This window comes from Lepidochelys olivacea (genome assembly GCF_965140295.1).
Source record: "Lepidochelys olivacea isolate rLepOli2 genome assembly, chromosome: 7".
Lineage (NCBI taxonomy): Eukaryota > Metazoa > Chordata > Testudines > Cheloniidae > Lepidochelys > Lepidochelys olivacea.
In genome coordinates this window covers 35,149,256-35,203,246 of record NC_140417.1, presented here as the reverse complement: position 1 = coordinate 35,203,246, position 53,991 = coordinate 35,149,256, and the positions used below count along the sequence as shown (strand labels likewise).

General features: G+C 40.5%; 1 protein-coding gene across 3 annotated transcripts; it reads right to left on the bottom strand.

The window, feature by feature from the left end:
• Positions 1-2,528: 2,528 nt before the first annotated feature.
• PTPDC1 (protein tyrosine phosphatase domain containing 1) lies at positions 2,529-53,130 on the bottom strand. 3 transcript variants are annotated; one of them, XM_084634756.1, is made up of 11 exons: positions 53,042-53,130; positions 51,993-52,073; positions 24,608-24,700; positions 20,920-21,091; positions 20,027-20,107; positions 19,685-19,803; positions 18,770-18,907; positions 14,651-15,855; positions 12,074-12,259; positions 8,911-9,021; positions 2,532-2,909 (listed from the first exon to the last, which is right to left on the bottom strand). In XM_084634756.1, exons 3-11 carry the CDS (start codon positions 24,690-24,692, stop codon positions 2,793-2,795), a joined length of 2,214 nt encoding a protein of 737 aa, XP_084490882.1. In that variant the 5' UTR covers positions 24,693-24,700; positions 51,993-52,073; positions 53,042-53,130; the 3' UTR covers positions 2,532-2,792. The 3 variants fall into 3 exon arrangements, 2 of the variants coding, with proteins under 2 accessions (XP_084490883.1, XP_084490882.1); XR_014712472.1 differs by having other exon boundaries at positions 2,887-2,909; positions 8,911-8,981; XM_084634757.1 differs by lacking the exon at positions 12,074-12,259 and having other exon boundaries at positions 2,529-2,909.
• Between the last annotated feature and the right edge of the window lie 861 nt (positions 53,131-53,991).

Here is a 53,991-nt window from a genome sequence, read left to right as displayed (position 1 = left end):
CCTGGGCTAATTAGCTGACAACCCCTGCAGCTCAGCTCCAGAAGCCTCTTAGCAGTTCTCTTCTAGGGCTGGCTGGCTGCCTAGCTCAGAACCAGAGCTTTGGTCAGTGAACTAGCTGTGCTCCTATTAACTCATGACCCCTGGCTCTCCTCAAATCCCACCACTGTCCCAAGCCTTCCCCCCACATTCTGCTACTTCATAATCTCCAATGCACAACCAGATAACCTCAACTCTTCTACAGCCTACACCCCCTCACCTCAATCTCTGCCACTGTACATCTGCAGATGCCCTTTTCCCCATTATTCCTACTGTATCACGTTCCCACCCCTAACTTCTGCCTGCCTCTCTTCTCCCCAACAGCAGAGTCCACATAAAGTTCAGGGCAAGTACACATTTTCATACAGGTAAACATTTAGAAATGTAACCCGCTTGTCTTTGCTCAGCCTGAGATTTGCATGGGCTTGTGCTGGTGCACAGTATGCCCTCTCTCTCTCCAGAACTATGCTCCCCTCAACCCAAATGTTCACCTACCAGAGCCCTGCTCGCTGCGCATCCTACCCTGACACAGTGTCACTCTTACTGTGTTCATGGTATGGGCCCTAATGCTCCCTCATCAGCTACCCCGTGATGCCACATTGCTAACGCACCTTTCCTTTCTTCCCCTGTGCCAACTGACTGAGCCCTGCTTCCCAACACCTGTCCTCCCTCTTGTTCCATCAGATTTCTGCTCCTGTATGATTCCCTCTCCCCCATGTCCCCAAATAGAACCCTACTACCCCCCAAATTTGTCCTCTCTTCCATCTCATCTCTTCCATTTCTGCCATGGGCTTTCAGCTAATAACCATAGTTACACTTCCTCCACCCAGTGCTCCCACAATTCACTCCTGGGGTCTTCGGTAGGGGGCACAGTGGTAATTAGCCACACTCCTCCAACCATCCTCTGGGTGTGGCCAGCAAGCCTGCATCCACCATACAACCAATCACAGTGCAGACATCTGGTTCCTCAAACATGGGCCTAAACTTAACATCAATCTCAGAAAGGTTAATATAGCTAATGAATGTAAAAACAACAAGGAGTCTGGTGGTATCTTAAAGGTGCCACCGGACTCCTCGTTATTTTTGTGGATACAGACTAACACGGCTACCCCTCTGATACTAATGAACGTAAGTTTAATACCAATGAACATAAGTTTAATAGACTTATTTAAACTTAAAATGAATAGACATTTAAGTTTAAATAACTAATTTGTTACTACAACCTAAACCATTGTTTGGAATGAAGGCTAGGCATGTGATACTGAGGAATTGGATCTGAACTTTATAAGTTTTTGAATTCTGGAAGTTGAAAAGAATTTCTTGTGGAACTGTGAAACCTGTGAATGCACTTGGGTATTATATATGGATGATAAAGGCATGTGAATTGAGGTTAATCTGGATGTTAAGTATTGCCTTGACTGGTGATTTTCTAGAGTTTTAGTTTACAAAGTTTTTGGGTGCGATTCATATACAGTATTTTACTTCCACGTCATGTACACATTTTAAGATCATTCTGTAAAGGCAGGAACTGATTTGCTTGGCTCTGAATTTGGTTTATGGAGTTATGCAGTTAGCATTTATAAATTATTAACATAGCAAACAGTCCTATTTTTAACTGAATATATGCAGTCACTGATGGTGTTGTACAGCTCAATATTTTAGAACAAGAAAGAGTTTTTTTAAGGTTATCTTACATTATGAGCTGTAACCCTGAAAATTGGGGAACCAACCTGAATCCTAATCCATAAACAGAAATTGTTCTTTGAGTATACACAGATGTCTTTAATTAAATAAATAGAAAATGACATCTCATTCAAAGATACAAAAAAGCAACACAGTACTTTAGCATCTGCAACACACTTTTTACATTTAAGATTTTCATTGGTTTAATTTTTATAGGTTACTCATGTAAGTTATGACTCAGCGTGAGTAAAAAATGAGGCCTTTGGATAAGGTTTCAAATTTAAATAACTTTTCAAATGAGGTAAACATCTGTAGGTTTCTTTAGCCAGTTGGAAAAGATTACTCTGTCCTTTCAAGCATGTTAACATACAATCAACTTTCCTTTAAAAATAAAATTTCAGAAACCTTTTCTATTAAAATACCTAAAAATATATAAAAGTGGTAAATAAGCAACATACACTGAAAAGTTAAATGCTTGTTAGCATTTTTTTTTTTTTAGACACATAAGAAAGCAACATTAAGACATGTGGTGATTTACTATAGCCTATATATAAAGGATTTTTTTTCTACAAGTTTGTTTACTACTACAACTAATCTTATTTTAAGATTTCCAAAGAACCCAATAAATACATCAGAATGTTGTCAGTATTTATTCACTGTAAAGTAAAATGAAATATCATTAATGTAAACATTAATACATAAATATTAATACATTAAATCATTGTATAACATGGCACTGACATTGTGGCAATTGTTTAACATAAAAAATATAGCTTATTGATGAGACTTCTAAATCAATAAATATAGTTTTAAAACAGAGTTCACAATATAAAAGCATATTGCTTCAAACCAAATGCTACAGTACAATCACACAGTAGCAGCTCATTAAAATATCAACTTTTACATCTGTAAATGGAATAAGGCTCACTACAGCTCCCTTTTTTAAAAAAAAAAGTTCTTTAACTAAAACTAAAATTTGGTCAATACATGCCAATTAGCACAAAATACTGTAGCTGGTAAATGAAAGTTAATTTGACAGGATCATTGAAGTCCCCAGCATAACTGTGTAAACATCAAGAGGGGTTATCTGTTTCATTTTTGGCCTCCTTTCTTTTTGCTTCCAGTGTTTGTTTAAATACTTTTCTCAGAGTATTGTAAACCTGTGGTCCATTTTCAGAATCCAAACTCGTCTGGGAAAAGGGAAAAATTAATTTGAATGTTTTACAATACTGTATGACATGGCACAATAAGACAGAAAATACTAAATAATACATATTTTAAAATTCCAAGTACCAGATGCATTTTCATATAAAGAAAAGGAGTACTTGTGGCACCTTAGAGACTAACCAATTTATTTGAGCATGAGCTTTCGTGAGCTACAGCTCACTTCATCCGATGAAGTGAGCTGTAGAGCTGTAGCTCACGAAAGCTCATGCTCAAATAAATTGGTTAGTCTCTAAGGTGCCAGAAGTACTCCTCTTCTTTTTGCGAATACAGACTAACACGGCTGTTACTCTGAAACCTGTCATTTTCATATACTTATTTTAAGCCAGGAAATAGGTATTTTTCATAAATCACTACAGGTCTGAACAACTACAGCAGGGTTCTATCTACTGACAGGTTAAAACAAAATGGCAGTTAGAAATAAAAGAGTTAGGAGGAGAGAGGTCATGCTCATGTCTACAGTCTGAATGGCTACTAGCTGAAGAGTGGCTGTGCGTTAGATATGATCCTTCTTTTCAAATTATTTCAGATACTTTATCAGAGGAAGGATGCTGAGTTCACCATCACGAGAACCCACCATATGACTAAATTTAACCCTTCCAAACCTTTACGTCTGCTTTTATAATCACTTGTTTATATGTATATATCCCATTCTCCCCACCACCTGTGTATGTGGATGGAGACCATGCATCCATGGAACACAGGAGGGGACTTCACTTCTGCTACATGTTCCCGTTTGTGTCCCTACCCAACAGAATTCTAGTTCCATGGACAAGGAAGATTGGGAGAAATTGTTAGGCTCTGGATTCTTTCACTCCACCCAAACCTGCAAGAGAACATTGCACAAACAAATACAATTTGAGGTTCTATTAATTGGCACTACTTTCTCCTTCATGAGAGGGGAATTCAGAAGGCAGTTGCAGCACATGGAGTGCTTGAGAGCATGGGTTATGAAACCACACTATCCAGGGACTAGTTGAAAATGGTGAATCTGGGAGGCAGATTGGAGACAAGATAAATCCACGTGCACAGTACTTGTATGATCTACAGGTAATGGTGTGGAAGCCTTAGTTCCTGGCCAGGGGGACAAAACAGTAATAGTTATAGATTTCACATGTAGCACATGTTTCCTCTGCCCTCCATGGTAACTTGCATAGGAAGGATGGGCCCTACAAAAAATAACCAGTATTTGACAATGGAGCTACATCAAGTTACCCCAGCTGAGGATCTGACCCAGTAAATGCAGAGTTCTCTGCACACTACTAGCTTTACTGTTCATGGTGTGTGGGCATAACAAATGTACATTGTTACTCCTTTTCTAATCTTATTTCACCTAAACCATATTTTGATCTGACCAGAACAAGTTTCTGTTCTATACATTATACACACTGAGGCTCTGTGTTTCTATAGTTAGTGCAAATGAGCTGGGGCTATAGTTTCTATAGTTAGTGCAAATGACCTTCATTTGTAAAACTACAATATTACCAAATATTCCTTCAGAGAGAATTAGAAAATTTGCAGGCACGGCCTTATTTGATGACAGGAACAACATAGACAACTCTTCCATAATCACTAGGTCATGGGCCGGATAAAAGCATCTTAGTTAGTTTAGATAAAGTTGAGGACAATGTTAATCCTAATTACTGAGTAGGGAAGACTTAACTGGGGGGGGGGGGAGAGGGGGAAGAATCCAAACCAAATCAGACAGTGATGCCAGCCTAATAAGTGAAGTTTAACTTCCCCTAAGGGAGGCTGAAATATGCCCAAGGAAAAAGTATGAGCAGAAAATGAATATTCTGCCTGGTTTTTGCTTGAGACCTACCAAAACACGAGAGGTGACTTACATTACAGTAAATGAAATTTACAATGCTTTTGTCTGTACAGATCCCAGTGTAGGTTTGCATGCCCCATGCATGCAAGTCAAGAATCTTTCAGCCAGCAGTTTCACTTGTGCCCCTCTAAGAGTATAAAGAGCAAAGCAGCGCCAACCACCACTCAGTTCCTTCACTAATATAGACTATCCAGTAAAGAACTCTGTAGCTAGGGGAAAGTGGGTGGGTTGTGGGATCCATGGGGGGGAAAAGCACTTTAAACTCCAGTTACTGTCAGTTAAGTAACCTCTTTCTTCAAGCATTTGTCCACATAGTTCCCACTGTAGATGATTGGCTAACAGCTACCTCTCAAGGAGCTGAGTGATAGGAGTCCTAATTAAAATAGCTGTAGCATAGCCTTGTTAAATTGAGTATCTGATCTAGAGGCTACCACAACGAAGTATTGATTGGTAAATGTAGGAAAAGAACTCTAAGTAGCTGCCCTACAAATCTCAGAAATAGGGATTCCCCCTGAAACAAGTTACAGCTCTAATAAAGTATGCCCTAACTCTAGGAGGAAGGGGTAGTTTATTCAATGCATAGGATATCTTCATATAGTCTGAAACCCACTTCAAGAGCCTCAGAGGAAACAGCATGACCTTTAGATTTGCTACCAAAAGCCATAAAAAGTCAATGAGATAGGGATACATGTGAATGCCTTGCCTCCTCTGCACAGCTGCTCCAACTGAAAGGCATTTGGCAAACATACTCAGAGCTGTTGAGAGACTGAAAGGGAGGACTCTGAACTGGCAATAATGTCCACTGACCATGAAATGAAGAAGCTTCCTGAGAGCTGGATGGATTGCCACATGGAAGTAAGCATCTTGCAAGTCAGGAGTTGCAAACCAGTTCATGGGATCTAGAAAAAGGAATTACTGAAGAAAAAGGTGGTCCTCTGAGATTTGAAGCTCTAGATGAGTTTGTTGGGTCCTCTGAGATCTAATATAGAATACCACCCTCCTTTCTTTGTTGTAATGAGGAAGCAGTGGGAATAGAAGCCCTTGCCACACAACTCTAAAGGCATCATCTCAATCACACCCTGAAGAGTATCTCCTCCTGCACCTGACCATTTTGTTAAGTGTCCCTGAAATGAGACATGGAAGAGGGTGCAGAGTTGGCATAGATTGGTGCTGAATTGAATACTCTTGCTCTATAACTTCTAAGACCCATTGGTTTGTAGAAATTGCAGCCCATGCATCTGCAAACAAGGCAATTGCCAAAGAGCGGGGAGAAAGGGCATAGATCCTCAAAAACTAGCCCACAACTCTTGACCCTGGCATCAAATCTGCAGCCTTTGGTCCTATGATCAATAATTGCACATTAACAGTAGATGGATAGTTCATCTCTTCTTAAAAGAGTTTTTTTTCCTTGTACAATTCAGAAGTTCTTTGTCAGTATGAATATGAAGATGGAAGTCTCTGTTTTGAGAAGGTCAGAGGTTTCGTTTGCTTTTTCCTCTGGTATGCAATACAGAGGCCAAAAGACCAAAAGGTTGCTCTCAAGTTCTTCAGTGCATGAAGCACCTAATCGGATTTCAAGATGGAAAGATCATGGCCCTCAAAAGGAAGGTCCTCAATCACCCAATTCTCTGAGTGTCCCTAAACTTCCAACTCCCAGAAGCTGGGATTGAACAACATGGGACCAATCACTCAAAACTGCTCTGTTGTGTTCCTTCCCTCTGAAGCATCTGGTACTGAGCCAGATGGACCATTGGTCTGACCCAGTATGGCTGTTCTTATGGTGCGAACCTCTTTTGGAATTCCTTACTATTGCAGCCAGGATGTTCTGCATATAGTTATTGCAGTAGCCACTGTCCTAGCTGCAGTGTCAGAAGCATCCAAAGACACCTGTAATGCAGTTTTTGTCAGCTGCCATCTTTCCAAAGCTACTGCTTTCAATTTGTCCCTGATGTCCTGAAGAAGTTTTTCATTCAACTGTGAGAGCTTATGCTCTCCTTAACCCTAGATGTAGATTTAGGAGGACCAGGCTGCTTGGAGTTTTCATGAGCACTACTACTACTAAAGACCCAGGGGTCAAGAAATATTCAAACCCCTGGGGGAACTGATATTTGAGATCTGCTCTTTTAGATGTGACTGAAATAGATGCAGAAATAGAAATAGAGCCTGCCACATATCTTTAACTGACTCAAGAACAGCCTCATCATTTTCCCATACCAATCAACCCTGGGAAACCAGATGCACAGTGCTGGATAACTTGTGAAACCTTTCCTGGACAACTTAGAGGAATATCTAAGATCTCTGATACCCTTTAAGAAGGTTGGAAAGACCTTGAAATTGAGTGTGGAAAGACAGATTGTGTTACAGCTTCATCTGATGAGGAAGATGAATAGCCAAAGGAATCGGTTGATACCCATGTTCCTCCGTAAGATCTTACTCCTCAGTATGAGGTTTTTGTTCAAATTGCTAGACAAGCTCCTGGTTCCATGGTTGGGCTATCTTAGATGGTTCCTCAGGAGATGGTGATCTAATTCTAGACCTAGATCTGGATGAACAAAAAGCAGGAAAATGGTGATGCTTCCACCCTGACTACTATGGCCAAGACTGCATCCCATATAAGAAAAGCATACAATGCCACAATATGGGATGAAATACCAGAATTATAGGATCTATAATGAGAAGGATTCCTTCTTGAGTCTCATTCAGGAGCCAGCATAGGAAAAAGAGAAGAGAATCTAGAAGAAGGGCTTCTACTGTCATGAGACAAAGATGCAGAGAAGTAGAACTCCTCCAAGAGTGGTATGGATCTCTGAGTAGTTTTAACATGCTGCAGAGATACAGATCCCAATCTCTGAGAAATAGATATTGGTACCGCAGATGATGGTCACAGGGAGGTTTTCATAATCAGTACCTTTGGTTCCAGTAGCAGAAGGGATGTAGATTCTGTAGACACTCGAGAAATATCCAAGTGAGGAGACTGTGGTTCTGCAGCGATCACTATGAGTTGGAGAATTTGTGAAAGCCGCCGGCATTAAGAGAGGAATTGGTACCAACGTGGGCAGAACCAATCTAAACAGTATCAATATGGAAGTCTCAATATATGGGACATTCTTATTAATATGAAATATTAAAAAATCTGTGGCATATGGTACCAATGACGCTGATACTAAGAAAGAGGTATTGGTTGCCAGAGACAGACAACATGGTACTGAAGGAGCAAAGTAATATTCCGCAGCCCTTGAAGACTCGTGGCACCAATTAGTTTTGAAAGGAGGCAGTTTGAAGACATCAGTGTGATGAATCTTAGGTCTCCTCTTGGCCAATACTGAAGAGTTGAATACCATCTGAAGATCTCTGCTCTTTCCTACCTTGGGCAACAGCAGTTGCTGAATGACACAGAAAGAACTGAAGATATGGCTCAGCATGTTTCTGAGAAGCATGCTCTTAGAGCCAGAAGTCCTGTTAGGTCCCAAAATAGCGTTTATGATAACAGAAATACTAAAAACTGGTTTTAAAGCAGCAGCTTGCTTTCAAGAAGAGCCTTCAGAGTCCAAAAAGCTTTTCATTGATTTGACTTTTGCATCAAACATGACATAAGCTCTCTACATGTGCTCAGAAAAGGATTTGCAAATTGACCATTTGTCTGTAATATGTGACTCTCCTAAACAAAAAAGATATGTAGCCTGTCCCTCATTCACAGATATAGCTGCCTCAAAAGCAGGGCAGATCTTAAAGCCCGGAGATAGTCTTAGCCATGTAAACCTCCACCTTGGTACTGGGGGAGACTCAAACAAAAGAAGGCTAATTATCCTCACAGTTAAAAGTGTGTGTTTTATTTCTAGTTTGAAATAGTCTAACTTCAACTTCTACCCAGTGGAAGCAGCCTAGCAAGACATAAAAATGAAGCCAGAGAATAGTTCGAAGGCACTATTTTTACTCCATACAATACTCAACACCCACAGTTGACCTGTGTGGAGTATTTTTCTGTGCTTTGGTGAGGACTGCTATGACAAAAATTTAGTACTTTGAAGCAGAGAAGTGTCAGTATAATAACTATTAATGAATTACTAAAATTTTTGGCTAAGACTATTATTTCATCTACGACACAATCACAATTTCATGGGCGAGTTGCTACTTGCCTTAGTGAAAGCTTTAATGGCCCGGGTAAGTAAGGCTTCCTCCACATCAGCTGGTATTGTCTGCAGATTCACTACACAATGGAAAATACAAAGAATAGTCTGATATTGTTCCTAGTGGGTAAAAGAAATATAAAGTTATTAAAAAGGAAAGATTTTCAAGGAAAACATTTAAATAATTGTTAAAAGTACTCCAAGAACTGTAGATCACATTACCCCCTCTTGCAATAAAATCCAGGGGAATAAATTCCCCAAGGATTCTCCTGCAAAGTTCTTACATAATTGTTCAATCATAATGGGAAGAGAGGTTATGTTGTGTTAATTTTGATTAAAAATATGGACCAAAGGTGTCAACATACCCTGAAACAGTACAATATTAAACAGTTTCAAGCAAGGTTTGGTATACAGAGACCTAAACCTGCTTAGTACCATGGCAAATACACCATTAAAGATACAAAAAGGAAAAACTGTTACAGCATTTGAAATGTAAAGTATTAAGGCTTTCATTTTAATGACCTCTCTTGTTCCCTTTAACTGTAGATAATCTTTAGAAAGAAAAACCCATTTTAAAGTCTTTAAGATGATGATAAAAATGGTAACTGTCCTTTTGGAGAAAACTGAAGAAGTCAGTTGAGAGGGGCTAGGACTGTTGTTATTGCTGTTAAAGTCTGATTTCATTTTCTAAAAAAACAAAACAAGACAAACACACACAAGAGGGAAGAGAGAAGAACAGCAAAGATAGAAAATGCAGCTTCTGTCTCTGGTGTCAACTTTTGCTTGTAATCTCACTGCTGGAAAAAATGGCCTTTCCAGCCCTCTGAGACCTGGTAAACTTGTACTAGCATTGGGATGTTCAGGAAATTGCTTTTAGCTGCCTCTTTCTGGCCAGAGGCTTACAGGAGTGTTGTGAAATACAGTCTTGACCAGCTAACCCAGCTCTTATTAAACAGAAAGAAAAAGGAGAGAGATGAAATAAGGAGGGGAACGAAAAGGACACACAATGGGAGTGAGGGAGGTTGACAGTTTCACATCCCAGGTAACATTCGGGGTTTAGCCAAAGTTAGTGGAGGTGGCAATGTCATCTGTCTCCCTTTCTCTGGGCCAGTATGATCAGAATATCTCTCAGGATTAGGATGAAGGAGGCACAATGGTGTCACACTGGATCCTGGAGTTTCAGGAGAGGGTGGGAATGGCAGCCATCATCATGATGAAACTCACTCTTCCCTTTCCTTTCTCTTTCAGTCATCCAGCATTTGTGTCCATCCCAACTTTCCCTCAAAATTTTTTAAGGACTCCAAAAGGGAGTGATGAGTAGAATAATCCATCCTCCTATTTTTTTGTCCACCAAATTAGGCCTAATTTCCAGCAATTTTGGTTCACTAATATCTGGTTCCATACTTCTCTTGTTTATGAGGTATGATCTTAACGCAATTCTTGAGTTGTTTCGGTAGGCCCTTTTGTTTGGACTAATTCAGTCTGTCTCCCTTTTGTACCTTTTCCCCGTCAATATTTATTGTTATAGGTTATTGTGACATTTTATGAACTTTCACTCACTTCTTACAACTGAGCTCACAATTGGGGTAAAACTTGCAGGCGCAACTATTACAACAATTCTCCTGCAGAATGTGGGTAGCCTCATGACACAAACCCCATGGATCTTCTGAAACTTCTAGGTCAGGGCTACCCATGCACGGGCTTCCCCCCCACCCCTGCAGTAGATCCAATAGTACTATGGACTCTCCTGCTCACGGCTGTCCACTTAGACTCCACTCCCTGACTGGGGGAAGCCCTATTGTGAAAGGGCACAAAAAAATTATACAGCTCCAGATTGTATTATCTTTTCCTAGGAAAGACTATAGGGCTCAGGGAAGTATATACTCCTAAGCCTTTCTCCTCAATTAACATCCCACTCCCACCCCTGGCCTGCCCAGCTCCCTTTCCAGTGTGGATCACAACCCCACAGAAAGGTCTCTGTGGGGTACCAAAAAGAGTGTCTGGGTGGATGAGGGAAATAGTGTTCTGAAGGCAGCTTATCTCCTCTTCCACATTAGGCTCACCACCAAATCTTGAAGGAGACAATCTCCACTTGGGCAGGCAGCTTTTAAGGGCAAACATACATTACAACAACAAATGTAGGCAGATAAACAACAAATGGGCAAGATAAAATAATTAATTTTGATGATTAGTTTACCTTCAAGTATCAAGCAGTTACTTTATCTTTTATTCAGCCAAAATAATAAAACCCTGATGAACTGAGTTCAGGAAGAAGCATGACATTTCAAAACCCTGAACTGAGAGAAGCTGAATGTCATGGAAGTGGACTGCAGAGAAGGCAATCGCTACCTGCTGCTCAAGGAAATGTGGAACTGTGAGCAAAGGGGGGTATTAGAATGTGCCCTACTTTCTACACAAATAATCCAGAAACAAAAAGAACATCCAAAGAACTGGAAAATTTGTCATGTGACTGAGAATTCTAGAACACAAAAACTCTCTTTATAAGGAAATGTTCTGAAAAGATAGAATAGCTAAAAGGATTTATTGCTTTATAGAAAACATAATACGAATGTTTCAGAGCAGAATGACTTATTCCCCATCATGATCTGAGAATATGGAAGTCCAGAGCTTTGATTTAGGTAATGGAACTTGGCCAGGCTACTGAAGCATTTACTACTTGGATTTGTCAGTTACTCATACCCTCTGCACCAACCCTCTCTGTGCTACAGGATTAGATGTTTGCAGAGTACTTTGAAGATCCACAGGACTATAATGTGGTCAATATTAAGCATTGTTGCCAGATTTGGTGTTAGGGAAAGCTAAAGGGAAAGTGTTTCTTGCCTTTTGTCTCTTTGAATTTCAAGGTGCAGCAGGCTGTGGTACCTCCAGCCAGTGCACATGGAAATCAAGTTTCTATTGACTAGAGTTCTAAGATTTTATCTATCTTGGATTTTTCTAAAGGACCCATCACCAGAGCATCTAAGCATTGATTAAAACTTACTGTGAACTATCAAGATACATTTTCATTTGATTTTTATGAAGCTTGAAATTTGTTTCATTGCAATTTACCTTTAAAAATGTAAATTCCTTGTTTAAGGGCCACTGATGCAAAGCTTGAGTTAATAAACTGTACTTTTCAGTAAAATAATGAATTGACATATACAGTGTTTACCTTTTCTAGTAAGTTAAGAGTTTCTGGTGTTTCTGTGCATTTTTTTGACATCATGTCAATATCCTCTTTGGTTATAACAGGTTCTTTTAGTTGCTCTATCCAGGACCACATCAAGCTGCAAAGGACAAAAGGATCTCTCTCGGCACAAATTCTGTCCCAAGCTCCATCTCGAGAATTCAGCTCTTTCTAACAAAAATAAAAATGCACCATCTATTTACTTCTGCTAAGATTGTCTTTGCTTTTAGCAGCACTTGTTAGACTTATGCACAAAGGAGACATTTATCAGCCCCATGAATATATTTCCTCCTGTAATGGGGTTCCCACTCTTTGCTAGTGTACCTTCTCCTGCCTAGAACTATGAGATCTACTTTCCCAGCATTGGGTCACCCCTTCTGTTCGCTCTGCAATAGTCTTTATTCTGGTAAGTTGGCCCTCCAGCGAGGTCACCATTTAGTCCACCCCTTTCCAGAATTAAAGAAGTCCAACAGGACCACTTCTTAAGACGGTGTCCAACCCCAGCTTGGGGCTCAAGAGCCACTATACCAGCAGCTGGCAGGGTCCATGCATTACACCAGATTCCAGCCCAGAGAAACCCTAAAACCAGCAATCTAGGTCTAATCAGTCCCTGACCCAGTTGCTGGCTCCCTCTTACCCAGCCTTTTGCCTTCCCTTCTGGTTTTACCATGGGAGCCCACTCTGCTCCTGGTGCTACTCCACCCCCTTCTAGCCTCTTGCTAGACTTCTTGTGCCAGGGCAGAATCTCAGGGCTTACACTCCTCCTTGTCCCTGACAACTTCCCTCATCCTAGGGAGTGACTGCAGCTCCCTTCTGCTATCCCTCCTGGGTTTACAAAGTGCTATCCCAGCCCTTCCCCAGCTTGGCTTCACTCAATTAATCCTGGTCCTCCCTCTTGCAGGTGAGGCTGGGTAACCCAACTGGCCTCTCAGACCCTTATTAACCCTATCAGGGCTGTCATGGGATGCACACCCCATCATATCTCCCTTTTACAAAACTATCAACGTTAATCGGCTGCAATGAAAGTGGCTTTTTAGATCAGAAGGGCAACATGAATTGTACAGTCCAGTGCCCTCCAATTATATGTGGAACACATGAAACTCTCAGCAAATTTGCGGATGATACTAAACTGGGAGGAGTGGTAGATACGCTGGAGGGGAAGGATAGGATACAGAAGGACCTAGACAAATTGGAGGATTGGGCCAAAAGAAATCTGATGAGGTTCAATAAGGATAAGTGCAGGGTCCTGCACTTGGGACGGAAGAACCCAATGCACAGCTACAGACTAGGGACCGAATGGCTAGGCAGCAGTTCTGCGGAAAAGGACCTGGGGGTGACAGTGGACGAGAAGCTGGATATGAGTCAGCAGTGTGCCCTTGTTGCCAAGAAGGCCAATGGCATTTTGGGATGTATAAGTAGGGGCATAGCGAGCAGATCGAGGGACGTGATCGTTCCCCTCTATTCGACATTGGTGAGGCCTCATCTGGAGTACTGTGTCCAGTTTTGGGCCCCACACTTCAAGAAGGATGTGGATAAATTGGAGAGAGTCCAGCGAAGGGCAACAAAAATGATTAGGGGACTGGAACACATGAGTTATGAGGAGAGGCTGAGGGAGCTGGGATTGTTTAGCCTGCAGAAGAGAAGAATGAGGGGGGATTTGATAGCTGCTTTCAACTACCTGAAAGGGGGTTCCAAAGAGGATGGCTCTAGACTGTTCTCAATGGTAGCAGATGACAGAACGAGGAGTAATGGTCTCAAGTTGCAGTGGGGGAGGTTTAGATTGGATATTAGGAAAAACTTTTTCACTAAGAGGGTGGTGAAACACTGGAATGCGTTACCTAGGGAGGTGGTAGAATCTCCTTCCTTAGAGGTTTTTAAGGTCAGGCTTGACAAAGCCCTGGCTGGGATGATTTAACTGGGAATTGGTCCTGCTTTGAGCAGGGGGTTGGACTAGATGACCTTCTGGGGTCCCTTCCAACCCTGATATTCTATGATTCTATGAAACAGCTTTTGATTCCTATTTCAAGTCAAACGTGTTCAGGAGGATATGGTTTTAATGATTTTAAGCAGTTAAATTTCTACTAAATTATCTTATTCATTTACACACAAAATCCTGTGACTAGCTGTGAGAAAGCTCTGATAGAAAACTTGCAGACCTGTCTCTAATCTAAAACCTTGAGGCACTTTTATGTTACCAACAATGTTATGACTATAGCTATCAACTGATTTTAAATTGACTGAATAAACACAAACAGAAAAAATTGTCTACCTTTCTGTTAGATGCTAACAGTAAAGTGAAATTTTGCTTAGGTTTTTTTTTTTTTTTTTAATTGTTTTGTCAAACCTCAGGCCTCTGATTATATAATATTTCCGTTGCAACAAGACCTTTTTATTTAGGTGACTGGCAATTTCAATATCAGAGCATGTCTAATATGTATAATTTATAATTGGTGCCAGAGACTTCTCTCACAAGCTAGCAGTAGGATTTTTGCTGCTGTTTATACTTTAAATATACATGTAATACATACACAATATTGAATAATGTTTTAGAAAAAGTAATACCTGCCACATTTCTACCTTCTGTTTCACTTCCTCCTCTTCCATAAATTCATTAAGATTTGCAAGGGCTTTAGCTGCCAAAATTCTTCGTGCGTCCAGACTTAATTCTGATTGCAAAACAATGTACGGAACTGCTTCCAATAGATCTTTACTATCTTGACTTTCATATCCAATAGATGATTCTTCTTCTAAAGCAGAATTATCAGAGTCCTCCGATGCACAAATTCTTCTGCCATACACATTAGTCTCTTGCTCCTTTCTGTGGCCAATTTCCTTTGCAAAACTACGTTTTGGTGTTCTTGCTTCCCTGTCATTGTGTACGCGTTCAAAACCTGAGGAAAATGTTTTACTACGCTGCACTTCTTTTGGAGATTTTCTTGTATAGAAACTGTTTTGTCCATTTAAACTGAATTTACCTTGACTCCAGAAAATAAATGTACTACGAACTAAGGCCTCTTTGTTTAAATCCAGCTGAGGAGTTTGAACGCCTGCAGAGAGAAAATGCTCCCTAGTGTTCCGCTGCTTAAGTTTGTCAAAGAGTGCTACTTGTGCAGGCACTGTCCATGGAGTTTCTCCTTGTTCCACGAGAAATGCAGTTCTCCTTAAATCTGAGTCACTATAGCTTAGACGTCTTTTTGAATGAGTCAAAGGCTGAAGGCATTCAACATTCCGCCTCTTCCAAAGAGGATCATATTTGTGTTCATGGGAGAAAACAGAATCCTGGGTCTCAAAAGTGACATTTTCCACTACTGAGTGGGCGAATGGCTCTGATGAGTCACTGTTCTGTCTTGTTAACTCTTTATCTAGCTGTGTAGAGTCCAACTGAGAAACAGCCTCTTCAATTTCAGAAGAGAGATCTGGCATATCTAACAATTCCTCCTCTATCACTTGCCTGTTTTCAGCCAAGTCCAATAGCAGCTTGCAAACTAGATGAATAAGTTTTGGCACATACTTGAGATGTCTACTCTCATAACCGTGGAGCAGATGCCTCTGACGGATCAGATACTGGGACAGAGTAACCGCATGTGCTTTGGGCTCGCAGCAAGCAAACACATTTCTTAGAGGGATCAAAAATTGAGTGAATTCTCTTACACACACTAACTGTCCTCTGGTTTGAATAGAATTAGGCCTTTTTGCCCTAACAAAAAGAATTGCTTGATCTGCAGTCATTCTTGTTGCAAAAACTAAGTAACAAGCTATTAAAACACCTAGAAAATTTAAAGACAAATGGTTAACATGTTAATAAATACATTATAAAATAAAAGTTAACACACACACATAAGGATGTAATTTTATGTCCAATTCATAGTATGCTATTGTGTAACTAAGTGTACATGCAATTTTTGCATGATAATACAAACATCGGAGTGCAACAACAACTAGATAAGCACTTGTCTCGATAAGACAGATGAACTGCTTTAGTACTAGGTTACTGGTAATATCCCAGATGGCCAACACTGACGATTCTTGTGCCATCTCCTTTTCCTTTTGCTGCTTTTTCCTCCCTGAATCTCACCGACTTTCCAGTCTCTTATGTTTCCCCTGTTGCTGCTGGCTGCCCAAGTTGATCCTGTACCTCTCTCATAACCATACAGCTAAGGGCAGCCTAGAATTCCTCCTTATCTGTAAGGCGTTAAGAAGCTCAAATAACCTGGTTGGCACCTGACCAAAAGGACCAATGGGGAAAGAAGATACTTTCAAATCTTTGGGGGGGGGGGAGGCTTTTTTGTGTGCGTTCTCTTGGGAAGCAGAGAAGCATCAGGTCAGAAAACTCCTTCTCCTATAAACCATCCTAAAAGTCTCTCATATTACAAAAATTGTAAGTAAAAGAGAGGCAAGGCGTGTTAGATTATCTTTTGTTCTGCTTGTGAATTTTTCCTTTGCTGGAGGGAGGTTTAGTCCTGCTTTTTGTAACTTTGAAACTATGCCTAGAGGACGTTCTGCTGTGTTTTTGAATCTTTTGTTACCCTGTAAAGTTATTTTCCATCCTGATTTTACAGAAGTGATTTTTACCTTTTTTTTAAATAAAATCCTTCTTTTAAGAACCTATCTGATTTCTCTATTGCCCTAAGACCCAGGGGCTTGGGTCTGAGATCACTTTGTAACCAATTGGTTAGGATATTATTCTCAAGCCTCTCCAGGAAAGGTGGTGTAAGGGCTTGGAGAGATATTTTGGGGAAATAGGAACTCCAAGTGGTCCTTTCCTTGATTCTTTGTTATATCACTTGGTGGTGGCAGCGTACCCTCCAAGGGCAAAGAATTTGTAATTTGGAGAAGTTTTAACCTAAGCTGGTAGAAATAAGCTTAGGGGGGTCTTTCATGCAGGTCCCCACATCTGTACCGTAGAGTTCAGAGTGGGGCGGGAACCCTGACAACCTGGTAGGTACAGTGGGAAATAATTAAACTTGAATTCCACTGTTAGTTTATCCGCTGGTAAAAGGATGCTGATGTAAATTGTTTGGGAACTCAGTACATAAAACTGCCTGTCTTTCCATGTGATATCATGGACACAGAGATAAGAAGAGGCATGTTACATGGTCTAATTGCAAAGGGGCTAGAGGCATTTTCAGTGAAGGCTTCTCTGGAACTCACTTCCACTCTTGGCCCACCAGAACCAGAATATTAGCCTTCAAATCATACTCTAAAACTAGTCTTCTGTTCCAAGCTTTTGTGGGACAGAAGGATCAGTAGGTAGCACTAGGTGGTAGGAGGGAGGCACTAATGTGTGGATTTGGGATGATGTCATGTTTCTGGCCTTTTATGTTCTATTTTATAAGTTACTTCAATTTTGTACATGCACCCAAAAGTATGTGTGGAAATCTTCCCAAATGAATTAAGAAATCAACATAAGCAATAGCCTTGACAGAATATGTGCTTGTCAGACAACATGGAGCCTCATTCACCTCCCAATGAAGTAAAGACTCCCATTGATTTCAAGAGTAGTCCTTATAGGGGAGGTTCTATATGCATAAATCAAGGGTATACCTTGTGCTTAAGCATACCTGAGAAAAGCCCTTTTTCTCTAATAGCTGCACACTGGTGCTAATTAATTACTTCTAAAATATATTCAAAATGTAGAAGCATCATTATTACAAAAGGAGATTGGTGAGCCTGGCTTTTTGCTCTCCCTGTTCCCTGAGAGTCTCCTGCAACCTCAGTGGATTTTTTTTCTTTCTAAGCCCACCTATTTTATTATTTCTTGCATATACAGCTGTTTGTATCTCAGATCTCCAAAATAAGATCTTTTCTTCCGGCTGCAAGGATTTGAGGCCTGCAGCTGTTTCACTGATCTATATCAAAGTAATAGGAAAATGGCTAGGAAGGAGATCAGCCATTGCGGTCATTCTGTGGATATAAAAGGATTTGAAATTGAAGTGGCTACTCAGTGGAAGACAGAGGGAATCTAAGGTTTAGGGCTTTTTTCCCCCCTTTAAATAAGAAATTAAATCTCCCCTTAGCTCATATTAACTTGGTTAAATGCCATCTCTGAGCGGTTAAAGGTTTTTTCCCAGCCTCCCTCCACATTTTAAAAAATGCCAGTTTCTCTCTCAACTGTGTTTGCAGCACAGTTGCATCATTTTCGAACTCCTCACAACCCACAGAGAGCAATGGTGGCAGTTGCAGAGATGGGGCCAGGCAAAGAGACATATTTGGGAAGGGGTCAGAAGTTAAATGCAACCTTTAACATCCTCACACCCAAAAGACAAAGGCTTCAAAGACCAAAGGTCTGAGTTGGGACGGTAACCACAGATAACTGTCGTCAAGACCAGAAAAGCACAAGGTGAATTATTTTCTTAACTGGAGACTATGTGGAGTAGCAGCTGCCTAGACGAGGAGGCTGTACAGTTTCAATACTGCTGGGAGATTGTTACATGGATTCAAAGTTTCTCTAACCCTTTGGTTCACAGCTCATATCTGTTAACTTTGTCCCCTTGCTGCCTGTGACAGAATGACTTATTTTTTACAAATAAATGTTGTTTGCAAGTTTAATCACTTTACAGGTATACCTCCTCTAAGAGTGATAAATATACAATTTAAACAAACCTACAATGATTTATATCTGCCATTATTTTGTACCTACAGAAAATAAGTTCACATTAATTTTTGAAGTTGCACACGTACCTGTTCGGCCAAGTCCTGCATGACAATGAACAGCCACCCTCCCTTCCTGCAAGGCAAAAGCCATCACTTTTACCATATCCAGTATAGTCGTGAGAGATGCCACGCCATAATCCTTCCATCCAAAATTATAAAAATAAACTAAAAAGAGAGAGAATTGTTTTCTTTAGTATACAATGTTAAATCTTTTGTTCTCTATGCAGAAGAGAAATGAGTAACCATAAACGAAAATACTGAAAGAATAAAAGTAAGAGGACTAACTATATATATTTGTTTGAAACAGATTATTTTCACATTTCAGAGAGAGCTTGCTGTGAGAATTTCATGGACGCGCTGAGGTAGTTAAGATGTTTCAGACTAAAGCTCAGCTGGAATGGAAAAGTTATAACAAAGCTGAGTGATTCATACTAAAATTACTGAGCTATATATAGGAAAAGTGTAACATTCTGTTTGGGCATAAAAGCACATCTTAATTCAATGGCTCTTAACTTTCATAAGCAGATACACTCAGTGCAGTGTGAAAAAATAAAGATACTGCTGATACAAACCTTTTCAAATCAAAGAAACAGACATTTTGAAAAGTGCAACGTTACCCGCAAACATGTCTGAAACCCAGTTAACAATGCTCTACATTATTTTGCTCAGTTCCCATTTATCTTTTTACCAGGCATAGTCTTCTATCTACTCTAGCTGCTCACTCTACTGAAATTTAAAACACCAACCACATACCTCACCCAACAGTAGCATGAGAGAGGGATCAATGTATTATCGAAGGTTGGACATTGCTAAATTTGTTTTTTTTATATTTTTTGTATAGTATTCCTTATATAACTGCTCTTAATCCAAAAGCTGTGTGTCAGAAAATCTGCATTACTGTACTCGATAATTAATGAGGAAAAGCAGCAGGAGTGAACTTACTTCCATCCTCCATGAAAGCTTCAGGAAGGTAGGTAAAGCCACTTTCTTGTTCAAGTGGATTCCCACAGCTAGCATGCTCCCCAGGACGCTGAAGGTTAATTATTGTTTTTATGTCACACCTTAAGCAAGGAACAGAATAGTCACATTATACACAGCCATAATTTCATTAACCCCTATTTTCTGAAGCATACATTTCTCCTAAGTGCAAAATGGAGGCTTACCTGCATATTGCTAAAATGAAAGGACCTTTACCAACAATCCAAATCTAAGTAGGAGGGAAAAAATGGATCAGGGATTATATCAGTAAGATTAGAGCAATTCATTACCAATAAAATTCATTACCTTTGAAACTGTTCAATAATGTTATACTTCTCAATAATTTCTGTTGAGGGTCGAGCCATGGCCACTATGTTATCTGTTATCCTGAGAAAATAAATTAATAATTTGGATGGATATTTCATTGTGAGTATTTCGTGGGTAATCTATGAAAATATATACCTTTTTTTTCATGTTCAGGGAGCTATCTATAATTAGCAATGTGCATTTATACCTTTTTTCTAAATTCTTTCACCAGATAACATGCTTTATAAATCCTACTGAAACAATTACTGGGTAAATTATATAATAAAATACCATTATTAGAGGTGCTCAGATACCGTGGTGATGAGCATGATATAAAAACTTAGGTAGATAATGGCTATCCAGATCACAATTTCTGTATTCCTATTCAGAGACATATTACATGTTTCTTCTTAACTCATTTTTACAAAATGTCAATATTAATTTAAAAATACATTCCAGTGACCATATAGGATGGAAAAAATGCTTTCATTGGCTCAATACCTAATATTATTTTATCTTCAATAACATGTTTTCATTCATTTTAATCTAAACCAATGAAAATATTTTAATTTAGCTGTATTTAAATTTCAAGGAAAAACTTATGTAGTTTAGAACATTCATGTAATCTGTAAACAGGCATTTATTATTTTGGATCTGAACCAAAGCCCACTGAAGACAATGCGTGTCTTTCATTGACTTCAATGGGCTTTGTATGAAGGCCTTTATGGCTTACTGCTAAGTATTAATTTTTAACTGACCTTTTATTCCAGTACATACTGTACTTAACTTGGCAGTCTATATTTGGTAGAAAAATGCAATATAAATCTATTACCCTAAATTCTCTAACGTAGCTAATACAATTAAGCTTAGTGAAATTGAGTGCTGCATATTACCAGGAAGAGTAAAGTCCTTTAATGGCTTGCTCTTGGTCACTCCATCGAGCTGGGTTTTCATACTTGCAAGCACGTCCACCACATGCCATCGAACACTGCATATGTCCAGGAATGACATGGCGAAGGCGCTCCCCTACCTTAGTATATTTTGCAGTTGGACGCCTTGAATTTCCTACAACACATGGAAAAACAGAATAAATAAGGTTAGCAAACTATCATCACTACCCTAAAATATAATATAGCAAACTTTTAAATGATTCAATTACAAAAATATAGTATACTAAAGATTTTTCAAGAGATTTAAGCAGCAAGGACTCTCAATAAAAATACCATTATTTGCTTATATTAGCGCTGTTATTCATGACATCAACTTGGTTTCCTTCTTCATGAAATTATAGGTACGTGATATCCTCCATGATGAAGGAAATGTCATGGTAACCTTTTATCTAGAAATGTACAGCATGCCTGCACAAATACATATTAAGCTATCTTTTGCTTTAATTATTTTCTGAAACCAAGGTGTTAAACTGAAATGCTCTGTAAGTTAAAAATAAAGTACAAATTAAGCCCTGAGTAAGAGATCAGTAAATACAATTATATATAATAAAACAATAACCACTATCAAATGATTTTGAAATATTTCATATGTATTTATGTACATCTAAACATCTGAACAAGATTATACATCTTTAGTACATGTTATATAATACATTGCTATAAAACCCAAGTATGATTTTTGGCAATAATCTAAAAATACTTCACTTTTTTTCTCAGGAAAAGTTGCATTCAGCTCTGCAGGGCTTACAGATGATATGGCCACCATAACGCGGTGTGTGGATGATGAGAGGATCTCTACAACTGAGCTCCGGCGCCTTTGGAGTATGCGGAGAAGGGGATCAGAGGAAGAATGCCTCCGACCCTGAAAAAAGTTGCTAAAAATATTCACAGCTGAGCGCCTCCTGGGTGAACCCTCCATGATCGATCACCCCCTTGCAACACTTTACAAATGCCGTAGAAAACAAACTGGATCTGAAATCCAACTTGCTCAATGCTGAAGTTACACAGAGATGTGTATCTTTCTGTATGATCTAACGGTTATTCAGGATAGGCTGAGCGGTCTCCATAGTAACAAACAATGAACCCACTGATGCCAGCTACCCTTGTGGCAGCTAAATTCTATATGAATTGATTCTGCTTGGGATAAACTGTTCCACTGCTGATGAGAATAGTTGCATTTCAAGTAGATAACTCTGCAACTGGACTGGGACTATTTTCCATAAACAAAATGAGTATTTTAGTAAATTACAATTATTGTACATTCAAAACATACTACACAGTATATTATATACTGAAATACAATCAAAATGTAGTTTGGGGCACTGCTTTCCTATAAATCTGTAAGTAAATACACTGTACTCCCCCACTAATTAGTTTGAAGTCCATTACTTACCTTTTCCCCTCCACTTAGCTGCTCCAGAATGCATGGTTAGTTCTGTAATGATTGGGATTAGTGTAAAAAGAAAAGGAGTACTTGTGGCACCTTAAAGACTAACAAATTTATTTGAGCATAAGCTTTCGTGAGCTACAGCTCACTTCATCGGGCTATGTATATAAATCTCCACACTGTATTTTCCACTGAATGCATCCGATGAAGTGAGCTGTAGCTCACGAAAGCTTATGATCAAATAAATTTGTTAGTCTCTAAGGTGCCACAAGTACCCCTTTTATTTTTGTGAATACACACTAACACGGCTGCTACTCTGAAACCTGGGATTAGTGTGTTGCTATTGAAATTGTTAGGTACATGATGAATTGCAGACTGCTCACTCATGGACCATTCATATCCACTAACAAAACACAATTTGTTATTGAAAACAAAAGGTTTATTTTTTCAGAGCAGAGCTTTTTATTAACCAAAGCTCTTGGCTCTACTGGGTTGAGGTAAAGCAGACTATTGGGAGAAGTAGCCATATAATTTGATTGCTCTAAGTTTCAAGAGGTAGGTATCAGGCTATGAGCTGCCTCCCTCTTTGCTTCCATGCTAAAGAGGGAGATTGAGCTGGCCAGAAAGATTACAGCACTCTCAAAATCACAGGGCCAAACCATCACTTGCATGGGGTAAGGACAGTAAAAAACCATTAAAAATAATAGTCATCTTGTCAGTTCTCTATTAGAGTGCAATTTATAGATCTTGACGAGCAGGGTAGAGAAAAGAAAAGATAGAAGAAAAATCAGTATAACCTGACCCAATAAGCATGTTACGCCTGTTGCCCTCTCTTAAGGCCATGTTCTACCGTCAATCTGGGCATGCGATTTCCATCTGATGTCATTAGGACTTGTGTACGTATACCACGGGAAATCGATACTTCTTGAAGTGGAACTTGCATGACAAAACCGGGTAAGTTAAAAGTGGCTTTTTCCAGTTTAAAAACCTCAGGCAATGATCTCTTTCTTCTAGGTGCAGACAGGAAGGACGTTACTAGATTTTGAACAGATGTGCCACTTGGCTAGTAAGGGCACACGGAGAAGTTTGGTGCTGCTCCCAGCCCTACCACTTGCCAGTGATGGCAGGAGGGAAAAAAAGGAACACCTAAAATCTCCATTGGGTGCTGCTGTTGCCCAACAGCTTTTGCTACCCTGTTCCAACCCTAATGTTGATGTCAGGAGGGAGAGGAAGTATTAAAGCCTGCTTCATGGCTGTTGCCCATGAGTGTCTGCTACCAAGCCATGCTCTCCTCAACCAATCACATGCTAATCGAGGATTATAAAATAGCACTCCCCTCACCCCCACTGGGCTGCTGCTACCTACGAACCCTTTTTTTAAACCTGACATGTCACTATCAGTTTCAAAAAGAAAAAACTAGCACTTTGAATTAAGTGGATTTCTAGACCTGAAGGGCTGCTAAGGCAAGTTTTTGGGGTGTCTGTTATGGGGTGATTATAGGCTTTTTTTAGTTTAACTTCTGACTCTGTTGCCAAGGCTTTACAATTGTCTTGATGTTTGGAATTTTAGGAGTTATTTTTATTTGGATAATTCTTGGGTGCTGAGGTTTAAGTATCATTTGTGATTAAGGTTTTGGTTTTTTTTTTTTAGAGATGGTTCAAATGCTGGCTACATCCAGTGAATATATATCGAACTTTTGCTCATTAGATATTTTGCCTCCTTAGATGTAATTCCGTATGGATCTTCATAAGTCAGTAACATTTTTCTTCTAGATATGTCAAATTTAAGGAAGTTATAGTGGAGCCAGCAGTTGGTGAGACTGAGGGAGGCAAAATGCTGAATGCCATTATTCTCTCATTGACTTCAGTGCTGTTTGAAGGTAGTCAGCCGAAGTGGTGAATCATAATTATTGCCTGTAAAAACTGTTATTCTTTATTATTTGTTTTCTGTGGCACCCCACAATGTCTAAGCACTTCCCAAACACAAAAGACGGCACAGTTCTTGTCCATAAGAATTTATAACCTAACAGAAACAGAAAGCTAAAGGCAAGGGAAACATGTCAAGGTGGTTACTAGTCATAGCGATGTTTGAGTAACACAATGAATTATTTGTACTGCATATACACACACAGTATCCCCACAGCCTAGCTATAACAGTGTATATGGCTTTTATTTTTGAGAGATGATTCCTTTTCAAAACTCATCTAAACTTTCTTTTAAAGGGCATATTAAAGAAAATGATTACCTGAACTCATAGTTGCAAGATATGCACTGCTCTTTACCAATGAACAATAAGGCAATTCATTTTGCAGCAAGACCCCTGCAGCCATGGCAGTACCTGTTGAAACAGAAACATGTTTATTGTACATATATCAGGAGAGACTTAAAAAAATCACTAGAGGATAGCTACGCTTTATAAAGATATAGCTGAGCAAGTTACATGCAGTATAGAGTGAGACAGAAGCCTTGGGCAGTTAGATATTGGCCATAGTACTCATTGTTACACAATGGATTTAAACTGCAGGAAGTGACAGACTGTCCCAGAAAATTCAAGCTCATACATCCTGCAGTTTTAGTTTTGAGTTCTGCTGAATATGGACTTCAGGGCTGGATCCTTTATACAAATATGAGTCATTCAACAAAGGTCCTAGAATATTCAATGCACTGCCATCTTGATTTCAAACTCTCTAGAGTAAACAAGGGATTGTAGAACAGGAAATCTTGCAAGAATGCTTTTTTTTTCCAGGAGAAGCTAATGAAATCATTGTGGCAGCACTGTTTCTGGACTGGAAACTTCATATTTACAATTTCAGATTACTTTGTATTTTTTCAAGAGACACCTATGAATGTGTGCAGTTATCTACAATAGCATGTGTAATCACCATAATTAAGCATACAAATCAGGTGATGGGCCTCAAAATCTCAGGTTATTTTTGACATGTTGGCAATTATGGAAACCATATTTTGTGGGACACTGCTCCACTTAGAAGTCTGGTATCTGAGATATTGCCAACGTGGAGAAGGGCCTTTTGGTATAACCTAAACTGTGAATTTAAACCGATACAGTTATATCGGTATAAACTCCCATAGGAACTCTCTTATCCCAGTTTCGGAGTATCTTTTTCCCATTTAGCTTATGTGTCCTAGGAAGTGGTTTAAACAAATAAAAAAGCACTTTTAATCAAGAATAAGAGCATCCACAGAGGAGGTTATATCAGTAGAACAGGTAAAACTTTCCCATGCAGACAAGGCTGAGTACCAAATTCTGCAACAATATTTTTAGGATTCAACAGCACTAAGCAACCTGCCTCAAGGTACAGGAAATTTACTAAGAGGATGTTATGGGGGTGAGGTGCTGCAGCAGTCCAAGGCTGTGTGTTTGTAAGGCATTAATTGCTTGATTTTCCTTGCCCACTGTTTAATTTATGCATATTTTTGAATGTTTTTTAAAAATTCAAATGACTTTTAAAACATCCTCACTGCGCATTTATCAGTTCAAATGTAGCACTGTCTGATTTCATGATGAAGTAAATCAGAAGTATCCCCAATGAAGATAATAGGCCCGGTTCTCATTTACACTAAAGCCACTTTACACTGCTCGGGCATTGTTAAGGGTCTTTAGAGTGGGCATAAGTTACATTTACACCCATTTTAAGGTCCCTTTAATGACAGAGCAGTGTAAAATGGCTTTAGTGCAAATGCAACCCCTGCAATCTCAAGGTGGCTGTGCTTTGTCTGGACATATGGGAAAAAATGGGTAGTAGATCCTTTAAGGGGGGAATGGGGAGGATTGGTAATTACCCACGAAAATATATTGGTTACGTCTGTTATTCAGTGACAATGGGGTAGACCTATCCAGATGAGGAGAGGATGTATTTCTGGCCAACATGAGAGAGGAAATTACCATTCATCTGGGAACCAGGTTGGCAGGGGGGAGGCAGTCACACTAATTGCTGGTGCCTGTGTAAGCAGGAGTCCAGTGCAGGTACTCATTCCATAGTGGGTCTGGTTCCCTGATAAACCAGAACTGGAAGTGGACCTAATGGGGAAGCACCCCATAAGGAAGCTAGGGAACACAGATGGGGCTCCTAATGTCTACTCCAGCAAGGAGACAACCTCTTTCCCCAGCCCCTTAACTCTTGTACAAGGGGAGGGCAGTGGGATGCCAGCAACAACCAGCTGTGGAGGGCTGATGGCAGCCCTCTACCAGGTGGAAGTGATTAAGGAAGGAAGTATTGCATGGATTACTGCCAGTTACTTCCCAGATGAGTCAATACAGTTGCAGCCTACTTAAGCCACATCTTCTCTTTTTTTCTGTGTGTCCAGGACAATGAGAATCAGGCACAGCGTAACTCCATGTAAGTAAAAGCACCTTAACAAACAAAGAGCCTTTAGAATCTTCAAGGATGCCAAGAAGTGCATTGCATTATAAGGAAGAAAAAAATTAGGGTTACCTGTATCTGAAATGTTTTCAACGCTGACCCTTGACTTTGTTATTTTAGCAGCAAATTCCTTCATTATATGGGTAGCTGACAGCAGCACCTATATTTAGGTAGCCCATCACTTTCCATTTTAAGAGATGCTTGTGCCCTTTTTTCAGTCGCTCTAACATTTTCACTGTTTGCAATGGGTCTCTGGAATTCAGCAAGGGGAAAGCCCGCAGGCTAAAGAAATGCCTTTTATTTGTCTCATGAAATTCCATTCAGGTTCAGTTGAGTTATAAACTATTTTAAAAAAATCACCCTCTCCCTTCTCACTTGCATTCCTCAGGAAAATTCTGGCAGTCTGCCAAAATTATAATTGACCACACAAACACCCTAAAGATTTAGATTTATGCTATCCATCGTTTAAAGCAACAGCATCACCACCGCCACATGCTGCAGTCGGAATGCCTGAGAGCTGCCAGAGCAGCTGTAGTGGCAAGGCGGAGGGAAGGGGGAGGCAGCCGAGTCAAGCCAGGCTGGGCTCCACTGATTCAGCACAGGGCCAAGACATCCCATTCCCCATCCCCAGGGCATGACTTGGGGGCAAGAGTTCCCCAAACTCCCCATAGGGGAAGAGGGACAGCCAGATTGGACTCCCCATGTTATCCCCTCTGGCCATCCCATTCTCCACGCTGGAGGTACCACTGTGGTGGGAGGAAGGAATGATTGCTGGGCTGGGTCAGACTCTCCTGCATCACCCCTGGACCCAGCATATGGAGCCAGCCGACCACCTCCCCCCTCCTGCTGCTGCCACCTACTACAATCTGTCCTGTAACTCAAGTGGCCAAAGTCTGCACTGCAATGCTGATAGGCAGGGTTCACACCAGATGATGGTGCATGATGGTTGAGTTGTACATAATATAATTTTTTTTTACCTTTTTCCTCTAACAAAAACAATACCATAGGAAATTACATCCAAAAAACTGTTAAAAGAACATAATTTAGGTTGCTAAGTCAAGCACTTGAAAATTAGGAAATACCAGACTTATGGCTGCTCATACAGTCTTGACTATGCCCCTTCTGAGTATGCATTGTCCGGCTATGCCAGAAGAAAGACAGGAGGCAATGGACATGGTTTAATTAGGCTGTAACTTTATTCACTTAAAATATTCGGAGTATCCAACAAGAAGTTGTACATTGCAGCTGGTCATCATTTCCTTAATAATTTCCACCTAATTTTGAGGGCTGCTGTCAGCCCTGTCCCTTCCCAACCTGATTCCAGGCATCCCATTGCTGGGCCCCCACTGCCCTCCCCTCACATGAGGGTTAAGAGGGCTAGAAAAGGAGGGGAGTTGGCTTCTGATTGGACCAGATGTAGGAACCCCAAACCCTCTTCCTCAGCTCCCTTAAGGGCTGCATTCCTCTAAATCCCCTTCCAATCCATTTGATCCGATAACCATGGCCTTTCCATAACGAGTACCTGCACTGGATATTTGCCCCAAATTTTATATAGCAAGTTGTGATATTGTAACCTAAACCCATGCCCCACCCTAGCGGGTCCCAAACCTGCTGTAGGAAGGTGGAAAAAACCACCCTATCTTGGTCAATCTGGCAGCGAGGGAACAATTCCTTCCCCGCCCCCAAGGAAAAGGGCAACTAGCATAATGGCCACAATGGATCAAGAAGAAACCCGGTCCTTTTTCAGATTCCATGGGTGGCAGGATGGATGCTGCCAGACCAATCAAGGTGAAAGAAGGCTTCTCCAGACTGTCCAGGGTATAAATACCCACCCTACTTTTCCAGTCAGCTGAAAGGGTAGTTACTCTACACACCTGGTCCAGCCACCTCCTGCTCCATCAGATAAACTTTCCCTTTTCCTCCTTCTCTGATACCAGTTGCAGAGGGAGCCCAAAAAGGCTTCCACTCCTGCCAGCTAGACAAGGACCCACTGTATACAGCTACGGTGAGCCCATTATGATCCAGTTTTAACGATATGATCACATATTTTTTCCCACAGGACCTTTGCCTTACTCAGTGCACAGAACGGAAAAACAAGGGGTCAGAATTAAGGCTGCAAGGGCAACCATAAATCTGGCATTTCTACCTTTCAAGTGCTTGACTTCCCAACCTACAACATTCTCTTTTAACACAGTGTTTTGATACTTAATTGCCAGGGACAAAATAAACGTGTGTGTCAAATGCTGACGACACTCTGATCACTTTATTCTTATACCTTTTACTCAATACATTAAATTTATTTTTTTAATATTATTTCTGTTACGATTGGATTCATTTGACACTTACTGCATCTTAGTTCTTCAACACATTTTGATTCATTAGAACTCTTGTTCATGGTCCATACTGGGAATATCTAGCTGCCATGCAGGCACTGAAACTGCTCATTACAACAGGAGATCTTCCTATTAGAGCTATTTAACCACAAGCTAGAAGGCTCCTTAACTACTCAAGCTACTGATTGACACAATTATTTCTGCTGCAGCTGTTTGGAGAATATGTTCAACAATTAAAACAATTCTCTTGAGATGCTGGATAAACGGCACAAATTTGCCTACAAAATAGTTGCTAAACTCGCCCATACACAAAAGGACAATAGAAAACGAACCGTGTATTTTCCAGATGCATGCCACAGGGACACTGTCAAGTTAATCGTACTTGTGAAAGTTTTCTGTCTGAAAATTTGTACTTGCTTTTGTTACAATTAACATATGAGAGTACAGTAACTGAATGAGGTTAAAGGAAAATATGTATTTTTTTTTGTCTGAGGGGAGTGCATATAACATTACTTTGTGCATGCACATTTTCCATACATTCAATTTTGTGTGGATCATTTATACAATACGGTAAAATAAATTAATTAAAAACAAAGATGTGGTGGTAAAACTGCAAAAATTGGCAGAAGTACTCAGGAGGTGTGTTTTCCAAAACTATTTCATATTTTTTTAAGAATTAACTTCAGTTAAGTTTTATGGGATCTCTTTTACTTTTAGAAAAGATCAGTATTGCAAAAAATTGTGTAGCTACAAAACTGCAGAAGGCTAATGAGCTCTTTCTAAATAATATAGCAATGAGAGTTGGTTCATTTGCCCAGGAATTTTTTTTACCTAGGAATTGGGCATCCCTGAAATTCTTTTCCAGAACCCAGACCAATCCTACTGCTTTTTCCCATATAAACAGTGCCATGGACTTCAATATTTTCTTTGTTTTAGGAGTGCTGTAGTATTTCATTTCAAACGTGAGTATGCTGAATTTACTACATGACAGCTATTCTGAATTCAGCAATGTGAGCAATATTCAGTCTCTGCATTTATTTTTTAAAACAAGTTAAGTGGGATTGTGATTTACTTTAAATACGAAAATAGCTCTTTTTGGAACAAGGGCAAAATGTGGCTCACAGTGAGGAAATGTGTTGTGATTTGGAACAGGAAGTACTATTTAACATTACAGTATTGTAAGTATATACAGTAAAGTGATTCAAGTTATGGATTTTGTTTTGCATTGCTACACAAATAAGGACAGTGCTAAAGTAAAACTAGTGCTTGAGTAACAACTGCTCACTTGGTTCTTATAAATGGCACTGGAGTAGAAAGAGAATAAGGGATTTGTGATTCTCTCTTTAGCTGCTGCAGTTTTCTTTAAGCAGCTAGGATCAAAGTTGAAGGGGTTTTCTGGGAAGAGATTAGCACTTTCTGTTTCTTTCATTTAAAATATAGTTTTATTCCTTAAAGGCCTTATTAACCAGTTTGTTCATTATATTTTACACTCAAACCTGGCACATGCTAGAGAAAAACAAATAAACAGCCAGCATGTTATTTTAGGCCATGTTCCTAATTCTCTTGAAGAGCTAATAAAGTCAGGTCTTGAGGCAATCATGCTATGACAGTAATCAGATTATCTACATTATCCATGTGACATACACCTCTATTGCCATGACAGCAAAGCAGAAGGTCTTTAATCTCAGATTTATGGTTTTATATCTCTCTTTCTCTATCTCTATACACACACACACACACACGGAACAGCATCTTAGGTGATCTACCATCTGTTTATAGTTAACCACATATCAACCACAAAAAGAAAAGAAGTACTTGTGGCACCTTAGAGACTAACCAATTTATTTGAGCATAAGCTTTCGTGAGCTACAGCTCACTTCATCGCATGCATACTGTGGAAAGTATAGAAGATCTTTTTATACACACAAAGCATGAAAAAATGGGTGTTTACCACTACAAAATGTTTTCTCTCCCCCCACCCCACTCTCCTGCTGGTAATAGTTTATCTAAAGTGATCACTCTCCTTACAATGTGTATGATAATCAAGGTGGGCCATTTCCAGCACAAATCCAGGGTTTAACAAGAACGTCGGGGGGGGGGTAGGAATAAACAAGGGGAAATAGGTTACCTTGCATAATGACTTAGCCACTCCCAGTCTCTATTCAAGCCTAAGTTAATTGTATCCAATTTGCAAATGAATTCCAATTCAACAGTCTCTCGCTGGAGTCTGGTTTTGAAGTTTTTTTGTTGTAATATCACAACTTTCATGTCTGTAATCGCGTGACCAGAGAGACTGAAGTGTTCTCCGACTGGTTTATGAATGTTATAATTCTTGACATCTGATTTGTGTCCATTTATTCTTTTACGTAGAGACTGTCCGGTTTGGCCAATGTACATGGCAGAGGGACATTGCTGGCACATGATGGCATATATCACATTGGTGGATGTGCAGGTGAACGAGCCTCTGATAGTGTGGCTGATGTTATTAGGCCCTGTGATGGTGTCCCCTGAATAGATATGTGGGCACAGTTGGCAACGGGCTTTGTTGCAAGGATAGGTTCCTGGGTTAGTGGTTCTGTTGTGTGGTATGTGGTTGCTGGTGAGTATTTGCTTCAGGTTGGGGGGCTGTCTGTAGGCAAGGACTGGCCTGTCTCCCAAGATTTATGAGAGTGTTGGGTCATCCTTCAGGATAGGTTGTAGATCCTTAATAATGCGTTGGAGGGGTTTTAGTTGGGGGCTGAAGGTGACGGCTAGTGGCGTTCTGTTATTTTCTTTGTTAGGCCTGTCCTGTAGTAGGTGACTTCTGGGAACTCTTCTGGCTCTATCAATCTGTTTCTTCACTTCCGCAGGTGGGTATTGTAGTTGTAAGAATGCTTGATAGAGATCTTGTCGGTGTTTGTCTCTGTCTGAGGGGTTGGAGCAAATGCGGTTGTATCGCAGAGCTTGGCTGTAGACAATGGATTGTGTGGTGCGGTCAGGGTGAAAGCTGGAGGCATACAGGTAGGAATAGCGGTCAGTAGGTTTCCGGTATAGGGTGGTGTTTATGTGACCATCGTTTATTAGCACTGTAGTGTCTAGGAAGTGGATCTCTTGTGTGGACTGGACCAGGCTGAGGTTGATGGTGGGATGGAAATTGTTGAAATCATGGTGGAATTCCTCCAGGGCTTCTTTTCCATGGGTCCAGATGATGAAGATGTCATCAATATAGCGCAAGTAGAGTAGGCGTGTTAGGGGACGAGAGCTGAGGAAGCGTTGTTCTGAGTCAGCCATAAAAATGTTGGCATACTGTGAGGCCATGCGGGCACCTGAAAGTTGCGATATTACAACAAAAAAACTTCAAAACCAGACTCCAGCAAGAGACTGTTGAATTGGAATTCATTTGCAAATTGGATATAATTAACTTAGGCTTGAATAGAGAATGGGAGTGGCTAAGTCATTATGCAAGGTAACCTATTTCCCCTTGCTTTTTCCTACCCCACCCCCCCAGACGTTCTTGTTTAAACCCTGGATTTGTGCTGGAAATGGCCCACCTTGATTATCATACACATTGTAAGGAGAGTGATCACTTTAGATAAGCTATTACCAGCAGGAGAGTGGGGTGGGGGGAGAGAAAACCTTTTGTAGTAGTAAACACCCATTTTTTCATGCTTTGTGTGTATAAAAAGATCTTCTATACTTTCCACAGTATGCATGCGATGAAGTGAGCTGTAGCTCACGAAAGCTTATGCTCAAATAAATTGGTTAGTCTCTAAGGTGCCACAAGTACTCCTTTTCTTTTTGCGAATACAGACTAACACGGCTGTTACTCTGAAACATATCAACCACAGAATACAGTGCCATTAAGTCTGCATAAATAACGTAGTGAATGGAACTATAGTACAGTAATAGCATACACCTATTGACTAACTGAACAAATCAGCAATATAGTATTGCCCGAGGATGCAAATGGCTCCTGAATTGTGGTATACTGTCTGATACCAAAGACTGAGAGTAATATTGCACCAAAGACAATTATTTTATTGCTCGTACCATGTTGCCAGTCAGCATAGATTTTGAAGATATTTTCTCACCTTCCTGAAGAAAACGGATCCCCAAACAAAAAGGAAATGCAAGTTTTTGCTGGCTGCCCACTGGTCACTATGTTGATCTACACCAGGGGTCAGCAAACCTTTCAGAAGTGGTGTGCCGAGTCTTCATTTATTCACTCTAATTTAAGGTTTCGCATGCAGTAATACATTTTAATGTTTTTAGAAGATCTCTCTCTATAAGTCCATATTATGTAACTAAACTATTGTTGCAGGTAAAGTAAACAAGATTTTTAAAATGTTTAAGAAGCTTCATTTAAAATTAAATTAAAATGCAGATCTTATCAGTTTAGAGCAGTGGTTCTTTACCTGGGGTGCGAGATGCCCTTTCTGGGCGTGCGAGACATACGAGATTTTTTGAGAAGGTAAATCAATGAAACACAAATTAAGCACAGGCACATAAGTACAACTACTTTGTTTCATCAAACCTATGCATTTATTAACATTATACATTTTTAACGATTACTGTAATATACAAAGTTTTTAAGTTTTCAAGTTTTTAAGTTAATTGTAGTGTATTTTTTGATAAGGGGACAGGTGGAGCGTATTAAATTGCTCCCCATAGGAATGTGCTACTTACGGTGTACTACTTACAGCTGCCAGTCCTGATGCTCTGAGCGGCATGGTAAGGGGACGGGGAACAGGGGTGGTTGGATAGGCGTGGGAGTCCCGGGGGGCCTGTCAGGGGTCGGGGGTATGGATAGGGTTCGGGGCAGTCAAGGGACAGGGAGCAGGGGGGTTGGATGGGTGGAGGGTTCTGAGGGGGGCAGTCAGGGGACAGGGGGTCCCGGGAGGGGGTGGTAAGGGGACAAGGAATGGGGAAGGGGTTGGATGGGTCAGGTGTTATGAGGGGGACAGTCAGGGGGCGGGAAGTGGGCCGGCTGCTTGGGGAGGCACAGCCTTCCCTACCCAGGTGTAGTGCATTAAATTTCTCCCCTTAGGAATGTGCTACTTACGGGGTACTACTTACGGCTGCCAATCCTGGTGCTCTGCATGTAGCACATTCCTACGGGGAGAAATTTAATCCACTGCACCGGCAGACAGAACCCCAGACCGGCGGTGGGTTCTGTCTCAGGTTCCGTCCACTGGCTCCTGCCAGCCGGGGTCCCGGCCGCCGGCCCCACTCAGCCCGCTGCCGGCCTGGCGTTGCGTTCACCCAGGCCGGCAGCGGGCTGAGTGAGGGCGGCAGCCAGGACCCCAGCTGGCAGCAGCATGCCAGTAAAAATTGGCTTGCGTGCTGCAGGTTGCCGATCCCTGATCTACACTTTTCTTGACTGAACTGAACCAAAACCCCATTATGCTCTTTAGGGCTAGACCAAAGGTGAAGTGGAAAAGTACTCCTTGAGAAATTGGCGGTATGTCTGCACTGCATCAAGGAATGAACTTCCCAGCCCAGGTCCAGACCAGACTTGTATTTGCAGGGCTCACACTAGCATACTAAAAATAGCTGCGTAGACATTGCAACTCAAGCTGGAGCCTGGGCTCTCATGCCCGCCCGCTCACCCACACAAGCTTGGGCGCCCAAGCTGTATCATCTACCCAGCTATTTTTAGTGCACTAGCATGAGCTCCCACAAACACAAGTCTGTGGATCCAGATTGGGCGGCTTGCTCCTATATGCAGTGTAGACGTATCCTATAGAGCTGAGACTGCAGGTGGTACTTTCACTACGTAAGGAATAGAATTTTACTTTAGACTGTGAAATCAACTCTCACAAACAAATGTATTAATTAAAATATGTAAACTGCTTTATTTCAGCAACTGCAAGGGTAACTGGATAAGGTGTGCAATGCAACTAAACTAAGTAGCTAATACTAAACAAGTAAAATGTATCATTATTGGAATGCTTTGTGTTTATACAAAGTTGTAGAACTATGAACCGTACTCATTAAGCTTCCTGTGGAAAACTACTAGTAGTTAAACTGTTAAAATCTCTGTTCTTTGTACATGTAGAATCTGTCAGAAAAGAAAATATACGGCTCGCAAAATATACACCATCTGCCAGGTATGGATGATTATCTGTACATGGTTTGGTTGGTATAGATGTCTCTATGTCTTGCAAAACATGGATGGGGCTAAATAAAAGAAGATGTGTAAGGTCTGGTAATAGAGTGAAATTTGTGGAATCTTTTATTTTTTATAAACAAGGGTGTGTGTTTATATGTATAAAGTAGAATTGCGTTCAGACTTTGGAACAGACACAGACTGGAGATGAAAGCTGTGATTGTACAAAGCTGTTCCCCAGACTGGGTAATGTATATTCCTTTCTGTATTGTGCTGATTTATCTTTGATTAATAAACTTACAGAGCATGGGTTATATGATTTTTGGCAATATGTATTTGATAACAGATGAGTAGCAGTCATCTGGAATTGAACTAGAATGGTCAAGAGTGAAATAACCATCAAGTTCATTTAAATTTACATTGAGCATTTTGCAGGGCTAATTCCACCACTTACTAATGTCTTATTGAACCAGTTATCAAATATCTGCCCTGATGACGTTCAGCCACCTTCTTGGCAAGTCTGTTTCACTGCCCAGTTGCTCTTGCTGATAAGACTTTTCTTACTACTTTGCCAAAATGAATAATTTTTTAGCTTCATGTCACTGCAGAGACTATCTTGTGAGACTATGAATAACTCCCTCTTTTCATTTATACCGTTACTCTGAAATTATTTATTCAATGTGTTTATGCCTACAGAGTCTTTTTTAAAAACTACAAAATATAGCTCTTTATTCTCCAGTTATTTTTGTTATAGAATTGGATTATTAACAAATTAATTGTTGAAGAAACTAAAAACTTGAGTAGAACTTCAGGTATTCTTTTAGACACTATTTTTTGTAAGCAGCATTTTTTTTTCATTTTATAGCACCACAGCTTTCATTAGGTGTTGAGAAAGCATCTCTTGAAGCTTCTCAATGCTATTTCTCAGTAACAGCCACAAAATGTTGCATGTTCCAAATATATGAATCTAAATACTCTAATGCATGGATCCATTTAGGATAATGATCCAATGAGACGCTGCCTGTCACTCTCCCACTCCATACTCTTCAGTACATCCAAGTTACTGAAGTTAGCAACAGCAAAACCATGTAGCACGAAAAGTCCGTCTTACACGTCATAGGACAAATCCTGTCTAGTACTCCACTAGTGCAGAGAGACCATTCTCTTGCAGAGGAAGTGGTGTGATTACTTTGTGCCACCGGGGGGAGGGGGGGAAATGGGGGAAGAGTAGGGGGAACCAAGATTGAGAGAGACGGTACAGGGGCATAGGGGCCGACTTCCCCTCTGCCCAGTGGGTGCTCGACACCCACCCTGCCCCGCCTGACCTTTTCCCACCCTAGCCCCCCCATTGCACCCCCTTCCCCCAGGTCCCCGCCCCTGCCCTGCCTCTTCTCCACCTCCTCCCCTGAGCACACCGTGTCCCTGCTCCTCCTCCTCCCTCTCCCTCCCAGAAAGTCCTAAGCGCCACTAAACAGCTGTTGGGCAGGGGAAGCACTGGGAGGGGAAGGAGCAGGGATGTGGTATGCTCGGGAAGGGGGGGAGAAGGCAGCAAGGAGGGGGGAGCTTGGCTGCCCGTGGGTGCAGAACACCCGCTAATTTTCCCCACGGAGTTGTCACCTATGCACAGGGGGGCAAGAGGACTCCCTACTTACAACTATCAGTCTGCAGCAGGAACAGTGCATGTGACTAAGGAAAGAGGTTGGTGATTCCACCTCTATGTCTGTTGTGGGGAAAGAAGGACCATACAGGCAATGGAAGCTACTCCTCTAAGTCCCATGACTGGCTTTGCTGTCACTCTGCCTTCAGTGGAAGAAGATTCCTTCCCCTCTCATCTCTGCTACCTGGGAAGTCTCCCTGGCACCCGGATGTTGTTCAAACTGGGTGTTGTGCAGAGTATTTGCCTGAGAATGAGGGAGAGAAAAACGGATAAAGTTTAACATTCTGACTGCCAGAAAAGAATTGCACTGAGTAAAGGAAATGAGAGAATAAGATGTCTAAAGAGTATCCCCCAAGTAATTACCAGTAATATGGCTATTTAACATAAAAATACAAGTAATTATTGCCTTTTCTTACAGAACCTATTTCCAAAACTTGCAGACAAGTTTTTGTTTTCTAGAATAGAAGCGTTCCAGTTCTGCCAACTCAGCTACAGCCATGAATAGTAACCCAATGGTAAGGTTCATTAGCATATTTTTGTTGAACTAAATTAATACATAAAGGCCTCTGCCCTGCAAACTCTTATGCCTGTGAGTAACTTTGTACATGTGAGTAAATCCATGGAGTTCAATGAGACTACTCACATACTTACAATATCAGGGCCAGAGTTAGTAGCCAATTTTAAAATCTCTGTTTCAGAAACTCAGTATTTTCAACCTTAATATAAAAAGGACATCATAAACCTGAAGTCTAATCAACTTAATGAGTAAACAGTAGCATCAGACACTACACATCTCCCACAGTCCCTTTGCTGGTTTTTGTGGATATGTTCATATCTCCCTGCTTTTGTTTTTTTAAGGTAGTTGTTTTCTCCCCTGTTGTCTTTCACACATAAACAATAGGCAAAAACAATCTAAGGGCCAGATTTAAAAAGTACTTAGGTGCCTAAAGATGTAGATAAGTGCCTAGTCCCTTTTGAAAATACCATTAGGCATCTTTCTAAGTCTTTAGGCACTAAATACTTTCAAAAATCTGGCCCGTTCCTGCCAACACATATCTTAGATGAGTAATTGCTCTGGTCCTACTGAAGTCAATGGGACTACTCCCCTGAATAGTTAGTCATGTGGATAAGTCTTTTCAGGATCAGGTCCTTACCTGCCAAAACACAGGAAGGAATGAAAGTAACACCACAATGTTCTGTAAACTGCACAAAGTTTTCTTCTCAAATCTCTAAATGTCGTTTTCTCTAATCTCTTTCAGTTATAGCAGCTTTCAGAGTAACAGCCGTGTTAGTCTGTATTCGCAAAAAGAAAAGGAGTACTTGTGGCACCTTAGAGACTAACCAATTTATTTGAGCATAAGCTTTCGTGAGCTACAGCTCACTTCATTGGATGCATACTGTGGAACGTGTAGAAGATCTTTTTATATACACACAAAGCATGAAAAAAGTTATAGCAGCGGTTCCCAACCAGGGGTCTGAGGCCCAAGCAGGTTTCAGGGGGTCCGCCAAGAAGGGCCAACATTAGACTCACTGGGGCCCAAGGCAGAAAGCCGAAGCCCCTGCCACCCGGGGCTGAAGCAGAAGCCTGAGCAGCATAGCTTCGCAGGGCCCACTGTGGCATAGGTCTCCGGGCAATTGCTCTGCTTGCTATTCCTAATGCTGGTCCTGCCTTTTATATGCAGAAAAACAGCTGTTGCGGCACAGGTGGGCCATGGAGTTTTTAAAGCATGTTGAGGGGGCCTCAGAAAGAAAAAGGTTGAGAAAGCCTGAGTTATAGTAACCTTAGATGATACTTTTTACCAGTGTAGGTTAAAGAAAGTCAGAGTAACGTGATCATAAAAAAAAAAAATCCCTTTAGCCTATTTCTCCAACATATGAGAAACAATTAAACTTGTCAAAATTCAGTTTTTTAAATCAGGTACTTTAAGATATGCAATCAAGAGTTTTTGACATTAAAACATTTTAAAATATGCTAACAAGTAGCCAGTTAGAAGACTTTCAGCTAGAAGTACAGGTCACTAAAAAAAAAGCAAATTTTATAATAGAATTGCTAACTCAACTGTAACATCATTGTCAGAAATAATACAAATTTGTAAAGATGCTCAGAGAAGTAATGTTTTTATTTCCACGTTGCATTATTACTAGTGATGACAATTTAAAAAGGGAAAAATATTATTCCCTAAGGAGTTTTCAATCTAGGTTAGCAACAAGACACAAGAGGTGGATGAAAAACAGATGGGGAGACGGGGAGAGAAATGGAGGTCAAGGTAACAATAACACACATATGTTTTCATATAGACTAGCCATATGACATTTACACAGTGGGGTGATCCTACACCCGTGGCAAAACATCCAGTGATTTACGTGGGAACAGGATTAGGATCAGTATGTTATGTCTGTACCTGCCTCCGTGCACTTTTTTTTTTTTTAAGGAAAAACAATATTCACCATCTGTTCCAGTAAGAACTGAATGTGACTTAATCATTAAGCAGAGTGTTTACACAGGACTGTGGTTGTTTATGGTATATCATAGACATACAAAAGGAACAAAAGCATACAATTAGGCTTGGAAGGTTTAGATTTCTATAGGTAAATGTTGGTAAACACTAATTTCACTGCACAAACATGGACAAATAATATTTCCATTGATGACAACTGAAATTTCCGAATAGGCAAAGTAAAAACCAATACTGTTTGAGAACTTAGAGTTAAAATCCAGTGATTTAGTCTTTTGAATTAGGATTATTACAAATAGACAAGTAAATGAATAGTAAAAACACGTATAATTTGTTAATTTAATTACAGGATATTTACTTCATATATTTTGACATGTGATATTGACCATGTGTCTTCATTAACTTTTTGAATCTCAGGGTCTGTCATTAAATTATATATATATATAATGCTTAAAAATCAATAATATCCAACAAAATTATATAAAATAAAAATCAAATTCTGCCAAGCCTACATACAATTCAGCAGAACACTGTGTAGGTGTCGCAGCCCTGGGTATTAATTGAAGGTGGGCATAAATTAAATAGCAAGAAATTTCGTGCTAAACTGATGGACAGGTCTAACAATTGATTTAATTAGTATTCTTTAATTCACTATCAGAGTTATTCAGTAAATGCTAGCACGATAGTTTACAGACCTTATTTTAAACTATCTTGAACAGGCTGGCAGCCAATAATTACTATTGGGAATTATAAAGGAACAGGGTAAAAGTGAATACATTAACTGTTCTACAAACAAAACTGGTGACTCAGATATTATTAATCTTGCACCACATGTTTAGTAAGACTCTCTTTTTCTGATTTGCATGGTGAACTACATACAGAAGAGTGAATTGGATTGTCATTATAGTTTGGAATGCTATACACAACTGAATTTTAATATAACTATGCTCACAAGTGCACATGCTTTAAAATGGGACTTTAGCAATGTCAAATTAATACAAATATCTGTCCTTTGTAAATTTCAACCTCAGAACTGGAGAGAGTTAGCTTCTCATTTTAAATTAGTTTTAACAGGCAATTTCAATAGTTTCAGTTTAATGCCTTACCTGTTACCCAGAAAAAAGATTGGGTGACTGCTGATCCCTTCATTGCTGCAGATTTGACCAAGCACAAGTAGCGTGTTGTATGAAAATACCAGTTTATAGAAATGAATCCTAAATGTTGTTGCAGTTTTTACTATGGTTAATTGGATTTGTAAGGGTAATCTGGGAGGAGCCAATAACAATCGATTTTTTTTCCCCTAAGACTACATGTGCAATACCTAAGGGACTATGCAGATAATCACCCCATAAACTGCTTTCTGTGTCTGGTTTAGATTTTAAAGGGATTGAGGCAAACAGGCTACATTAAACGTGATATTTTAACAACAGAATCCTTTCCCTCTTCCTTCACTCCCATTACGGTCCAACAAAACCTGTTTGTCATTTCTGGTAGGTATTTATAAGATGTGCTTCTTAACCACTGAAGCAATGGCAATGTAGAGATAATTTCGGATGAAGTTACATTAAACAAGGACTCACTAATAAATCAATTTTGAAACAATGAATCACAATGAATAATGTCATACTCAAATCTCTGGTATCTCATCTGTTCTTTTAATATTTTCTTTCTTATTTTCACATAGAAGCCTGGCATATAACTAATGTAGTTATAGCTAGTGTAAGTTAACAGGATCAAATATTATATGTCTACAACAACATGAAAAAACAAGTGCTTCTGAAGACAGCATACTTAATCAAAGAAGGAAGAGCCTAACTATATGGATTTCTTTGGGTGAGTGAATCAGCAAACAACTAGCGAATATACAGTATGGGAAATATTTTGCTCTATTTTACAAAGTTCATTTCAACCACTGAACATTAGTTGACAATACAAAAGGTTTCCACTGATTCTTGCAGCACTTATTAAAAAGCTGGCAATGTTAGTAACAGTTATTGAAAGTTCACCATAACATGACACCCCTTTCTACCCCCCTTCCCTTTACTTAAAAACACAGTAGCCTATATTCACACAAGCTTCTTGGAGATAGGGAGATCTGCTTTATTTACGCAAGCAAATTGACCTGGATACAACTGTTCTAAGGGTTAAGCCCAATTAAGCTTGGAAAATATTGTGTCAGCTAAGGACCTGTCTTAATTTGGCCACGGAAGACACTGAGTTGGTAACTGAGCTAAATTGTTAGGTCTGTTTTTAGAAACATTCTTCTGATGAGATTTAACTGTTTATGATGGCTAATATCCGTGGAATTAGTAAAATTCAGAGATGAAAAAATTCAGCTGCTCCAATAGGCAAAGGAGAGCGATAGGGCCAAACTTTAAAAACTGCCATTTAAAATTGCAAAAATATTGTCCATAGCATCTGCAAACACAAAAACTGATTATACACAAACTGAATTTGCAATCAAGTTGTGTTTTTTCATGGCTAATTACAATATCCAGTTTGTACAAATCCAAGCACAATTGTGCAAAAAGCCCAGCCATGGAAATAAAAATTTGGTCATGGAAAGTTGCATCCACAATTTAGAGGCCCTATTGAGGTCCCTTAAAAAATATGGCCCATTGTTATTCTCAAGTTTGCTTTTTCTTCTTTAGATTTTCCAGTTAAATATTATTTTCTTAGAAAATGGCATGGTAAAAATATTATTGTTTACAAAAATGATGACTGGTTTGATAGTATAGTCCTTGGAGAAAGTGAAGTAAGGGAAACGTTACATGACCATTAAAACCACCCTCTGTGAAAAATAAGTTTGGTGCACTCCATTATATTATTAGACCAAACAACTTTGACTCACAAATGTTTCATTTGTTAATTACAGAGGGAGAAAAGAAATCAATTAAATCCACTGTTTCCGCCCCTCAGGCATTTTGTGTCTCATGAAGAAACTACAGTATAAGCTTGTGTGTCCAGTCAATTTTTTTATTTTAGAAATATCAGTGGCAAATATTCACTGTCCAAGTAAGCAACAGATATTTACCAGGGAAAAAGTTATTTTAATTGTATTTTTTAAACCTCTTTGCTATGTCATTGCAATTCCTTTCCCTTTTGTAGCTAAAAAATATTAAATGAAATGATCCATAACTCAAAAATAAATAGGCATGCATCCGATGAAGTGAGCTGTAGCTCACAAAAGTTTATGCTCAAATAAATGTGTTAGTCTCTAAGGTGCCACAAGTACTCCTTTTCTTTTTGCGGATACAGACTAACACGGCTGCTACTCTGAAACCTAAAAATAAATGTAAATGTTTTTAACTGTATGGCAAATTGTTGCTATCACTTTGGATATTATACCTAAAATTTCTGCAGACAAAAGAAGACTGAAGTATATTAATAGACTGTGAGGGATGCCCTAATAATTGCCCTAGTCATACTTGTAATTTATTTATAACAGATTCTGGAGGACATATAATTTCATTCTGTTCCATGTAATTAATATGCATATTAAAATACATTTTAGGACTGAAGGTGCTGTATACAGTAGTGACAAATCGGATAGCAGAATAAATTGCTGAGAGGCAAAATCATAAGGCCTTTAACTAAGGAAGTTACTGGTGCTCATTTTCATGTTTTCTACATTCTATAATACAGTTAAAGAGTAAACCCTAATTCCATTAAAAAACTATTTGAAGAGGCAAATTATTTCGAACTTTAAGGTCAGAAACTTGGTAAGTTAACTGAGATGCCATATATATCAATAACAAAAATAGTATTAAGTATTTAAGTTGCAAAATTTGAGTTGCAAAATTCTAGCTACAAAACAGTTTAATTTCTAAAAATTAAAAGTTGTAGATAGTTAATATATAAGAACCAAATTCTTTTGTTGTTTAGAAACCTGACCAGATCAGATATTCACACTTCAAAAATAATCGCTTAAGAAAGTATTAATAACATGTCCCCTTGCTTTTTTAGCATGTCACTTTAGGATTCATTTTCTAGAAATACTGAGCACCTCCAGTTTCCATTGACTTCAGGTGGAACTGTGGGAGCTCAGCACATCTGAAAAATCAGTCTCTATAGGTCCTATCCTGCAAACACTTAACCATGTAAGAAACTTCATTTACTTGAGCGGTCCCTTTGAAGTCAGTGAAGCTATTTAGGTCAGTAAAATTATTCATGTACTTAAGTGTTTACAAGACAGGGCCCCTAACTGTAACTAACAAGACTGTCACTACTTTATGGATCCGAATTTGCCAGGTGCTGAGCACCCTCAGTCACCCCTTTGACTTCACTGGGAATTGAAGGTGCTCGGCAGGATCAGGCTTGAAAACACTAAAAACTGAAGACCCATTCACAAGTAAAATTTTCCAGAGTAACACTACCTACCACTTCTTATTTTAATTATATATGGTTCACCATTGTTATAGAAGTGGTTCCACACATCACCATTTGAGAACTGCTAGTATAGTGTGTATGTCACATACTTCAAATCTCAGCATCCAGAAACTTGGTAAATAAATGATGTATTTTTATGGAATGGTGGGTTTTTTTGTTTTGGGTTTTTTTGGGGGGGAAGCGGGGGGGAAGAACGATGGAAGTTAAGCTGTTTTTTTTAGTTGAATACGGATGAAACAGACTAAGTAGTCAGATTTTTTTTTAATTGAATTTAAGGCAAAGAAAGGTAATTTCTAAATATGTAGATGAGCTTCTTAGTGAGAACTGATGCATTTTGGAAACTTTGAAATTTTAATATTTGAATGACAGCTAGTGAGCATTTCAATAATTACTTTTCCTCATGATAATATAACTTAGTACTGGCTACCTGTTCATTTCCAGGTACAGTTCAAGACTTGGTGGTCTGGAGCCCAGTTGAGAGCTTGCCTTTTTGCTCTATCTACTTGCAGAAGTTATGAATTGCTGATTGCTCTAGCACTTCCTAGATTTATATTCTTCAGTACTAAAGGTAGCTCATTCTCAGTTGAAGAACTGAGTGCCCTAGTAACCTGCCAGAGTTTAGCTAGCTCCCTGGTTCAATGGCAGGCCTGTTTGTTCAAAACAATTATTACTTCATTTCTATTTTCATTAGGGCTAGGAGGTTTTGAGCCAGCTGAGGAGTTATTTTTTGGTTTAATCATATTGTTTGCTGTTTTCAAAGAATTAAGGCATAGCAACAGGTGGGATATAAGGCAAATGAATTCATACTCTTGAAGCCTTTAGAACTCAGCAGTTACTATTTAAACAAAAAACAAACAAACAAAATAGAATCCTAAGCACTTTGGAAAATTCTACCAAACTATCTCAACCCCGCAGCCACATGAACAGGCTTTTTAGGTAAGTAGAACAGGACCTGGTCACTCGATGTTTGGCAACTAGTGTGACTAGAACTGTCTACGCTGTCTTAGGGCTGCATTACAGAAGGCTTAATATTCACCTGTCCATGACCCCAGACAACTAATTTATCTGCTTAGACCAATGGAAAACTGCAAGTTTAAAAATTCTGACTACAGGTAACACCACAGTTAACGATCTTCCATAATGCAGTTAAACAGGCAGAATCAAAGCTTCAAACTGCCCTGAAAATGACAATATATACTAAGGCAAGGAGAACTGAACAAATGTGAATGTCTGATGTATTTTTTAAATGTCCTGTTGTCTCCATTATATCTTCAGCATGTATAAGATATGTATCCCCACAGTTTTTAGGTGTCACTCTGATCTAATAATATAACTAATTGAAAATAAATCTATTTTTAGTGCCATACTGTGGTACTGACAGGATCTTCCAAGTTATCTTGCGTTAAAGCATAAAACATGACACACCACACTGGAACTACACTGCATTTAATATTATGTTCTCACATTGTACCTTTATTTAAGAATGTCAAAATGCTTTATAAAAGGGGGAAAGTCAAACAGAGAGGATAAAGGGACACTGGGAACTTAAAAATCATGCATTATAAACACAAACGTTATCTATTACTATCAACATTAAAGATCCAATCTACTTATCACTTTAGATTTGAGATTTTCAAAGCTGCTATTAATTTTAATGGGACTTGTGTGTCTAAATCTCCGAGTCAACTTTCGAAATTTAATCCATGCTTTTCATTTATGTTTTGCTTCTCTCTGTTTGGACAATGAAAAGCAATGAAGCCCGCTTTGCTTTCAGGTTCCTAATGTTGAGATGTTTAGACTCAAGTACTACAGGGTGGTGTTTGTTTATAAACAAGTGTTTTTATTATAACTTCAAACATTGCGGAAACATTTTTATTTGTTTTAGGATTTATAAAAGCTTGTTTACAACTTTTAATTGTGGATCCAGTTTATGTTGGCACAGCAAGTCGGGGCAGAGTCAGGATTTAGGAAAGAGAACCCAGCTTGGACTCTCAGTCCTGTACTCTAACAAACACACCCTCCCCCCCACCACAATAAAATGCAGTTGTGAGCTAAAAACATGCTTTAGGTGCCTAGTGTGGCCCAAGACCAAAGGCCATGCCAACCACACCATCTGAAATGTATTATTCCACTCAGAAATTGCACGTATTCTTAGTGGTAAAGGATAAATGTATAATCTGAAACAGTACAAATACAGTTTCAAGTTTTCTATCAAGTGCAATCTTTTTTTAAAGATTCTCCCTGTCCCTCTACAGACAGTCCTATCTTCCCATATTCCCTCCTCTGGGTTTCTCCTTTCCTTCACTATTAATTAAAGTGGTCACCAAAGGGGAAGTTGTAAATATAATGGGATGGTGTAGCACAATAGCGAGAGGATTTAAATTCGAAGGATATTTCTAAAGATGGAGAGTTGTACTGAGTGACTACATAATGAGTATACAATGATGTTAAACTTGTGATTGGTAAGGGTGACTAAACTAGGCTCTAATAAATTTGTTAGTCTCTAAGGTGCCACAAGTACTCCTGTTCTTTTTGCAGATACAGACTAACACGGCTGCTACTCTGAAACCTAAACTACTCTTGTAAGAGGAAAACATTCTAGGAAATCTGTTCTTAGCTATGAGGACTGAACACAAGGAAAGTCGCAACTAAAACCTCACCATTTAATCAAAAATTCAGTCTATGGAATAACAGCTAGGTACTAGGTCCTTGGGTGGGGGACGAGAGGAAGAGATACCTCCCTCCTCCAGCTGCTCCCACTGCAGTTCAACACTCTTCCCTCAACCCTGCATCACAGTCATCTTGCCCTAGAACCGAGTACAGTGCAAGATGAGCCCCATTTTGCATATGACTACACTATGCTTTTTTCAGCAGAGTATAGTATACATATCTGAGTAGCCCCTCTAGCACAGGTATAAACAGCTGTGTTGAACTTGAAGCACAGCTTAGGTGAGTAAAGACACTCTTAAAGGGTATGGGTATATACACAAGCATATGCCTTACACAGCTCTTTACTCTCCCAAGCTGCGCCTCCCTGTCTACACTGCTATTTTATCACTGAAGTGTCCGACTGCTGGAGCCTTTCCCCACTGGACTGAAAGACTCCAGCAGCAGGGAAAGGGTGTGGCAGTTGGGAAGCAGGCTCTGAAAGGCTCAGCCTTTCCCCTCTGCATCCCCCTGCCAGAGTCTTTCACATACATGTAGCTACACAATGCAGTGTGGATGCAGCTTCCTTTTCACTGCAGCATGTAGCTACAAGTACACTACACACTGTTGCTAATGATGTGTAGTGTAGACATAGCCTTTGAAAGCCAGGAACTTCCACGTTCTAATCCTTGCACTGACATTAACTGACGCCATGGACCTGGGCAAATCAGTTGACCTCTCTGCCTCAATTTCTCCCATCCATAAAAGGGGGTAATACCATTTAAGAATACTTTAAGATTAATTGCAGCACTGACTTCCTAGGTCTGCTTGGCAACTTGAAATTTCTAAAACATTTAGCATTTAACTGTCCCTCACTTAGATCACAATTCTGCCATCTGACACTTACGTAATCAACTCAGAGAGCAAGTAGAAATTTGAGTACAATAGCTACTGTCTTAGCAGCAGCGACAACAGACATTCATTGCAATAGTACAAATATAATCGTTCAAGTATTCTTGAAATAAAATTCAGAGATTTTTCCAATAAAAAGTTCCAAAATTTTCATTTGATGTTGTTTAGAAGAGATATGTTTTATATGTGGTTCAAGATACATTATGAAAAAATGGAAGAAATCAAATTCAATGAAAATGTCTCAACTGTGAAAAATGCATCGCTTTTATTCTATTTTCAATTATACTTATTTCAACACTGTAATAAATGGGCTCTAATCTTCTAAAACAATCCATAATCTTGTCCTGAATGTCAAAGTTCTCAGACTCATAGCAAGTTAACTTATTAGGCAGAAAAGCTGGTCAGCCTGCAAAAGCCTTTTATTTTTATTTTTCCAATAATAAGCCTGAGTTGTGTGTGCTGCCTCTCAGTATCTTTGTATCTGATTTATGTGAGGCTAATCCCTCGAATGTACTTTCAGCCTGAGGTATCTCAACAGCATAGTGGTGGATGAGGACTGTGACTAGGGACTCAAGTTAATAACAAATTATTACGAAATGAAGAATTCTCAAGTTTATGGATAGCCAAAAAAGGATTCATGATAGGCAAAAGATTAGGAAACCCTACACTACAGAACCTCAACTGGACTGAAAGTACCATCACAAAAACATGGGTTGGAGATTTGCTGATGAGTGAGGTCTGGAAGGGGGTGAGACTCAAACATCTGTAAGTAATGGAGAACTGAAAGGGTTTCTTTTTTCTGGATCTAGAATTTTAGTTTTAAGATTGTATCTGCTAAACCATTTTGGATATATCCCTACAGACCTAAATTAAAGCTGTCTTATTGAGCTGCCCTATTAGCCAAAGCACTTTGCGCTGTGGGCTCTGACACACTGCTCTTGACCCCATCTCACCCTCATGCCATGACTTGCAAGAGAAGCCTCAGAAGACAGCCTTACAGCTGTCTTCCACAATGCCTGCACCAAGGGAATCCTCCCCCCGTCCTCCACCCACATACAAGGCTTTTAGGGCCCCGTTTTGCCACTCTGGCCTTTTGTACCTGGCCAGAAAGAGTTTAATGATCTGATCCTTTGTTTGAATGTATAAGAATGATACTTGCAAGGTATTAAGAGGACACACTGTGATTTGATCTCTCTTCAACACATACTTCACTAATGAAGCACAGGAGAAATATTAGAGGAATTTCTGTCCTTGAAGAGGGTGGTGGGTTTTTCTTCCTTAAGACAAAGTACTGGAAGAGATATAAAAACCAGGAAAGAAAATCCTCCAAACGTTCATTAGTATACTTAGAGATATTAAACAATTAAAAAGATACAAATGCAGTGCAGCTTATCTTCAACTTTTAATTGATGTGCTTCTTCCTTAGATCATGCATTATCTAATTTGTTTTTTCTTAGTGAGTCACAATTCCTTGTATAGGAGTTCCTATCGTCTGCAGTTTCACCTACCATGAAAGCAAACCTAAACATAATACATAAATAAATATACACACACTTTACATTGTATAAGTGCAAGGACTGTCTTCCTCTGTTTGGAAAGTGACTAGTACATGGTGGGTGCATGGACTCACAGACTTATATAAATTTATACAATAGGGGACAAACCTTTTCTGTGGTACACATGGCATACTTCCATCTGTTCTTCTTCAGATCTCCTATATGGAATGAGGGCAGAATATACAATAGAGATCTACAATTTGGCTCCACAATCAGGATTTTTGTCGATGACAAAGTAATTGATCTCAAACACAGAGTGGTGGTTGGCCATACTTCTAGAAGCGAGGGACTAGAAATCACTAAATTTTTGGTAAAGTAAGAGATAAACAGCTTGGTATCTTTGTAATTCTGTGGCCACTCTAAACAAAGAAACATCATTACTTTTACTGAATGGAGAACCCATATATTATGCTATAAATCAAGAAAGCTCCAAAGTGTATGTTTCGGGTCACATTCTCATTCAGTTTGCAATAATACTTCACTTTTATGACCTGGTTATGGCATGAGATGTTTTAAGGAATATCTCTGGAGTCCTGTCCACCAAAGTTAATTTGCACAGGGTTTAGTTGCCCAATTAACTTTCTGTTGATTTTATATGTTAATTGTCTAGTAGAATTCCCTTCCTTCCATTTTTAAAAAAATATATAAATGTGTATCATATGTTGCCTCCCATGTATACTTGGTCTCAATCCAGCTTGAGAAGTGACATCCTGGGAATACAATTTATTTTACGAGTTTAAACTCTCATGAGTTTACAAATCTCAATTTTATTAGCAAATCTATTCTGCAATTGCATGAATTTTAATATTCTGATTTACAAACTGCCATAAACGTCACGATTTTTTCCAATGTTATGTGGATGGCTTAAAGAAGTATGATTACAGTCCTAGGCAGTTAAATCAACTGAGCACTCCGCACTTCTCATCCCACTTTCTGGACCTACTTACTGATGTCTATCACCAACTGAGTCATCACTCTCTTAGTTAGCAGTTCAGCTTACTATATATAGCTTAGAAGACAAACAAGCTTGTGAACCAATAAACTTGATGGATTAGCATCCAGTTTTTAGCTGGATATCAAAGTAAACAAGTTCAACTACATTTTCTTGCCTCATGGTATTACTATAGCTTAAAATGTGTTATACAGAAATATTTTTAGATCTGTAAAGAATCAAACTGCTGATTTTAGAATTTTGTGCGAATATTCAAAACTTGAAAATTTAGTCACTATCAAAAAAGTTAAATAGTTTCATGGAATTACACATGCCCTAAATTCCTTTGCCAATTTTTGTGGTTTTACAATTACAGTTTCCAATCTTTACGGTATTTCTCACTTCTTTTTCTGTAGGAAAAAATGCAGAAAATTGACCAGAAGCATAATTGTGCAGTTGAAAAAAATCTCTTATCTTTTAGTTGCAATAGCATGAGGTGTTACTTGCAACAATTGTTGGTAAAACATTTTCAGACAGGAGTGACATTTGAATTGAAAGCGTCTTTTTAAAAGAAAATCATTTTGCTTTTTCCACTGTTCATGAAATTACACTAATCTTCAATGTTCCCCATCTGTAAAACCCCAGAATATATTCCCATCTGAAAAATGATCCTGCACACTATTCACAACATGCAAAAATCTTTAATTTCTACATAACATCCCACTAAACTCCACCTTCCCAACATCCAAAGAATGTATTCTACTGTCAAACTTTACAGCTTCCCGTCATGATCAATCCTTCATTATTTGTAGCCTTCACCATATTTTGCGAATGTATAAAGTCACCAATACAGTATAATAAACGAGTTTCACAATTGTTAGACATTGCACTAAAACAGATGGAAGAAATATTATCCAAGTGGTGTTATGCTGCCAACCAAGAAATCCAATTATAGGAAAGGATCAACTAGTTAATTACTGTATATCTTAAATTGACAATGCCTGACCCTGAAATCTCAAGTACTATCTCTCTCGTTTACTTTTCCTATGCTGTCTAACTCATGGAGCCTCCATATATGTTTTACAGAAACTCTTGATGCAAGAACTAGATGGAGAAAATTGCTTCAAAATAAAGAGCAACTGCAGACATTTGGCTTACTTCACACGTATTACTTTGGGATTAATTACTCCACAGACTTGGTGCCCAATTTCACTGACTGAGGTGCAGGCCTCCTGAAAACAGATGGTTCCTTCTAAGAAATAAGACTCAAGGGAGCTGTTCAAAAGAAAAACAATTAACTCTACATCATAAACATGCAAGCTAATCACTCTGTTATTTATTTGTTCATCCAATAAACAAAGCGTTAAGATCAGCCTATTGGCAAAAACAGAAACAGAGTCTAACAACAAGGTATAAAAAATTACTATCAGGACTGAGGTAAAATGAAAAGAAAAACGTGTTGGCATATTCTTCACCTCAAATTCAACTGAGGAAGGGACTAAAGGTTGTTTCTCTAAAAGAGCTGGGTAAAATAATTATTGGTTAACTCTAGGAACTAACTGCCAAGAGAAGGAATGAAAATGTTAGAGTATGAAGAGGATAGCCTGTTTCAATTTAAAGTACAGATATAGACTGAAAAGTAATCATATAAAAGAGGTGCCTTCTTATCCAAGGGATCTGCTCAGTGTGTGTCTAATTCACTACAGCATTGTGTGTGCTAACTTCAATGACAAACAAACGTTTGTGTTCCTGTTAAACCCCACAGAGGCAGCCAGTACCCTATGGGACTTGGGAGAATAAGCTAGATCCTACTACGATTCTTCCTTCATCAACAAAGTTGTCAGCCACCTTCAGAAAGTTCACCTGAAAAATGGTTATTCCTGGTAATGAGTTGCCAGCCACAAAGTACTGTTTGTTTTTAGACACCCAGGTGGAATTAACAGTGCCAAAAGACAAGAATAGAAATTGAGTATGTTTGCTCTTGATGTCACTGAGATAAGCGTGGAGCTGCACAACGCCACATCTAACGTCACTTTCCTGGGCGTAACTGCCACTGTTCCCTCTAAGCTGTGCACATGCACACAGATCCTAAACCCTGCACACACAGCGAAACACCGCACGCACAAAAATTTGCACAGAAGTACAATTTGCACAGAAGACATTTTTTGCACACATGGCCTGTCAAAAATTAGCAGGAACATTGGTAACTGCTCTGTAATGCTTTTTGTTGGTGCTGAATACCTTTCACCAACCAAAATGCTCTTGAACCCATCTCCTTACCTCAACTATGAAGAGCAAAGCCCAGCAGCTTCCCTAGGAAGTGGAATATCAAGCACATTCTTCTTGCTGATCTCTGCCTTCCTGGGCACAAAACAATAACAAAATGTCTAATTACACTTATACACACACTGAACACACACAGGCACACATTTAGGATGTTTAAAACTAGACTGTTCAAAGCAGTCAGAGTTTAATTAGATAGATGAAAACAATCTGTTAGGGCCTGTCACTTCTGTGAATCCCTAAATCTAGAACTGGAAAAAATATCTATTATATTGCCTTCTAATACCAGACTTTCCCCAGCTCCGCTCAATAAAGCAACTGGCCCATGACTGGCTAATTGATCAGACTCAATCTGCGTGAGTGTGTCTCTGCATGAGTGTGCACACAAGTCCATGTGCTCACACACGGTGCCTAAGCAGGCAAGCATGTCTGTGCCTGCACCTGGGCGCTCGTTCGATGCCGGCCCCCGCACACTCCGTCACGGCAGGCTGGGTGGGGGGCCGGGTGAATCCTTCCCACGGCCTGTCTGAAGAGCGACAACCCCCCCCCCCCCCAGGAGGAGGGGGACGTCCAGGGAATGATCTGACAAGTGACAGGTCGGGTTGGGGTAAGGACCCGCCTGCCAGGCTGGGCTCCTAGCGCCAGGGGAAGGGAGATGGCTTGGCCCTGGCTTGTTATCACCAAACCCTTTGGATGCCCGTGCCCACCCACGGCACCCCCGTGTTCACGCCTCCCGGCCCACACGGGCTGGGGCTTCCCTGGGCATAAGGGCCCCCTGCCCCTGCGCAGCCTGGGGCAGAGGGTGGGTGGCTCTGCCGGCTGAGCGCTGCCCGGGGGGGCGGGGAGCCGCCGCAAGATGCTGCCCCGGGACCAGGGGAGCTGGACCCACAGGCCGGGCGCGGGCGGGGCCAGGAGGCTCGGCTGGGGGAGGGGCTGGGATGAGGGGAGCCGCGGGGGGCGGGTTTAGAGAGGGGAGGGGCTGGTGCAGGGGGGGAGCTGGGGCGATGGCGGCCGGCGGGAGGGGGCGGCGAGGCCGACAGACCCACCTTCCTGCCGCTCCCGCTGCTCCGCTCCGAGGCGGGCCCGGGGCGCCCGGCTTGGGGCTGGGGAGCGGGCGCGGCCCCGCCTTCGGGTGGTAGCGGGGGTGGGGCACTCGCCGGCCTGAGGCGAGGAATGCGCATGCGCAGACCAGGGACGTCTGCGAATGGGATTAGTGGGGTACCGCAGGTGCGGGGGGCGGAAGCGGGGCAGGACTCGGGGGAGCGGGGGTGGAGGATGGGGGGGAGCGGGGGTGGAGGATGGGGGGCAGGCGGGACTGGGGGGAAGGGGGAAGCGGGGGTGGAGGATGGGGGGCAGGCGGGACTGGGGGGAAGGGGGAAGCGGGGGTGGAGGATGGGGGGCAGGCGGGACTGGGGGGAAGGGGGAAGCGGGGGTGGAGGATGGGGGGCAGGCGGGACTGGGGGGAAGGGGGAAGCGGGGGTGGAGGATGGGGGGCAGGCGGGACTGGGGGGAAGGGGGAAGCGGGGGTGGAGGATGGGGGGCAGGCGGGACTGGGGGGAAGGGGGAAGCGGGGGTGGAGGATGGGGGGCAGGCGGGACTGGGGGGAAGGGGGAAGCGGGGGTGGAGGATGGGGGGCAGGCGGGACTGGGGGGAAGGGGGAAGCGGGGGTGGAGGATGGGGGGCAGGCGGGACTGGGGGGAAGGGGGAAGCGGGGGTGGAGGATGGGGGGCAGGCGGGACTGGGGGGAAGGGGGAAGCGGGGGTGGAGGATGGGGGGGCAGGCGGGACTGGGGGGAAGGGGGAAGCGGGGGTGGAGGATGGGGGGCAGGCGGGACTGGAGGGAAGGGGGAAGCGGGGGTGGAGGATGGGGGGCAGGCGGGACTGGGGGGAAGGGGGAAGCGGGGGTGGAGGATGGGGGGCAGGCGGGACTGGAGGGAAGGGGGAAGCGGGGGTGGAGGATGGGGGGCAGGCGGGACTGGGGGGAAGGGGGAAGCGGG

What these genes read in the sequence shown, in the direction of transcription:
- PTPDC1 (XM_084634756.1), bottom strand. Translation starts at nt 24,692, where the DNA reads ATGGCTGCAGGGGTCTTGCTGCAAAATGAATTGCCTTATTGTTCATTG. An exon ending in TCTTGCAACTATGAGTTCAG is followed by an intron (nt 21,092 to 24,607) that starts GTAATCATTTTC and finishes CATGTGTTGTAG; the next exon opens with GAAATTCAAGGCGTCCAACT. An exon ending in AGAAGGTAGAAATGTGGCAG is followed by an intron (nt 12,260 to 14,650) that starts GTATTACTTTTT and finishes TATTTTTGTTAG; the next exon opens with AAAGAGCTGAATTCTCGAGA.